This window comes from Calliopsis andreniformis, unplaced genomic scaffold (assembly GCF_051401765.1).
Source record: "Calliopsis andreniformis isolate RMS-2024a unplaced genomic scaffold, iyCalAndr_principal scaffold0015, whole genome shotgun sequence".
Classification (NCBI taxonomy): domain Eukaryota; kingdom Metazoa; phylum Arthropoda; class Insecta; order Hymenoptera; family Andrenidae; genus Calliopsis; species Calliopsis andreniformis.
In genome coordinates this window covers 433,072-505,160 of record NW_027480428.1, presented here as the reverse complement: position 1 = coordinate 505,160, position 72,089 = coordinate 433,072, and positions in this window count along the sequence as shown.

Here is a 72,089-nt window from a genome sequence, read left to right as displayed (position 1 = left end):
TTCCATCGTATAAACCGAGTAATAGCAACCAGTGTAAAAGTTATGGTCATTTCTACGTCTCGGATAACCTAGGCTTCACCCTAGGCCGTTGTCCCACCAGATCGAATAGTTAGGGCCTTAGAAGTCAACGACCGAAGCATAAAATGCAAAATAAATAAAACAGTTTTTCCATCGTATAAAACGAATATTAGCAACCAGAGTAAAAGTTTTGGACATTTCAACGTTCCGGACAACCTAGGCTACACCCTAGGGCGTTCTTCCACCAGATCGAATAGTTAGGGCCTAAGAAGTGAACGCCAGAACCATAAAATACAATATAAATACAAGAGTTTTTCCATCATATAAAACGAATAATTGCAACCAGTATGAAGGTGATGGTCATTTCTACGTACCGGGCAACCTAGGCTTCACTCTAGGGCGTTGCTCCACCAGATCGAATAGTTAGGGTCTTAGAAGTCAACGCCCGAAGCATAAAATATAAAATAAATAGAACAGTTTTTCCATCGTATAAAACGAATAATTGCTACCAGTGTGAAAGTTAAGGTTATTTCTACTTTCCGGGCAACATAGGCTTCACCCTATGGCGTTGCCCACCAGATGGAATAGTTAGGGCCTAAGAAGTCAACGCCAGAAGCATAAAATACGATATAAATACAACAGCTTTTCCATCGTATAAGACGAATAATTGCAACCAGTTTGAAAGTGATGGTCATTTCTACGTACCGGGCAACCTAGGCTTCACTCTAGGGCGTTGCTCCTCCTGATCGAATAGTTAGGGCCTTAGAAGTCAACGCCCGAAGCATAAAATACAAAATAAACAGAACAGTTTTTCCATCGTATAAAACGAATAATTGCTACCAGTGTGAAAGTTATGGTCATTTCTACTTTCCGGGCAAGCTACGCTTCACCCTAGGGCGTTGTTCCACCAGATGGAATAGTTAGGGCCTAAGAAGTCAACGCCAGAAGCATAAAATACGATATAAATACAACAGCTTTTCCATCGTATAAAACGAATAATTGCAACCAGTGTGAAAGTTATGGTCATTTCTACGTTCCGGGCAACCTAGGCTTACATACAAGGGCGTTGCTCCAACAGATTGAATAGTTAGGTCCTTAGAAGTCAATGCCCGACGCATAAAATGCAATAAATATATAACAGCATTACCATCGTATAAAATGAATAATTGCAAACAGTGTGAAAGATATGGACATTTCTACGTTCCGGGCAACCTAGACTTCACTCTATGGCGTTCATCCACCACATCGAATAGCTACGGCCTCAGAAGTCAACGCGTGAAGCATAAAATACAATAAAAATACAACAGTCTTTCCATCCTATAACAGGAATAATTGCAACCCTTGTGAAAGTGATGGTCATTTCTACGTTCCAGGCATCCTAGGCTTCACTCTAGGGTGTTGTTCCACCAGATCGAATAGTTAGGACCTAAGAAGTCAACGCCAGAAGCATAAAATACAAAATAAATAGAACAGCTTTTCCATTGTATAAAACGAATAATTGCTACCAGTGTAAACGTTATGGTCATTTCTACGTTCCGAGCAACCTAGGCTTCACCCTAGGGCGTTGCTCCAACAGATTGAATAGTTAGGGCCTTAGAAGTCAACGCCCGAAGCATAAAAGGCAACAAAAATACAACAGTTTTTCCATCGTATAACAGGATTAATTGCAACCAGTTTGAAAGTGATGGTCATTTCGACGTTCCGGGCAACCTAGGCTTCACTCTAGGTCGTTACTCCACCAGATCGAATAGTTAGGGTCTTAGAAGTCAACGCCCGAAGCATAAAATACAAAATAAATGGAACAGTTTTTCCATCGTATAAAACGAATAATTGCTACCAGTGTGAAAGTTATGGTCATTTCTACTTTCCGGGCAAGCTACGCTTTACCCTAGGTCGTTGTTCCACCAGATGGAATAGTTACGGCCTAAGAAGTCAACGCCAGAAGCATAAAATACGATATAAATACAACAGCTTATCCATCGTATAAAACGAATAATTGCAACCAGTGTGAAAGTTATGGTAATTTCTAAGTTCCGGGCAACCTAGACTTCACTCTATGGCGTTCATCCACCACATCGAATAGCTACGGCCTCAGAAGTCAACGCGTGAAGCATAGAATACAATAAAAATACAACAGTCTTTCCATCCTATAACAGGAATAATTGCAACCCGTGTGAAAGTGATGGTCATTTCTACGTTCCAGGCATCCTAGGCTTCACTCTAGGGTGATGTTCCACCAGATCGAATAGATAGGACCTAAGAAGTCAACGCCAGAAGCATAAAATACAATATAAATATAACAGTTTTTCCATCGTATAAAACGAATAATTGCTACCAGTGTAAAAGTTATGGTCTTTTCTACGTTCCGGGCAACCTAGGCTTCACCCTAGGGCGTTGCTCCTCCAGATTGAATAGTTAGGGCCTTAGAAGTCAACGCCCGAAGCATAAAAGGCAACAAAAATACAACAGTTTTTCCATTGTATAACAGGATTAATTGCAACCAGTTTGAAAGTGATGGTCATTTCGACGTTCCGGGCAACCTAGGCTTCACTCTAGGTCGTTGCTCCACTAGATCGAATAGTTAGGGTCTTAGAAGTCATCGCCCGAAGCATAAAATACAAAATAAATGGAACAGTTTTTCCATCGTATAAAACGAATAATTGCTACCAGTGTGAAAGTTATGGTCATTTCTACTTTCCGGGCAAGCTACGCTTTACCCTAGGTCGTTGTTCCACCAGATGGAATAGTTACGGCCTAAGAAGTCAACGCCAGAAGCATAAAATACGATATAAATACAACAGCTTATCCATCGTATAAAACGAATAATTGCAACCAGTGTGAAAGTTATGGTAATTTCTAAGTTCCGGGCAACCTAGACTTCACTCTATGGCGTTCATCCACCACATCGAATAGCTACGGCCTCAGAAGTCAACGCGTGAAGCATAGAATACAATAAAAATACAACAGTCTTTCCATCCTATAACAGGAATAATTGCAACCCGTGTGAAAGTGATGGTCATTTCTACGTTCCAGGCATCCTAGGCTTCACTCTAGGGTGATGTTCCACCAGATCGAATAGATAGGACCTAAGAAGTCAACGCCAGAAGCATAAAATACAATATAAATATAACAGTTTTTCCATCGTATAAAACGAATAATTGCTACCAGTGTAAAAGTTATGGTCTTTTCTACGTTCCGGGCAACCTAGGCTTCACCCTAGGGCGTTGCTCCTCCAGATTGAATAGTTAGGGCCTTAGAAGTCAACGCCCGAAGCATAAAAGGCAACAAAAATACAACAGTTTTTCCATTGTATAACAGGATTAATTGCAACCAGTTTGAAAGTGATGGTCATTTCGACGTTCCGGGCAACCTAGGCTTCACTCTAGGTCGTTGCTCCACTAGATCGAATAGTTAGGGTCTTAGAAGTCATCGCCCGAAGCATAAAATACAAAATAAATGGAACAGTTTTTCCATCGTATAAAACGAATAATTGCTACCAGTGTGAAAGTTATGGTCATTTCTACTTTCCGGGCAACCTACGCTTTACCCTAGGGCGTTGTTCCACCAGATGGAATAGTTACGGCCTAAGAAGTCAACGCCAGAAGCATAAAATACGATATAAATACAACAGCTTATCCATCGTATAAAACGAATAATTGCAACCAGTGTGAAAGTTATGGTCATTTCTACGTTCCGGGCAACCTAGGATTCACCCTAGGGCGTTGTTCCACCACACCGAATAGCTACGGCCTCAGAAGTCAACGACAGAAGCATAAAATACAATATAAATATAACAGTTTTTCCATCGTATAAAACGAATAATAGAAACCAGTGTGAAAGTTATGGTTATTTCTACTTTCCAGGCAACCTAGGCTTCACCCTATGGCGTTGTTCCACCAGATGGAATAGTTAGGGCCTAAGAAGTCAACGCCAGAAGCATAAAATACGATATAAATACAACAGCTTTTCCATCGTATAGACGAATAATTGCAACCAGTTTGAAAGTGATGGTCATTTCGTCGTACCGGGCAACCTAGGCTTCACTCTAGGGCGTTGCTCCACCTGATCGAATAGTTAGGGCCTTAGAAGTCAACGCCCGAAGCATTAAATGCAAAATAAATAGAACAGTTTTTCCATCGTATAAAACGAATAATTGCTACCAGTGTGAAAGTTATGGTCATTTCTACTTTCCGGGCAACCTACGCTTCACCCTAGGGCGTTGTTCCACCAGATGGAATAGTTAGGGCCTAAGAAGTCAACGCCAGAAGCATAAAATACGATATAAATACAACAGCTTTTCCATCGTATAAAACGAATAATTGCAACCAGTGTGAAAGTTATGGTCATTTCTACGTTCCGGGCAACCTAGGCTTCACCCAATGGCGTTGCTCCAACAGATTGAATAGTTAGGTCCTTAGAAGTCAATGCCCGAAGCATAAAATGCAATAAATATACAACAGCATTGCCATCGTATAAAATGAATAATTGCAAACAGTGTGAAAGATATGGACATTTCTACGTTCCGGGCAACCTAGGCTTCACTCTATGGCGTTCATCCACCACATCGAATAGCTACGGCCTCAGAAGTCAACGCGTGAAGCATAAAATCCAATAAAAATACAACAGTCTTTCATCCTATAACAGGAATAATTGCAACCCGTGTGAAAGTGATGGTCATTTCTACGTTCCAGGCAACCTAGGCTTCACTCTAGGGTGTTGTTCCACCAGATCGAATAGTTAGGGCCTAAGAAGTCAACGCCAGAAGCATAAAATACAATATAAATATAACAGCTTTTCCATCGTATAAACCGAGTAATAGCAACCAGTGTAAAAGTTATGGTCATTTCTACGTCTCGGATAACCTAGGCTTCACCCTAGGCCGTTGTCCCACCAGATCGAATAGTTAGGGCCTTAGAAGTCAACGACCGAAGCATAAAATGCAAAATAAATAAAACAGTTTTTCCATCGTATAAAACGAATATTAGCAACCAGAGTAAAAGTTTTGGACATTTCAACGTTCCGGACAACCTAGGCTACACCCTAGGGCGTTCTTCCACCAGATCGAATAGTTAGGGCCTAAGAAGTGAACGCCAGAACCATAAAATACAATATAAATACAAGAGTTTTTCCATCATATAAAACGAATAATTGCAACCAGTATGAAGGTGATGGTCATTTCTACGTACCGGGCAACCTAGGCTTCACTCTAGGGCGTTGCTCCACCAGATCGAATAGTTAGGGTCTTAGAAGTCAACGCCCGAAGCATAAAATATAAAATAAATAGAACAGTTTTTCCATCGTATAAAACGAATAATTGCTACCAGTGTGAAAGTTAAGGTTATTTCTACTTTCCGGGCAACATAGGCTTCACCCTATGGCGTTGCCCACCAGATGGAATAGTTAGGGCCTAAGAAGTCAACGCCAGAAGCATAAAATACGATATAAATACAACAGCTTTTCCATCGTATAAGACGAATAATTGCAACCAGTTTGAAAGTGATGGTCATTTCTACGTACCGGGCAACCTAGGCTTCACTCTAGGGCGTTGCTCCTCCTGATCGAATAGTTAGGGCCTTAGAAGTCAACGCCCGAAGCATAAAATACAAAATAAACAGAACAGTTTTTCCATCGTATAAAACGAATAATTGCTACCAGTGTGAAAGTTATGGTCATTTCTACTTTCCGGGCAAGCTACGCTTCACCCTAGGGCGTTGTTCCACCAGATGGAATAGTTAGGGCCTAAGAAGTCAACGCCAGAAGCATAAAATACGATATAAATACAACAGCTTTTCCATCGTATAAAACGAATAATTGCAACCAGTGTGAAAGTTATGGTCATTTCTACGTTCCGGGCAACCTAGGCTTACATACAAGGGCGTTGCTCCAACAGATTGAATAGTTAGGTCCTTAGAAGTCAATGCCCGAAGCATAAAATGCAATAAATATATAACAGCATTACCATCGTATAAAATGAATAATTGCAAACAGTGTGAAAGATATGGACATTTCTACGTTCCGGGCAACCTAGACTTCACTCTATGGCGTTCATCCACCACATCGAATAGCTACGGCCTCAGAAGTCAACGCGTGAAGCATAAAATACAATAAAAATACAACAGTCTTTCCATCCTATAACAGGAATAATTGCAACCCTTGTGAAAGTGATGGTCATTTCTACGTTCCAGGCATCCTAGGCTTCACTCTAGGGTGTTGTTCCACCAGATCGAATAGTTAGGACCTAAGAAGTCAACGCCAGAAGCATAAAATACAAAATAAATAGAACAGCTTTTCCATTGTATAAAACGAATAATTGCTACCAGTGTAAACGTTATGGTCATTTCTACGTTCCGAGCAACCTAGGCTTCACCCTAGGGCGTTGCTCCAACAGATTGAATAGTTAGGGCCTTAGAAGTCAACGCCCGAAGCATAAAAGGCAACAAAAATACAACAGTTTTTCCATCGTATAACAGGATTAATTGCAACCAGTTTGAAAGTGATGGTCATTTCGACGTTCCGGGCAACCTAGGCTTCACTCTAGGTCGTTACTCCACCAGATCGAATAGTTAGGGTCTTAGAAGTCAACGCCCGAAGCATAAAATACAAAATAAATGGAACAGTTTTTCCATCGTATAAAACGAATAATTGCTACCAGTGTGAAAGTTATGGTCATTTCTACTTTCCGGGCAAGCTACGCTTTACCCTAGGTCGTTGTTCCACCAGATGGAATAGTTACGGCCTAAGAAGTCAACGCCAGAAGCATAAAATACGATATAAATACAACAGCTTATCCATCGTATAAAACGAATAATTGCAACCAGTGTGAAAGTTATGGTAATTTCTAAGTTCCGGGCAACCTAGACTTCACTCTATGGCGTTCATCCACCACATCGAATAGCTACGGCCTCAGAAGTCAACGCGTGAAGCATAGAATACAATAAAAATACAACAGTCTTTCCATCCTATAACAGGAATAATTGCAACCCGTGTGAAAGTGATGGTCATTTCTACGTTCCAGGCATCCTAGGCTTCACTCTAGGGTGATGTTCCACCAGATCGAATAGATAGGACCTAAGAAGTCAACGCCAGAAGCATAAAATACAATATAAATATAACAGTTTTTCCATCGTATAAAACGAATAATTGCTACCAGTGTAAAAGTTATGGTCTTTTCTACGTTCCGGGCAACCTAGGCTTCACCCTAGGGCGTTGCTCCTCCAGATTGAATAGTTAGGGCCTTAGAAGTCAACGCCCGAAGCATAAAAGGCAACAAAAATACAACAGTTTTTCCATTGTATAACAGGATTAATTGCAACCAGTTTGAAAGTGATGGTCATTTCGACGTTCCGGGCAACCTAGGCTTCACTCTAGGTCGTTGCTCCACTAGATCGAATAGTTAGGGTCTTAGAAGTCATCGCCCGAAGCATAAAATACAAAATAAATGGAACAGTTTTTCCATCGTATAAAACGAATAATTGCTACCAGTGTGAAAGTTATGGTCATTTCTACTTTCCGGGCAAGCTACGCTTTACCCTAGGTCGTTGTTCCACCAGATGGAATAGTTACGGCCTAAGAAGTCAACGCCAGAAGCATAAAATACGATATAAATACAACAGCTTATCCATCGTATAAAACGAATAATTGCAACCAGTGTGAAAGTTATGGTAATTTCTAAGTTCCGGGCAACCTAGACTTCACTCTATGGCGTTCATCCACCACATCGAATAGCTACGGCCTCAGAAGTCAACGCGTGAAGCATAGAATACAATAAAAATACAACAGTCTTTCCATCCTATAACAGGAATAATTGCAACCCGTGTGAAAGTGATGGTCATTTCTACGTTCCAGGCATCCTAGGCTTCACTCTAGGGTGATGTTCCACCAGATCGAATAGATAGGACCTAAGAAGTCAACGCCAGAAGCATAAAATACAATATAAATATAACAGTTTTTCCATCGTATAAAACGAATAATTGCTACCAGTGTAAAAGTTATGGTCTTTTCTACGTTCCGGGCAACCTAGGCTTCACCCTAGGGCGTTGCTCCTCCAGATTGAATAGTTAGGGCCTTAGAAGTCAACGCCCGAAGCATAAAAGGCAACAAAAATACAACAGTTTTTCCATTGTATAACAGGATTAATTGCAACCAGTTTGAAAGTGATGGTCATTTCGACGTTCCGGGCAACCTAGGCTTCACTCTAGGTCGTTGCTCCACTAGATCGAATAGTTAGGGTCTTAGAAGTCATCGCCCGAAGCATAAAATACAAAATAAATGGAACAGTTTTTCCATCGTATAAAACGAATAATTGCTACCAGTGTGAAAGTTATGGTCATTTCTACTTTCCGGGCAACCTACGCTTTACCCTAGGGCGTTGTTCCACCAGATGGAATAGTTACGGCCTAAGAAGTCAACGCCAGAAGCATAAAATACGATATAAATACAACAGCTTATCCATCGTATAAAACGAATAATTGCAACCAGTGTGAAAGTTATGGTCATTTCTACGTTCCGGGCAACCTAGGATTCACCCTAGGGCGTTGTTCCACCACACCGAATAGCTACGGCCTCAGAAGTCAACGACAGAAGCATAAAATACAATATAAATATAACAGTTTTTCCATCTTATATAACGAATAATAGCAACCAGTCTGAAAGTTATGGTCATTTCTACGTTCCGGGCAACCTAGGCTTCACTCTAGGGCGTTGCTCCACCAGATCAAACAGTTAGGGCCTTAGAAGCCAACGCCCGAAGCATTAAATACAAATAAGTAGAACAGTTTTTCCATTGTATAAAACGAATAATTGCTACCAGTGTAAAAGTTATGGTCATTCCTACGTTCCGGGCAACCTAGGCTTCACCCTGGGCCGTTGTTCCAGCAGATTGAATAGTTCGGGCCTAAGAAGTGAACGCCAGAAGCATAAAATACAATATAAATACAACAGTTTTTCCATCGTATAAACCGAATAATTGCAACCAGTATGAAGCTTGTGGTCATTTATATTTTCCGCGCAACCTAGGCTTCACCCTAGGGCATTGCTCCAACAGATTGAATAGTTAGGGCCTTAGAAGTCAACGCCAGAAGCATAAAATACAATAAAGGTGCAACGGTTTTTCCATCGTATAACAGGAATAACTGCAAACAGTGTGAAAGTACTGGTCATATCTACGTTCCGGGTAACCTAGGATTCACTCTAGGGCGTTGCTCCACCAGATCGAATAGCTAGGGACTTAGAATTCAACGCCATAAGAATAAAATGCAATATAAATATAACAGTTTTTCCATCGTATAAAACGAATATTAGCAACCAGAGTGAAAGTTATGGTCATTTCAACGTTCCGGGCAATCTGGGCTTCACACTAGGGCGTTGGTCCACCAGATCAAACAGTTAGGGCCTTAGAAGTCAACGCCCGAAGCATAAAATGCAAAATAAATAGAACCGTTTTTCCATTGTATAAAACGAATAATTGCTACCAGTGTAAAAGTTATGGTCATTTCTACGTTCCGGACAACCTAGGCTTAACCCTAGGGCGTTCATCCACCAGATCGAATAGTTAGGGCCTAAGAAGTCAACGCCAGAAGCATAAAATACGATATAAATACAACAGCTTATCCATCGTATAAAACGAGTAATTGCAACCAGTGTGAAAGTTACGGTCATTTCTACGTTCCGGGCAACCTAAGATTCACCCTAGGGCGTTGTTCCACCACACCGAATAGCTACGGCCTCAGAAGTCAACGACAGAAGCATAAAATACAATATAAATATAACAGTTTTTCCATCGTATATAACGAATAATAGCAACCAGTGTGAAAGTTATGGTCATTTCTACGTGCCGGGCAACCTAGGCTTCACTCTAGGGCGTTGCTCCACCACATCAAACAGTTAGGGCCTTAGAAGTCAACGCCCGAAGCATAAAATACAAAATAAATATAACAGTTTTTCCATCGTATAAAACGAATAATTGCAACCAGTGTGAAAGTTATGGTCACTTCTACGTTCCGGGCAACCTAGGCTTCACTCTAGGGCGTTGCTCCACCAGATCAAACAGTTAGGGCCTTAGAAGCCAACGCCCGAAGCATTAAATACAAATAAGTAGAACAGTTTTTCCATTGTATAAAACGAATAATTGCTACCAGTGTAAAAGTTATGGTCATTTCTACGTTCCGGGCAACCTAGGCTTCACCCTCGGCCGTTGTTCCACCAGATCGAATAGTTCGGGCCTAAGAAGTGAACGCCAGAAGCATAAAATACAATATAAATACAACAGTTTTTCCATCGTATAAAACGAATAATTGCAACCAGTATGAAACTTATGGTCATTTATATTTTCCGGGCAACCTAGGCTTCACCCTAGGGCATTGCTCCAACAGATTGAATAGTTAGGGGCCTTAGAAGTCAATGCCCGAAACAAAAAATGCAATAAAAATACAACAGTTTTTCAATCATATAACAGGAATAATTGCAACCAGTTTGAGAGTGATGGTCATTTCTACGTACCGGGCAACCTAGGCTTCACTCTACGGCATTGATCCACTAGATCGAATAGTTAGTGCCTTAGAAGTCAACGCCAGATGCATAAAATACAATATAAATACAACAGTTTTTCCATCGTATAAAACGAATAATTGCAACCACTATGAAAGTTAACGTCATTACTACGTTCCGAGCGGCCTAGGCTTCACTCTAGGGCGGTGCTCCACCAGATCAAACAGTTAGGGCCTTAGAAGTCAACGCCCGAAGCATTAAACTCAAAATAAATAGAACAGTTTTTCCATTGAATAAAACGAATAATTGCTACCAGTGTAAAAGTTATGGTCATTTCTACGTCTCGGGCAACCTAGGCTTCACCCTAGCCCGATGTTCCACCAGTTCGAACAGTTAGGGCCTAAGAAGTGAACGCCAGAAGCGTAAAATACAGTATAAATACAACAGCTTTTCCATCACATAAAACGAATGATAGCAACCAGTTTGAAAGTTATGGTCATTTCTACGTTCCGGGCAACGTAGGCTTCACTCTAGGGCGTTGCTCCACCAGATCGTATAGTTAGGACCTTAGATGTCAACGCCCGAAGCATAAAATACAAAATAAATAGAACGGTTTTTCCATTGTATAAAACGAATAAATGCTACCAGTGTAAAAGTTATGGTCTTTTCCACGTTCCGGGCAACCTAGGCTTCACCCTAGGGCGTTGTTCCACCAGATCGAATAGTTAGGGCCTAAGAAGTGAACGCCAGAAGCATAAAATAAAAATAAATACAACAGTTTTTCCATCGTATAAAATGAATAATTGCAACCAGTATGAAACTTATGGTCATTTCTACTTTCCGGGCAACCTAGGCTTCACTCTATGGCGTTCTACCACCACTTCGAATAGCTACGGCCACAGAAGTCAACACCTGATGTATAAAATACAATAAAAATACAACAGTCTTTCCATCCTATAACAGGAATAATTGCAACCCGTGTGAAAGTGATGGTCATTTCTACGTTCCAGGCAACCTAGGCTTCACTCTAGGGCGTTGTTGCACAAGATCGAATAGTTCGGGCCTAAGAAGTCAACGCCAGAAGCATAAAATACAATATATATATAACAGTTTTTCCATCGTATAAAACGAATAATAGAAACCAGTGTGAAAGTTATGGTCATTTCTACGTTCCGAGCGGCCTAGGCATCACTCTAGGGCGGTGCTCCACCAGATCAAACAGTTAGGGCCTTAGAAGTCAACGCCCGTAGCATTAAATACAAAATAAATAGAACAGTTTTTCCATTGTATAAAACGAATAATTGCTACCAGTGTAAAAGTTATGGTCATTTCTACGTCTCGGGCAACCTAGGCTTCACCCTAGGCCGTTGTTCCACCAGATCAAACAGTTAGGGCCTTAGAAGCTAACGCCCGAAGCATTAAATACAAATAAGTAGAACAGTTTTTCCATTGTATAAAACGAATAATTGCTACCAGTGTAAAAGTTATGGTCATTTCTACGTTCCGGGCAACCTAGGCTTCACCCTCGGCCGTTGTTCCACCAGATCGAATAGTTCGGGCCTAAGAAGTGAACGCCAGAAGCATAAAATACAATATAAATACAACAGTTTTTCCATCGTATAAAACGAATAATTGCAACCAGTATGAAACTTATGGTCATTTATATTTTCCGCGCAACCTAGGCTTCACCCTAGGGCATCGCTCCAACAGATTGAATAGTTAGGGCCTTAGAAGTCAACGCCAGAAGCATAAAATACAATAAAGATGCAACAGTTTTTCCATCGTATAACAGGAATAACTGCAAACAGTGTGAAAGTACTGGTCATTTCTACGTTCCGGGTAACCTAGGATTCACTCTAGGGCGTTGCTCCACCAGATCGAATAGCTAGGGACTTAGAATTCAACGCCATAAGAATAAAATGCAATATAAATATAACAGTTTTTCCATCGTATAAAACGAATATTAGCAACCAGAGTGAAAGTTATGGTCATTTCAACGTTCCGGGCAATCTGGGCTTCACACTAGGGCGTTGCTCCACCAGATCAAACAGTTAGGGCCTTAGAAGTCAACGCCCGAAGCATAAAATACAAAATAAATAGAACGGTTTTTCCATTGTATAAAACGAATAAATGCTACCAGTGTAAAAGTTATGGTCTTTTCTACGTTCCGGGCAACCTAGGCTTCACCCTAGGGCGTTGTTCCACCAGATCGAATAGTTAGGGCCTAAGAAGTGAACGCCAGAAGCATAAAATACAATATAAATACAACAGTTTTTCCATCGTATAAAACGAATAATTGCAACCAGTATGAAACTTATGGTCATTTCTACTTTCCGGGCAACCTAGGCTTCACACTATGGCGTTCTACCACCACATCGAATAGCTACGGCCACAGAAGTCAACGCCTGAAGTATAAAATACAATAAAAATACAACAGTCTTTCCATCCTATAACAGGAATAATTGCAACCCGTGTGAAAGTGATGGTCATTTCTACGTTCCAGGCAACCTAGGCTTCACTCTAGGGTGTTGTTCCACCAGATCGAATAGTTAGGGCCTAAGAAGTCAACGCCAGAAGCATAAAATACAATATAAATATAACAGCTTTTCCATCGTATAAAACGAATATTAGCAACCAGAGTGAAAGTTATGGTCATTTCAACGTTCCGGGCAATCTGGGCTTCACAGTAGGGCGTTGCTCCTCCAGATCAATCAGTTAGGGCCTTAGAAGTAAACGCCCGAAGCATAAAATGCAAAATGAATAGAACAGTTTTTCCATTGTATAAAACGAATAATTGCTACCAGTGTAAAAGTTATGGTCATTTCTACGTTCCGGACAACCTAGGCTTCACCCTAGGGAGTTCTTGTACCAGATCGAATAGTTAGGGCCTAAGAAGTGAACGCCTGAAGCATAAAATACAATATAAATGCAACAGGTTTTCCATCGTATAAAACGAATAATTGCAACCAGTATGAAACTTATGGTCGTTTCTACTTTCCGGGCAACCTAGGCTTCACTCTAGGGCGTTGTTGCACCAGATCGAATAGTTCGGGCCTAAGAAGTCAACGCCAGAAGCATAAAATACAATATAAATATAACAGTTTTTCCATCGCATAAAACGAATAATAGAAACCAGTGTGAAAGTTATGGTCATTTCTACGTTCCGGGCAACCTAGGCTTCACTCCAGGGCGTTCTCCACCAGATCAAACAGTTAGGGCCTTAGAAGTCAACGCCCGAAGCATAAAATACAAAATAAATAGAACGGTTTTTCCATTGTATAAAACGAATAAATGCTACCAGTGTAAAAGTTATGGTCTTTTCTACGTTCCGGGCAACCTAGGCTTCAATCTAGGGCGTTGCTCCACCAGATCGAATAGTTAGGGCCTTAGAAGTCAACGCCCGAAGCATAAAATACAAAATAATTGAAACAGTTCTTCCATCGTATAAAACGAATAATTGCTATCAGTGTGAAAGTTATGGTCATTTCTACGTTCCGCGCAACCTAGGCTTCACTCTAGGGCGTTGCTCCACCAGGTCGAATAGTTAGGGCCTTAGAAGTCAACGCCCGAAGCATAAAATACAAAATAAATAAAACAGTTTTTCCATCGTATAAAACGAATAATTGCTGCCAGTGTGAAATGAATGGTCAGTTCTACGTTCCGGGCAACCTAGGCTTCACGCTAGGGCGGTTCTCCACCAGATCAAATAGTTAGGGCCTAAGAAGTCAACGCCAGGAGCATAAAATTCAACATAAATACAATAGACTTTCCATCGTATATAATGTATATTTGCAAACAGTGTGAAAGTAATGGTCATTTCTACGTACCGGGCAACCTAGGCTCCACTCTAGGGCGTTGCTCCACCAAATCGAATAGCTAGGGCCATAGAAGTCAACGCCAGAAGCATAAAATATAAAATAAAAAGAACAGTTTTTCCATCGTATACAACGAATAATTGCTACCAGTGTGAAAGTTATGGTTATTTCTACTTTCCGGGCAACCTAGGCTTCACCCTATGGCGTTGTTCCACCAGATGGAATAGTTAGGGCCTAAGAAGTCAACGCCAGAAGCATAAAATACGATATAAATAGAACAGCTTTTCCATCGTATAAGACGAATAATTGCAACCAGTTTGAAAGTGATGGTCATTTCGTCGTACCGGGCAACCTAGGCTTCACTCCAGGGCGTTGCTCCACCTGATCGAATAGTTAGGGCCTTAGAAGTCAACGCCCGAAGCATAAAATACAAAATAAATAGAACAGTTTTTCCATCGTATAAAACGAATAATTGCTACCAGTGTGAAAGTTATGGTCATTTCTACTTTCCGGGCAAACTACGCTTCACCCTAGGGCGCTGTTCCACCAGATGGAATAGTTAGGGCCTAAGAAGTCAACGCCAGAAGCATAAAACACGATATAAATACAACAGCTTTTCCATCGTATAAAACGAATAATTGCAACCAGTGTGAAAGTTATGGTCATTTCTACGTTCCGGGCAACCTAGGCTTCACCCAATGGCGTTGCTCCAACAGATTGAATAGTTAGGTCCTTAGAAGTCAATGCCCGAAGCATAAAATGCAATAAATATACAACAGCATTGCCATCGTATAAAAGTAATAATTGCAAACAGTGTGAAAGATATGGACATTTCTACGTTCCGGGCAACCTAGGCTTCACTCTATGGCGTTCATCCACCACATCGAATAGCTACGGCCTCAGAAGTCAACGCGTGAAGCATAAAATACAATAAAAATACAACAGTCTTTCCATCCTATAACAGGAATAATTGCAACCCGTGTGAAAGTGAAGGTCATTTCTACGTTCCAGGCAACCTAGGCTTCACTCTAGGGTGTTGTTCCACCAGATCGAATAGTTAGGGCCTAAGAAGTTAACGCCAGAAGCATAAAATACGATATAAATACAACAGCTTTTCCATCGTATAAAACGAATAATTGCAACCAGTGTGAAAGTTATGGTCATTTCTACGTTCCGGGCAACCTAGGCTTCACCCAATGGCGTTGCTCCAACAGATTGAATAGTTAGGTCCTTAGAAGTCAATGCCCGAAGCATAGAATGCAATAAATATACAACAGCATTGCCATCGTATAAAAGTAATAATTGCAAACAGTGTGAAAGATATGGACATTTCTACGTTCCGGGCAACCTAGGCTTCACTCTATGGCGTTCATCCACCACATCGAATAGCTACGGCCTCAGAAGTCAACGCGTGAAGCATAAAATACAATAAAAATACAACAGTCTTTCCATCCTATAACAGGAATAATTGCAACCCGTGTGAAAGTGATGGTCATTTCTACGTTCCAGGCAACCTAGGCTTCACTCTAGGGTGTTGTTCCACCAGATCGAATAGTTAGGGCCTAAGAAGTTAACGCCAGAAGCATAAAATACACTATAAATATAACAGTTTTTCCATCGTATAAAACGAATAATAGCAACCAGTGTGAAAGTTATGGTCATTTCTACGTTCCGGGCAACCTAGGCTTCACTCTAGGGCGTTGCTCCACCAGATCAAACAGTTAGGGCCTTAGATGTCAACGCCAGAAGCATAAAATACAATAAAGGTGCAACAGTTTTTCCATCGTATAACAGGAATAACTGCAACCAGTGTGAAAGTACTGGTCATTTCCACGTTCCGGGTAACCTAGGTTTCACTCTAGGGCGTTGCTCCACGAGATCGAAAAGCTAGGGACTTAGAATTCAACGCCAGAAGAATAAAATACAATATAAGTACAACAGTTTTTCCATCGTATAAAATGAATATTCGCATACATTGTGAAAGTAATGGTCATTTCTACGTTCCGGGCAACCTATGCGAGACTCTAGAGCGTTGCTCCACCACATCTAATAGCTACGGCCTTAAAAGTCAACGCCAGAAGAATAAAATGCAATATAAATACAACTGCATTTCCATCGTATAAAATGAATAATTGCAAACAGTGTGAAAGTAATGGTCATTTGTACGTTCCGGGCAACCTAGGCTTCACTCTAGGGCGTTGCTCCACCAGATCGAATAGCTGAGGGCCTTAGAAGTCAACGCCAGAAGCATAAAGTACGATATAAGTACAACAGCTTTTCCATCGTATAAAACGAATAATAGCAACCAGTGTGAAAGTTATGGTCATTTCTACGTTCCGGGCAACCTAGGCTTTACTCCAGGGCGTTGCTCCACCAGATCAAAACAGTTAGGGCCTCAGAAGTCAATGCCCGAAGCATAAAATAGAAAATAAATAGAACGGTTTTTCCATTGTATAAAACGAATAAATGCTACCAGTGTAAAAGTTATGGTCTTTTCTACGTTCCGGGCAACCTAGGCTTCGCCCTATGGCGTTGTTCCACCAGATCGAATAGATAGGGCCTAAGAAGTGAACGCCTGAAGCATAAAATACAATATAAATACAACAGTTTTTCCATCGTATTAAACGAATAATTGCAACCAGTATGAAACTTATGGTCATTTCTACTTTCCGGGCAGCCTAGGCTTCACTCTATGGCGTTCTACCACCACATCGAATAGCTACGGCCACAGAAGTCAACGCCTGAAGTATAAAATACAATAAAAATACAACAGTCTTTCCATCCTATAACAGGAATAGTTGCAACCCGTGTGAAAGTGATGGTCTTTTCTACGTTCCAGGCAACCTAGGCTTCACTCTAGGGCGTTGTTGCACCAGATCGAATAGTTCGGGCCTAAGAAGTCAACGCCAGAAGCATAAAATACAATATAAATATAACAGTTTTTCCATCGTATAAAACGAATAATAGAAACCAGTGTGAAAGATATGGTCATTTCTACGTTCCGGGCAACCTAGGCTTCACTCCAGGGCGTTCTCCACCAGATCAAACAGTTAGGGCCTTAGAAGTCAACGCCAGAAGCATAAAATACAATAAAGATGCAACAGTTTTTCCATCGTATAACAGGAATAACTGCAAACAGTGTGAAAGTACTGGTCATTTCTACGTTCCGGGTAACCTAGGATTCACTCTAGGGCGTTGCTCCACCAGATCGAATAGCTAGGGACTTAGAATTCAACACCATAAGAATAAAATGCAATATAAATATAACAGTTTTTCCATCGTATAAAACGAATATTAGCAACCAGAGTGAAAGTTATGGTCATTTCAACGTTCCGGGCAATCTGGGCTTCACACTAGGGCGTTGCTCCACCAGATCAAACAGTTAGGGCCTTAGAAGTCAACGCCCGAAGCATAAAATACAAAATAAATAGAACGGTTTTTCCATTGTATAAAACGAATAAATGCTACCAGTGTAAAAGTTATGGTCTTTTCTACGTTCCGGGCAACCTAGGCTTCACCCTAGGGCGTTGGTCCACCAGATCGAATAGTTAGGGCCTAAGAAGCGAACGCCTGAAGCATAAAATACAATATAAATGCAACAGGTTTTCCATCGTATAAAACGAATAATTGCAACCAGTATGAAACTTATGGTCATTTCTACGTTCCAGGTAACCTAGGCTTCACTCTAGGGCGTTGTTGCACCAGATCGAATAGTTCGGGCCTAAGAAGTCAACGCCAGAAGCATAAAATACAATATAAATATAACAGTTTTTCCATCGTATAAAACGAATAATAGAAACCAGTGTGAAAGTTATGGTTATTTCTACTTTCCGGGCAACCTAGGCTTCACCCTATGGCGTTGTTCCACCAGATGGAATAGTTAGGGCCTAAGAAGTCAACGCCAGAAGCATAAAATACGATATAAATACAACAGCTTTCCATCGTATAAGACGAATAATTGCAACCAGTTTGAAAGTGATGGTCATTTCGTCGTACCGGGCAACCTATGCTTCACTCTAGGGCGTTGCTCCACCTGATCGAATAGTTAGGGCCTTAGAAGTCAACGCCCGAAGCATAAAATACAAAATAAATAGAACAGTTTTTCCATCGTATAAAACGAATAATTGCTACCAGTGTGAAAGTTATGGTCATTTCTACTTTCCGGGCAACCTACGCTTCACCCTAGGGCGTTGTTCCACCAGATGGAATAGTTAGGGCCTAAGAAGTCAACGCCAGAATCATAAAATACGATATAAATACAACAGCTTTTCCATCGTATAAAACGAATAATTGCAACCAGTGTGAAAGTTATGGTCATTTCTACGTTCCGGGCAACCTAGGCTTCACCCAATGGCGTTGCGCCAACAGATTGAATTGTTAGGTCCTTAGAAGTCAATGCCCGAAGCATAAAATGCAATAAATATACAACAGCATTGCCATCGTATAAAATGAATAATTGCAAACAGTGTGAAAGATGTGGACATTTCTACGTTCCGGGCAACCTAGGCTTCACTCTATGGCGTTCATCCACCACATCGAATAGCTACGGCCTCAGAAGTCAACGCGTGAAGCATAAAATACAATAAAAATACAACAGACTTTCTATCCTATAACAGGAATAATTGCAACCCGTGTGAAAGTACTGGTCATTTCTACGTTCCGGGTAACCTAGGTTTCACTCCAGGACGTTGCTCCACGAGATCGAAAAGCTAGGGACTTAGAAATCAACGCCAGAAGTATAAAATACAATATAAGTACAACAGTTTTTCCATCGTATAAAATGAATATTCGCATACATTGTGAAAGTAATGGTCATTTCTACGTTCTGGGCAACCTATGCGACACTCTAGAGCGTTGCTCCACCACATCTAATAGCTACGGCCTTAAAAGTCAACGCCAGAAGAATAAAATGCAATATAAGTACAACTGCATTTCCATCGTATAAAATGAATAATTGCAAACAGTGTGAAAGTAATGGTCATTTGTACGTTCCGGGCAACCTAGGCTTCACTCTAGGGCGTTGCTCCACCAGATCGAATAGTTGATGGCCTTAGAAGTCAACGCCAGAAGCATAAAGTACGATATAAATACAACAGCTTTTCCATCGTATAAAACGAATAATAGCAACCAGTGTGAAAGTTATGGTCATTTCTAGGTTCCGGGCAACCTAGGCTTCACTCCAGGGCGTTGCTCCACCAGAGCAAAACAGTTAGGGCCTTAGAAGTCAACGCCCGAAGCATAAAATACAAAATAAATAGAACGGTTTTTCCATTGTATAAAACGAATAAATGCTACCAGTGTAAAAGTTATGGTCTTTTTTTTACGTTCCGGGCAACCTAGGCTTCACCCTAGGGCGTTGTTCCACCAGATCGAATAGTTAGGGCCTAAGAAGTGAACGCCTGAAGCATAAAATACAATATAAATACAACAGTTTTTCCATCGTATTAGACGAATAATTGCAACCAGTATGAAACTTATGGTCATTTCTACTTTCCGGGCAACCTAGGCTTCACTCTATGGCGTTCTACAACCACATCGAATAGCTACGGCCACAGAAGTCAACGCCTGAAGTATAAAATACAATAAAAATACAACAGTCTTTCCATCCTATAACAGGAATAATTGCAACCCGTGTGAAAGTGATGGTCATTTCTACGTTCCAGGCAACCTATGCTTCACTCTAGGGTGTTGTTCCACCAGATCGAATAGTTAGGGCCTAAGAAGTTAACGCCAGAAGCATAAAATACAATATAAATATAACAGTTTTTCCATCGTATAAAACGAATAATAGCAACCAGTGTGAAAGTTATGGTCATTTCTACGTTCCGGGCAACCTAGGCTTACACCCAAGGGCGTTGCTCCAACAGATTGAATAGTTAGGTCCTTAGAAGTCAATGCCCGAAGCATAAAATGCAATAAATATATAACAGCATTACCATCGTATAAAATGAATTATTGCAAACAGTGTGAAAGATATGGACATTTCTACGTTCCGGGCAACCTAGGCTTCACTCTATGGCGTTCATCCACCACATCGAATAGCTACGGCCTCAGAAGTCAACGCGTGAAGCATAAAATACAATAAAAATACAACAGTCTTTCCACCCTATAACAGGAATAATTGCAACCCGTGTGAAAGTGATGGTCATTTCTACGTTCCAGGCATCCTAGGCTTCACTCTAGGGTGTTGTTCCACCAGATCGAATAGTTAGGACCTAAGAAGTCAACGCCAGAAGCATAAAATACAATATAAATATAACAGTTTTTCCATCGTATAAAACGAATAATTGCTACCAGTGTAAAAGTTATGGTCTTTTCTACGTTCCGGGCAACCTAGGCTTCACCCTAGGGCGTTGCTCCAACAGATTGAATAGTTAGGGCCTTGGAAGTCAACGCCCGAAGCATAAAAGGCAAGAAAAATACAACAGTTTTTCCATCGTATAACAGGATTAATTGCAACCAGTTTGAAAGTGATGGTCATTTCGACGTTCCGGGCAACCTAGGCTTCACTCTAGGTCGTTACTCCACCAGATCGAATAGTTAGGGTCTTAGAAGTCAACGCCCGAAGCATAAAATACAAAATAAATGGAACAGTTTTTCCATCGTATAAAACGAATAATTGCTACCAGTGTGAAAGTTATGGTCATTTCTACTTTCCGGGCAAGCTACGCTTTACCCTAGGTCGTTGTTCCACCAGATGGAATAGTTACGGCCTAAGAAGTCAACGCCAGAAGCATAAAATACGATATAAATACAACAGCTTATCCATCGTATAAAACGAATAATAGCAACCAGTGTGAAAGTTATGGTAATTTCTACGTTCCGGGCAACCTAGACTTCACTCTATGGCGTTCATCCACCACATCGAATAGCTACGGCCTCAGAAGTCAACGCGTGAAGCATAAAATACAATAAAAATACAACAGTCTTTCCATCCTATAACAGGAATAATTGCAACCCGTGTGAAAGTGATGGTCATTTCTACGTTCCAGGCATCCTAGGCTTCACTCTAGGGTGATGTTCCACCAGATCGAATAGTTAGGACCTAAGAAGACAACGCCAGAAGCATAAAATACAATATAAATATAACAGTTTTTCCATCGTATAAAACGAATAATTGCTACCAGTGTAAAAGTTATGGTCTTTTCTACGTTCCGGGCAACCTAGGCTTCACCCTAGGGCGTTGCTCCAACAGATTGAATAGTTAGGGCCTTAGAAGTCAACGCCCGAAGCATAAAAGGCAACAAAAATACAACAGTTTTTCCATCGTATAACAGGATTAATTGCAACCAGTTTGAAAGTGATGGTCATTTCGACGTTCCGGGCAACCTAGGCTTCACTCTAGGTCGTTGCTCCACCAGATCGAATAGTTAGGGTCTTAGAAGTCAACGCCCGAAGCATAAAATACAAAATAAATGGAACAGTTTTTCCATCGTATAAAACGAATAATTGCTACCAGTGTGAAAGTTATGGTCATTTCTACTTTCCGGGCAACCTACGCTTTACCCTAGGGCGTTGTTCCACCAGATGGAATAGTTACGGCCTAAGAAGTCAACGCCAGAAGCATAAAAGACGATATAAATACAACAGCTTATCCATCGTATAAAACGAATAATTGCAACCAGTGTGAAAGTTATGGTCATTTCTACGTTCCGGGCAACCTAGGATTCACCCTAGGGCGTTGTTCCACCACACCGAATAGCTACGGCCTCAGAAGTCAACGACAGAAGCATAAAATACAACATAAATATAACAGTTTTTCCATCTTATATAGCGAATAATAGCAACCAGTCTGAAAGTTATGGTCATTTCTACGTGCCGGGCAACCTAGGCTTCACTCTAGGGCGTTGCTCCACCACATCAAACAGTTAGGGCCTTAGAAGTCAACGCCCGAAGCATAAAATACAAAATAAATATAACAGTTTTTCCATCGTATAAAACGAATAATAGCAACCAGTGTGAAAGTTATGGTCACTTCTACGTTCCGGGCAACCTAGGCTTCACTCTAGGGCGTTGCTCCACCAGATCAAACAGTTAGGGCCTTAGAAGCCAACGCCCGAAGCATTAAATACAAATAAGTAGAACAGTTTTCCATTGTATAAAACGAATAACTGCTACCAGTGTAAAAGTTATGGTCATTTCTACGTTCCGGGCAACCTAGGCTTCACCCTCGGCCGTTGTTCCACCAGATTGAATAGTTCGGGCCTAAGAAGTGAACGCCAGAAGTATAAAATACAATATAAATACAACAGTTTTTCCATCGTATAAAACGAATAATTGCAACCAGTATGAAACTTATGGTCATTTATATTTTCCGGGCAACCTAGGCTTCACCCTAGGGCATTGCTCCAACAGATTGAATAGTTAGGGCCTTAGAAGTCAATGCCCGAAGCAAAAAATGCAATAAAAATACAACAGTTTTTCCATCATATAACAGGAATAATTGCAACCAGATTGAGAGTGATGGTCATTTCTACGTACCGGGCAACCTAGGCTTCACTCTAGGGCATTGATCCACTAGATCGAATAGTTAGTTCCTTAGAAGTCAACGCCAGATGCATAAAATACAATATAAATACAACAGTTTTTCCATCGTATAAAACGAATAATTGCAACCACTATGAAAGTTAACGTCATTACTACGTTCCGAGCGGCCTAGGCTTCACTCTAGGGCGGTGCTCCACCAGATCAAACAGTTAGGGCCTTAGAAGTCAACGCCCGAAGCATTAAATACAAAATAAATATAACAGCTTTTCCATCGTATAAAACGAATAATAGCAACCAGTGTGAAAGTTATGGTCACTTCTACGTTCCGGGCAACCTAGGCTTCACTCTAGGGCGTTGCTCCACCAGATCAAACAGTTAGGGCCTTAGAAGCCAACGCCCGAAGCATTAAATACAAATAAGTAGAACAGTTTTTCCATTGTATAAAACGAATAACTGCTACCAGTGTAAAAGTTATGGTCATTTCTACGTTCCGGGCAACCTAGGCTTCACCCTCGGCCGTTGTTCCACCAGATTGAATAGTTCGGGCCTAACAAGTGAACGCCAGAAGCATAAAATACAATATAAATACAACAGTTTTTCCATCGTATAAAACGAATAATTGCAACCAGTATGAAACTTATGGTCATTTATATTTTCCGGGCAACCTAGGCTTCACCCTAGGGCATTGCTCCAACAGATTGAATAGTTAGGGCCTTAGAAGTCAATGCCCGAAGCAAAAAATGCAATAAAAATACAACAGTTTTTCCATCATATAACAGGAATAATTGCAACCAGTTTGAGAGTGATGGTCATTTCTACGTACCGGGCAACCTAGGCTTCACTCTAGGGCATTGATCCACTAGATCGAATAGTTAGTGCCTTAGAAGTCAACGCCAGATGCATAAAATACAATATAAATACAACAGTTTTTCCATCGTATAAAACGAATAATTGCAACCACTATGAAAGTTAACGTCATTACTACGTTCCGAGCGGCCTAGGCTTCACTCTAGGGCGGTGCTCCACCAGATCAAACAGTTAGGGCCTTAGAAGTCAACGCCCGAAGCATTAAATACAAAATAAATAGAACAGTTTTTCCATTGTATAAAACGAATAATTGCTACCAGTGTAAAAGTTATGGTCATTTCTACGTCTCGGGCAACCTAGGCTTCACCCTAGACCGATGTTCCACCAGATCGAACAGTTAGGGCCTAAGAAGTGAACGCCAGAAGCATAAAATACAGTATAAATACAACAGCTTTTCCATCACATAAAACGAATGATAGCAACCAGTTTGAAAGTTATGGTCATTTCTACGTTCCGGGCAACGTAGGCTTCACTCTAGGGCGTTGCTCCACCAGATCGTATAGTTAGGGCCTTAGATGTCAACGCCAGAAGCATAAAATACAAAATAAATAGAACGGTTTTTCCATTGTATAAAACGAATAAATGCTACCAGTGTAAAAGTTATGGTCTTTTCCACGTTCCGGGCAACCTAGGCTTCACCCTAGGGCGTTGTTCCACCAGATCGAATAGTTAGGGCCTAAGAAGTGAACGCCAGAAGCATAAAATACAAATAAGTAGAACAGTTTTTCCATTGTATAAAACGAATAATTGCTACCAGTGTAAAAGTTATGGTCATTTCTACGTTCCGGGCAACCTAGGCTTCACCCTCGGCCGTTGTTCCACCAGATCGAATAGTTCGGGCCTAAGAAGTGAACGCCAGAAGCATAAAATACAATATAAATACAACAGTTTTTCCATCGTATAAAACGAATAATTGCAACCAGTATGAAGCTTATGGTCATTTATATTTTCCGCGCAACCTAGGCTTCACCCTAGGGCATTGCTCCAACAGATTGAATAGTTAGGGCCTTAGAAGTCAACGCCAGAAGCATAAAATACAATAAAGATGCAACAGTTTTTCCATCGTATAACAGGAATAACTGCAAACAGTGTGAAAGTACTGGTCATTTCTACGTTCCGGGTAACCTAGGATTCACTCTAGGGCGTTGCTCCACCAGATCGAACAGTTAGGGCCTTAGAAGTCAACGCCCGAAACATAAAATGCAAAATAAATAGAACCGTTTTTCCACTGTATAAAACGAATAATTGCTACCAGTGTAAAAGTTATGGTCATTTCTACGTTCCGGACAACCTAGGCATCACCCTAGGGCGTTCATCCACCAGATCGAATAGTTAGGGCCTAAGAAGTCAACGCCAGAAGCATAAAATACGATATAAATACAACAGCTTATCCATCGTATAAAACGAATAATTGCAACCAGTGTGAAAGTTACGGTCATTTCTACGTTCCGGGCAACCTAGGATTCACCCTAGGGCGTTGTTCCACCACACCGAATAGCTACGGCCTCAGAAGTCAACGACAGAAGCATAAAATACAATATAAATATAACAGTTTTTCCATCGTATAAAACGAATAATTGCAACCAGTATGAAACTTATGGTCATTTATATTTTCCGGGCAACCTAGGCTTCACCCTAGGGCATTGCTCCAACAGATTGAATAGTTAGGGCCTTAGAAGTCAATGCCCGAAGCAAAAAATGCAATAAAAATACAACAGTTTTTCCATCATATAACATGAATAATTGCAACCAGTTTGAGAGTGATGGTCATTTCTACGTACCGGGCAACCTAGGCTTCACTCTACGGCATTGATCCACTAGATCGAATAGTTAGTGCCTTAGAAGTCAACGCCAGATGCATAAAATACAATGTAAATACAACAGTTTTTCCATCGTATAAAACGAATAATTGCAACCACTATGAAAGTTAACGACATTACTACGTTCCGAGCGGCCTAGGCTTCACTCTAGGGCGGTGCTCCACCAGATCAAACAGTTAGGGCCTTAGAAGACAACGCCCGAAGCACTAAATTCAAAATAAATAGAACAGTTTTTCCATTGTATAAAACGAATAATTGCTACCAGTGTAAAAGTTATGGTCATTTCTACGTCTCGGGCAACCTAGGCTTCACCCTAGCCCGATGTTCCACCAGATCGAACAGTTAGGGCCTAAGAAGTGAACGCCAGAAGCATAAAATACAGTATAAATACAACAGCTTTTCCATCACATAAAACGAATGATAGCAACCAGTTTGAAAGTTATGGTCATTTCTACGTTCCGGGCAACGTAGGCTTCACTCTAGGGCGTTGCTCCACCAGATCGTATAGTTAGGACCTTAGATGTCAACGCCCGAAGCATAAAATACAAAATAAATAGAACGGTTTTTCCATTGTATAAAACGAATAAATGCTACCAGTGTAAAAGTTATGGTCTTTTCCACGTTCCGGGCAACCTAGGCTTCACCCTAGGGCGTTGTTCCACCAGATCGTATAGTTAGGGCCTTAGATGTCAACGCCCGAAGCATAAAATATAAAATGAATAAAACAGTTTTTCCATCGTATAAAACGTATAATTGTTACCAGTGTGAAAGTTATGGTCATTTCTACGTTCCGCGCAACCTAGGCTTCACTCTAGGGCGTTGCTCCACCAGATCGAATAGTTAGGGTCTTAGAAGTCAACGCCCGAAGCATAAAATGCAAAATAAATGGAACAGTTTTTCCATCGTATAAAACGAATAATTGCTACCTGTGTGAAAGTTATGGTCATTTCTACATTCCGGGCAACCTACGCTTTACCCTAGTGCGTTGTTCCACCAGATGGAATAGTTACGGCCTAAGAAGTCAACGCCAGAAGCATAAAATACGATATAAATACAACAGCTTATCCACCGTATAAAACGAATAATTGCAACCGGTGTGAAAGTTATGGTCATTTCTACGTTCCGGGCAACCTAGGATTCACCCTAGGGCGTTGTTCCACCACATCGAATAGCTACGGCCTCAGAAGTCAACGAGAGAAGCCTAAGATACAGTATAAATATAACAGTTTTTCCATCGTATATAACGAATAATAGCAACCAGAGTGAAAGTTATGGTCATTTCTACGTTCCGGGCAACGTAGGCTTCACTCTAGAGCGTTGTTCCACCAGATCGTATAGTTAGGGCCTTAGATGTCAACGCCCGAAGCATAAAATATAAAATGAATAAAACAGTTTTTCCATCGTATAAAACGTATAATTGTTACCAGTGTGAAAGTTATGGTCATTTCTACGTTCCGCGCAACCTAGGCTTCACTCTAGGGCGTTGCTCCACCAGATCGAATAGTTAGGGTCTTAGAAGTCAACGCCCGAAGCATAAAATGCAAAATAAATGGAACAGTTTTTCCATCGTATAAAACGAATAATTGCTACCTGTGTGAAAGTTATGGTCATTTCTACATTCCGGGCAACCTACGCTTTACCCTAGTGCGTTGTTCCACCAGATGGAATAGTTACGGCCTAAGAAGTCAACGCCAGAAGCATAAAATACGATATAAATACAACAGCTTATCCACCGTATAAAACGAATAATTGCAACCGGTGTGAAAGTTATGGTCATTTCTACGTTCCGGGCAACCTAGGATTCACCCTAGGGCGTTGTTCCACCACATCGAATAGCTACGGCCTCAGAAGTCAACGAGAGAAGCCTAAGATACAGTATAAATATAACAGTTTTTCCATCGTATATAACGAATAATAGCAACCAGAGTGAAAGTTATGGTCATTTCTACGTTCCGGGCAACGTAGGCTTCACTCTAGAGCGTTGCTCCACCAGATCGTATAGTTAGGGCCTTAGATGTCAACGCCCGAAGCATAAAATACAAAATAAATAGAACGGTTTTTCCATTGTATAAAACGAATAAATGCTACCAGTGTAAAAGTTATGGTCTTTTCCACGTTCCGGGCAAACTAGGCTTCACTCTAGGGCGTTGTTGCACCAGATCGAATAGTACGGGCCTAAGAAGTCAACGCCAGGAGCATAAAATACAATATATATATAACAGTTTTTCCATCGTATAAAACAAATAATAGAAACCAGTGTGAAAGTTATGGTCATTTCTACGTTTCGAGCGGCCTCGGCATCACTCTAGGGCGGTGCTCCACCAGATCAAACAGTTAGGGCCTTAGAAGTCAACGCCCGTAGCATTAAATACAAAATAAATAGAACAGTTTTTCCATTGTATAAAACGAATAATTCCTACCAGTGTAAAAGTTATGGTTCTTTCTACGTCTCGGGCAACCTAGGCTTCACCCTAGGCCGTTGTTCCACCAGATCAAACAGTTAGGGCCTAAGATGTGAACGCCAGAAGCATAAAATACAATATAAATACAACAGTTTTTCCATCAAATAAAACGAATGATAGCAACCAGTGTGAAAGTTATGGACATTTCTACGTTCCGGGCAACGTACGCTTCACTCTAGGGCGTTGCTCCACCAGATCGTATAGTTAGGGCCTTAGATGTCAACGCCCGAAGCATAAAATACAAAATAAATAAAATAGTTTTTGCATCGTATAAAACGTATAATTGCTACCAGTGTGAAAGTTATGGTCAATTCTACGTTCCGCGCAACCTAGGCTTCACTCTAGGGCGTTGCTCCACCAGATCGAATAGTTAGGGCCTCAGAAGTCAACGACAGAAGCATAAAATACAGTATAAATATAACAGTTTTTCCATCGTATATAACGAATAATAGCAACCAGTGTGAAAGTTATGGTCATTTCTACGTGCCGGGCAACCTAGGCTTCACTCTAGGGCGTTGCTCCACCAAATGGAATAGTTACGGCCTAAGAAGTCAACGCCAGAAGCATAAAATACGATATAAATACAACAGCTTATCCACCGTATAAAACGAATAATTGCAACCGGTGTGAAAGTTATGGTCATTTCTACGTTCCGGGCAACCTAGGATTCACCCTAGGGCGTTGTTCCACCACATCGAATAGCTACGGCCTCAGAAGTCAACGACAGAAGCATAAAATACAGTATAAATATAACAGTTTTTCCATCGTATATAACGAATAATAGCAACCAGAGTGAAAGTTATGGTCATTTCTACGTTCCGGGCAACGTAGGCTTCACTCTAGAGCGTTGCTCCACCAGATCGTATAGTTAGGGCCTTAGATGTCAACGCCCGAAGCATAAAATACAAAATAAATAGAACGGTTTTTCCATTGTATAAAACGAATAAATGCTACCAGTGTAAAAGTTATGGTCTTTTCCACGTTCCGGGCAACCTAGGCTTCACTCTAGGGCGTTGTTGCACCAGATCGAATAGTACGGGCCTAAGAAGTCAACGCCAGAAGCATAAAATACAATATATATATAACAGTTTTTCCATCGTATAAAACAAATAATAGAAACCAGTGTGAAAGTTATGGTCATTTCTACGTTTCGAGCGGCCTAGGCATCACTCTAGGGCGGTGCTCCACCAGATCAAACAGTTAGGGCCTTAGAAGTCAACGCCCGTAGCATTAAATACAAAATAAATAGAACAGTTTTTCCATTGTATAAAACGAATAATTCCTACCAGTGTAAAAGTTATGGTTATTTCTACGTCTCGGGCAACCTAGGCTTCACCCTAGGCCGTTGTTCCACCAGATCAAACAGTTAGGGCCTAAGATGTGAACGCCAGAAGCATAAAATACAATATAAATACAACAGTTTTTCCATCAAATAAAACGAATGATAGCAACCAGTGTGAAAGTTATGGACATTTCTACGTTCCGGGCAACGTACGCTTCACTCTAGGGCGTTGCTCCACCAGATCGTATAGTTAGGGCCTTAGATGTCAACGCCCGAAGCATAAAATACAAAATAAATAAAATAGTTTTTCCATCGTATAAAACGTATAATTGCTTCCAGTGTGAAAGATATGGTCAATTCTACGTTCCGCGCAAGCTAGGCTTCACTCTAGGGCGTTGCTCCACCAGATCGAATAGTTAGGGTCTTAGAAGTCAACGCCCGAAGCATAAAATACAAAATAAATGGAACAGTTTTTCCATCGTATAAAACGAATAATTGCTACCTGTGTGAAAGTTATGGTCATTTCTACTTTCCGGGCAACCTACGCTTTACCCTAGTGCGTTGTTCCACCAGATGGAATAGTTACGGCCTAAGAAGTCAACGCCAGAAGCATAAAATACGATATAAATACAACAGCTTATCCATCGTATAAAACGAATAATTGCAACCAGTGTGAAAGTTATGGTCATTTCTACGTTCCGGGCAACCTAGGATTCACCCTAGGGCGTTGTTCCACCACATCGAATAGCTACGGCCTCAGAAGTCAACGACAGAAGCATAAAATACAGTATAAATATAACAGTTTTTCCATCGTATATAACGAATAATAGCAACCAGTGTGAAAGTTATGGTCATTTCTACGTGCCGGGCAACCTAGGCTTCACTCTAGGGCGTTGCTCCACCAAATGGAATAGTTAGGGCCTTAGAAGTCAACGCCCGAAGCATAAAATACAAAATAAATAGAACGGTTTTTCCATTGTATAAAACGAATAAATGCTACCAGTGTAAAAGTTATGGTCTTTTCTACGTTCCGGGCAACCTAGTCTTCACCCTAGGGCGTTGTTCCACCAGATCGAATAGTTAGGGCCTAAGAAGTGAACGCCAGAAGCATAAAATACAATATAAATACAGCAGTTTTTCCATCGTATAAAACGAATAATTGCAACCAGTATGAAACTTATGGTCATTTCTACTTTCCGGGCAACCTAGGCTTCACACTATAGCGTTCTACCACCACATCGAATAGCTACGGCCACAGAAGTCACCGCCAGAAGCATAAAATACAATACAAATACAACAGTTTTTCCATCGTATAACAGGAATAATTGCAACCAGTGATAAAGCGATGTTCATTTCTATGTTCCCGGCAACCTAGGCTTCACTCTAGGGCGTCAGTCCACCAGATCCAATAGTTAGAGCCCAAGAAGTCAACGCCAGGAGCACAAAATACAATAAAGGTACAACAGTTTTTCCATCGTATAACAGGATTAATTGCAACCAGTGTGAAGGTATTGGTCATTTCTACGTTCCGGACAACATAGGCTTCACTCTAGGGCGTTGCTCCTCCACACCGAATACCTACAGCCTTAGAAGTCAACGCCTGAAGCATAAAATACAATAAAAATACAAAAGTTTTTACATCGCATAGCTGGAATAATTGCCGCAAGCGTGAAGGTAATGGTCATTTCTACGTTCTAGGAAACCTAGGCTTCACTCTAGGGCGTTGCTCCACCAGATCGAACGGTTAGGGCCTTAGAAGTCAACGCCAGAAGCGTTAAATACAATATAAATACAACAGTCTTCCATTGTATAAAACGAATAATTGCAACCACTGTGAGAGTTATGGTAAATTCTACGTTCCGGGCAACCTAGGCTTCACTCTAGGGCGTTGCTCCACCAGATCAAACAGTTAGGGCCTTAGAAGCCAACGCCCGAAGCATTAAATACAAAATAAATAGAACAGTTTCTCCATTGTATAAAACGAATAATTGCTACCAGTGTAAAAGTTATGGTCATTTCTACGTTCCGGGCAACCTAGGCTTCACCCTCGGCCGTTGTTCCACCAGATCGAATAGTTCGGGCCTAAGAAGTGAACGCCAGAAGCATAAAATACAATATAAATACAACAGTTTTTCCATCGTATAAAACGAATAATTGTAACCAGTATGAAACTTATGGTCATTTATATTTTCCGGGCAACCTAGGCTTCACCCTAGGGCATTGCTCCAACAGATTGAATAGTTAGGGCCTTAGAAGTCAATGCCCGAAGCATAAAATGCAATAAAATACAACAGTTTTTCCATCATATAACAGGAATAATTGCAACCAGTTTGAGAGTGATGGTCATTTCTACGTACCGGGAAACCTAGGCTTCACTCTAGGGCGTTGATCCACTAGATGGAATAGTTAGGGCCTAAGTAGTCAACGCCAGAAGCATAAAATACAAAATATATAAGACAGTTTTTCCATCGTATAAAACGAATAATTGCAACCACTATGAAAGTTAACGTCATTTCTACTTTCCGAGCAACCTAGGCTTCACCCTAGGGCGTTGCTCCAACAGATTGAATAGTTAGGGCCTTAGAAGTCAACGCCCGAAGCATAAAAGGCAATAAAAATACAACAGTTTTTCCATCGTATGACAGGATTAATTGCAACCAGTTTGAAAGTGATGGTCATTTCGACGTTCCGGGCAACCTAGGCTTCACTCTAGGTCGTTGCTCCACCAGGGCGAATAGTTAGGGTTTAGAAGTCAACGCCCGAAGCATAAAATACAAAATAAATGGAACAGTTTTTCCATCGTAGAAAACGAATAATTGCTACCAGTGTGAAAGTTATGGACATTTCTATTTTCCGGGCAACCTACGCTTTACCCTAGGGCGTTGTTCCACCAGATGGAATAGTTACGGCCTAAGAAGTCAACGCCAGAAGCATAAAATACGATATAAATACAACAGCTTATCCATCGTATAAAACGAATAATTGCAACCAGTGTGAAAGTTATGGTCATTTCTACGTTCCGGGCAACCTAGGATTCACCCTATGGCGTTGTTCCACCACATCGAATAGCTACGGCCGCAGAAGTCAACGACAGAAGCATAAAATACAATATAAATATAACAGTTTTTCCATCGTATAAAACGAATAATAGCAACCAGTGTGAAAGTTATGGTCATTTCTACGTTCCGGGCAACCTAGGCTTCACCCTCGGCCGTTGTTCCACCTGATCGAATAGTTCGGGCCTAAGAAGTGAACGCCAGAAGCATAAAATACAATATAAATACAACAGTTTTTCCATCGTATAAAACGAATAATTGCAACCAGTATGAAACTTATGGTCATTTATATTTTCCTGGCAAGCTAGGCTTCACCCTAGGGCATTGCTCCAACAGATAAAATAGTTAGGGCCTAAGAAGTCAACGCCAGAAGCATAAAATACAACATAAATACAACAGACTTTCCATCGTATATAATGTATATTTGCAAACAGTGTGAAAGTAATGGTCATTCCTACGTACCGGGTAACCTAGGTTCCACTCTAGGGCGTTGCTCCACCAGATTGAATAGCTAGGGACTTAGAATTCAACGCCGGATGCATAAAATACAATACAAATACAACAGCTTTTCCATCGTATAAAACTAATAATTGCAACCAATATGAAAGTTAACGTCATTTCTGCTTTCCGGGCAACCTAGGCTTCACCCTAGGGCGTTGCTCCAACAGATTGAATAGTTAGGGCCTTAGAAGTCAACGCCCGATGCATAAAAGGCAACAAAAATACAACAGTTTTTCCATCGTATAACAGGATTAATTGCAACCAGTTTGAAAGTGATGGTCCTTTCGACGCTCCGGGCAACCTAGGCTTCACTCTAGGTCGTTGCTCCACCAGATCGAATAGTTAAGGTCTTAGAAGTCAACGCCCGAAGCATAAAATACAAAATAAATGGAACAGTTTTTCCATCGTAGAAAACGAATAATTGCTACCAGTGTGAAAGTTATGGACATTTCTATTTTCCGGGCAACCTACGCTTTACCCTAGGGCGTTGTTCCACCAGATGGAATAGTTACGGCCTTAGAAGTCAACGCCCGAAGCATAAAATACAAAATAAATATAACAGTTTTTCCATCGTATAAAACGAATAATAGCAACCAGTGTGAAAGTTATGGTCACTTCTACGTTCCGGGCAACCTAGGCTTCACTCTAGGGCGTTGCTCCACCAGATCAAACAGTTAGGGCCTTAGAAGCCAACACCCGAAGCATTAAATACAAAATAAATAAAACAGTTTTTCCATTGTATAAAACGAATAATTGCTACCAGTGTAAAAGTTATTGTCATTTCTACGTTCCGGGCAACCTAGGCTTCACCATCGGCCGTTGTTCCACCAGATCGAATAGTTCGGGCCTAAGAAGTGAACGCCAGAAGCATAAAATACAATATAAATACAACAGTTTTTCCATCGTATAAAACGAATAATTGCAACCAGTATGAAACTTATGGTCATTTATATTTTCCGGGCAACCTAGGCTTCACCCTAGGGCATTGCTCCAACAGATTGAATAGTTAGGGCCTTAGAAGTCAATGCCCGAAGCATAAAATGCAATAAAAATACAACAGTTTTTCCATCATATAATAGGAATAATTGCAACCAGTTTGAGAGTGATGGTCATATCTACGTACCGGGCAACCTAGGCTTCACTTTAGGGCGTTGATCCACTAGATCGAATAGTTAGTGCATTAGAAGTCAACGCCAGATGCATAAAATACAATATAAATACAACAGTTTTTCCATCGTATAAAACGAATAATTGCAACCACTATGAAAGTTAACGTCATTTCTACTTTCCTGGCAACCTACGCTTCACCCTAGGGCGTTGCTCCAACAGATTGAATAGTTAGGGCCTTAGAAGTCAACGCCCGAAGCATAAAAGGCAATAAAAATACAACAGTTTTTCCATCGTATAACACGATTAATTGCAACCAGTTTGAAAGTGATGGCCAATTCTACGTTCCGGGCAACGTAGGCTTCACTCTAGGGCGTTGCTCCACCAGATCGTATAGTTAGGGCCTTAGATGTCAACGCCCGAAGCACAAAATTAAAAATAAATGGAACAGTTTTCCATTGTATAGAACGAATAATTGCAACCAGTGTGAAAGTTATGGTAATTTCTACGTTCCGGGCAACCTGGGCTTCACTCTAGGGCGTTGGTCCAACAGATCGAATAGTTAGGGCCTAAGAAGTGAACGCCAGAAGCATAAAATACAATATAAATACAGCAGTTTTTCCATCGTATAAAACGAATAATTGCAACCAGTATGAAACTTATGGTCATTTCTACTTTCCGGGCAACCTAGGCTTCACACTATAGCGTTCTACCACCACATCGAATAGCTACGGCCACAGAAGTCACCGCCAGAAGCATAAAATACAATACAAATACAACAGTTTTTCCATCGTATAACAGGAATAATTGCAACCAGTGATAAAGCGATGTTCATTTCTATGTTCCCGGCAACCTAGGCTTCACTCTAGGGCGTCAGTCCACCAGATCCAATAGTTAGAGCCCAAGAAGTCAACGCCAGGAGCACAAAATACAATAAAGGTACAACAGTTTTTCCATCGTATAACAGGATTAATTGCAACCAGTGTGAAGGTATTGGTCATTTCTACGTTCCGGACAACATAGGCTTCACTCTAGGGCGTTGCTCCTCCACACCGAATACCTACAGCCTTAGAAGTCAACGCCTGAAGCATAAAATACAATAAAAATACAAAAGTTTTTACATCGCATAGCTGGAATAATTGCCGCAAGCGTGAAGGTAATGGTCATTTCTACGTTCTAGGAAACCTAGGCTTCACTCTAGGGCGTTGCTCCACCAGATCGAACGGTTAGGGCCTTAGAAGTCAACGCCAGAAGCGTTAAATACAATATAAATACAACAGTCTTCCATTGTATAAAACGAATAATTGCAACCACTGTGAGAGTTATGGTAAATTCTACGTTCCGGGCAACCTAGGCTTCACTCTAGGGCGTTGCTCCACCAGATCAAACAGTTAGGGCCTTAGAAGCCAACGCCCGAAGCATTAAATACAAAATAAATAGAACAGTTTCTCCATTGTATAAAACGAATAATTGCTACCAGTGTAAAAGTTATGGTCATTTCTACGTTCCGGGCAACCTAGGCTTCACCCTCGGCCGTTGTTCCACCAGATCGAATAGTTCGGGCCTAAGAAGTGAACGCCAGAAGCATAAAATACAATATAAATACAACAGTTTTTCCATCGTATAAAACGAATAATTGTAACCAGTATGAAACTTATGGTCATTTATATTTTCCGGGCAACCTAGGCTTCACCCTAGGGCATTGCTCCAACAGATTGAATAGTTAGGGCCTTAGAAGTCAATGCCCGAAGCATAAAATGCAATAAAATACAACAGTTTTTCCATCATATAACAGGAATAATTGCAACCAGTTTGAGAGTGATGGTCATTTCTACGTACCGGGAAACCTAGGCTTCACTCTAGGGCGTTGATCCACTAGATGGAATAGTTAGGGCCTAAGTAGTCAACGCCAGAAGCATAAAATACAAAATATATAAGACAGTTTTTCCATCGTATAAAACGAATAATTGCAACCACTATGAAAGTTAACGTCATTTCTACTTTCCGAGCAACCTAGGCTTCACCCTAGGGCGTTGCTCCAACAGATTGAATAGTTAGGGCCTTAGAAGTCAACGCCCGAAGCATAAAAGGCAATAAAAATACAACAGTTTTTCCATCGTATGACAGGATTAATTGCAACCAGTTTGAAAGTGATGGTCATTTCGACGTTCCGGGCAACCTAGGCTTCACTCTAGGTCGTTGCTCCACCAGGGCGAATAGTTAGGGTTTAGAAGTCAACGCCCGAAGCATAAAATACAAAATAAATGGAACAGTTTTTCCATCGTAGAAAACGAATAATTGCTACCAGTGTGAAAGTTATGGACATTTCTATTTTCCGGGCAACCTACGCTTTACCCTAGGGCGTTGTTCCACCAGATGGAATAGTTACGGCCTAAGAAGTCAACGCCAGAAGCATAAAATACGATATAAATACAACAGCTTATCCATCGTATAAAACGAATAATTGCAACCAGTGTGAAAGTTATGGTCATTTCTACGTTCCGGGCAACCTAGGATTCACCCTATGGCGTTGTTCCACCACATCGAATAGCTACGGCCGCAGAAGTCAACGACAGAAGCATAAAATACAATATAAATATAACAGTTTTTCCATCGTATAAAACGAATAATAGCAACCAGTGTGAAAGTTATGGTCATTTCTACGTTCCGGGCAACCTAGGCTTCACCCTCGGCCGTTGTTCCACCTGATCGAATAGTTCGGGCCTAAGAAGTGAACGCCAGAAGCATAAAATACAATATAAATACAACAGTTTTTCCATCGTATAAAACGAATAATTGCAACCAGTATGAAACTTATGGTCATTTATATTTTCCTGGCAAGCTAGGCTTCACCCTAGGGCATTGCTCCAACAGATAAAATAGTTAGGGCCTAAGAAGTCAACGCCAGAAGCATAAAATACAACATAAATACAACAGACTTTCCATCGTATATAATGTATATTTGCAAACAGTGTGAAAGTAATGGTCATTCCTACGTACCGGGTAACCTAGGTTCCACTCTAGGGCGTTGCTCCACCAGATTGAATAGCTAGGGACTTAGAATTCAACGCCGGATGCATAAAATACAATACAAATACAACAGCTTTTCCATCGTATAAAACTAATAATTGCAACCAATATGAAAGTTAACGTCATTTCTGCTTTCCGGGCAACCTAGGCTTCACCCTAGGGCGTTGCTCCAACAGATTGAATAGTTAGGGCCTTAGAAGTCAACGCCCGATGCATAAAAGGCAACAAAAATACAACAGTTTTTCCATCGTATAACAGGATTAATTGCAACCAGTTTGAAAGTGATGGTCCTTTCGACGCTCCGGGCAACCTAGGCTTCACTCTAGGTCGTTGCTCCACCAGATCGAATAGTTAAGGTCTTAGAAGTCAACGCCCGAAGCATAAAATACAAAATAAATGGAACAGTTTTTCCATCGTAGAAAACGAATAATTGCTACCAGTGTGAAAGTTATGGACATTTCTATTTTCCGGGCAACCTACGCTTTACCCTAGGGCGTTGTTCCACCAGATGGAATAGTTACGGCCTTAGAAGTCAACGCCCGAAGCATAAAATACAAAATAAATATAACAGTTTTTCCATCGTATAAAACGAATAATAGCAACCAGTGTGAAAGTTATGGTCACTTCTACGTTCCGGGCAACCTAGGCTTCACTCTAGGGCGTTGCTCCACCAGATCAAACAGTTAGGGCCTTAGAAGCCAACACCCGAAGCATTAAATACAAAATAAATAAAACAGTTTTTCCATTGTATAAAACGAATAATTGCTACCAGTGTAAAAGTTATTGTCATTTCTACGTTCCGGGCAACCTAGGCTTCACCATCGGCCGTTGTTCCACCAGATCGAATAGTTCGGGCCTAAGAAGTGAACGCCAGAAGCATAAAATACAATATAAATACAACAGTTTTTCCATCGTATAAAACGAATAATTGCAACCAGTATGAAACTTATGGTCATTTATATTTTCCGGGCAACCTAGGCTTCACCCTAGGGCATTGCTCCAACAGATTGAATAGTTAGGGCCTTAGAAGTCAATGCCCGAAGCATAAAATGCAATAAAAATACAACAGTTTTTCCATCATATAATAGGAATAATTGCAACCAGTTTGAGAGTGATGGTCATATCTACGTACCGGGCAACCTAGGCTTCACTTTAGGGCGTTGATCCACTAGATCGAATAGTTAGTGCATTAGAAGTCAACGCCAGATGCATAAAATACAATATAAATACAACAGTTTTTCCATCGTATAAAACGAATAATTGCAACCACTATGAAAGTTAACGTCATTTCTACTTTCCTGGCAACCTACGCTTCACCCTAGGGCGTTGCTCCAACAGATTGAATAGTTAGGGCCTTAGAAGTCAACGCCCGAAGCATAAAAGGCAATAAAAATACAACAGTTTTTCCATCGTATAACACGATTAATTGCAACCAGTTTGAAAGTGATGGCCAATTCTACGTTCCGGGCAACGTAGGCTTCACTCTAGGGCGTTGCTCCACCAGATCGTATAGTTAGGGCCTTAGATGTCAACGCCCGAAGCACAAAATTAAAAATAAATGGAACAGTTTTCCATTGTATAGAACGAATAATTGCAACCAGTGTGAAAGTTATGGTAATTTCTACGTTCCGGGCAACCTGGGCTTCACTCTAGGGCGTTGGTCCAACAGATCGAATAGTTAGGGCCTAAGAAGTCACCGCCAGAAGCATAAAACACAATATAAATAAAACAGTTTTTCCATCGTATAACAGGAATAACTGCAACCAGTGCGAATGTAATGGTCATTTCTACGTTTCGGGCAACATACGCTTCACTCTTGGACGCTGCCCCCGAGATCGAATAGTTAGGGCCTAAGAAGTCAACGCCAGAAGCATAAAATACAAAATAAATAGAACAGTTTTCCATTGTATAAAACGAATAATTGCAACCTGTGTGAAAGTAATGGCCATTTCTACGTTCCGGGCACCCTAGGCTTCACTCTACGGCGTTGTTCCACCATACCGAGCAGTTAGGGCCTTAGAAGTCGACGCCCGAAGCATAAAACACAATATAAATACAACAGCTTTTCCATCGTATAAAACGAATAATAGCAACCAGTGGGAAAGTAATGGTCATTTCTACGTTCCGGTCAACCTAGGCTTCACTCTAGGGCGTTGGTCCACCAGATCCAATAGTTAGGGCCATAGAAGTCAACGCCAGAAGCATAAAATACAATAAAAATACAACAGTTTTTCCATCATATAACTGGAATAGTTGCAACCAGTGTGAAGGTATTGACCATATCCATGTCTCGGGCAACCTAGGCTTCACTCTAGGTCGTTGCTCCACCAGATCGAGTAGCTAGGGCCTTAGAAGTCAACGACCGAAGCATAAAATAGAACAAAAATCCAACAGCTTTTCCATCGTATAACAGGAATAATTGCAACCAGTGTGAAGCTAATGGTTATTTCTGCGTTCCGGGCAACCTACGCTTCACTCTAGGGCATTGCTCCACCAGATCGAATAGTTAGGGCGTAAGAAGTCAACGCCGGAAGTATAAAATACGATATATGTACAACAGTTTCTCCTTCGTATAAAACGTATAATTGCAACCAGTGTGAAAGTAATGGCCATTTCTACGTTCCGGGCATCCTAGACTTAACTCTGAGGCATTGCTCTACAAGATCGAATACATTGGGCCTTAGAAGTCAACGCCAGAAGCATAAAATACAATAAAAACACAGCAGCTTTTCCATTGTATAACAGGAATAATTACAACCAGTGTGAAAGTGATGGCCATTTCTACGTCCCGGGCAACCTTAGCTTCACTCTAGGGCGTTGCTCCACCACATCGAATAGCTCCGGCCATACAAGTCAACGCCTGAAGCATAAAATACAATAAAAGTACAACAGTTTCTCCATCGTATAGCATGAATAATTGCAACCAGTGTGAAGGTAATGGTCATTCCTACGTTCCGGGCAACCTAGGCTTCACTCCAGGGCGTTGCTCCACCACATCGAGTAGCTACGGCCTTAGACGTCAACGCCAGAAGCATAAAATGCAATATAAATGCAAAAGTTTTTCCATCGTATAAAACGAATAATTGCAACCAGTGTGAAAGTTATGGTCATTTCTACGTTCCGGGCAACCTAGGCTTCACTCTAGGGCGTTGGTCCACCAGATCCAATAGTTAGGGCCATAGAAGTCAACGCCAGAAGCATAAAATACAATAAAAATACAACAGTTTTTCCATCATATAACTGGAATAGTTGCAACCAGTGTGAAGGTATTGTTCATATCCACGTCTCGGGCAACCTAGGCTTCACTCTAGGGCGTTGGTCCACCAGATCGAATAGTTAGGGCCTAAGAAGCCAACGCCAGAAGCATAAAATACGATATAAATACAACAGCTTTTCCATCGTATAGGAGGAATAATTTGCAACCCGTGTGATAGTAGTGGTCATTTCTACGTTCCGGGCAACCTAGGTTTCACTCTACGGCGTTGTTCCACCAGATCGAATAGTTAGGGCCTAAGAAGTCAACACCAGAAGAATAAAATACAAAATAAATACAACAGCCTTTACACCGTATAAAACGAATAATTGCAACCTGTGTGAAGGTTATGGTCATATCTACGTTCCGGGCAACCTAGGCTTCGCTGTCGGGCGCAGCTCCACCAGATCGAAATGTTAGGGCCTAAGAAGACAACGCCCGAAGCATAAAATACGATATAAATACAACAGCATTTCCATCGTATTAAATGAATAATTGCAAACAGTGTGAAAGTAGTGGTCATTTCTACGTTCCGGGCAACCTAGGCTACACTGTATGGCGTTCTTCCACCACATCGAATAGCTACGGCCTAAGAAGTCCACGCCAGAAGCATAAAATACAATATAAATACAACAGTTTTTCCATCGTATAAAACGAGTAATTGCAACCAGTATGAAACTTATGGTCATTTCTACTTTCCGAGCAACCTAGGCTTCACCCTAGGGCGTCGTTCCACCAGATCGAATAGTTAGGGCCTAAGAAGTGAACGCCAGAAGCATAAAATGCAATAAAAATACAACAGTTTTTCCATCGTATAGCAGGAATAACTTGCAACCAGTGTGAAAGTTGTCGTCATTTCTACGCTCCGCGCAACCTAGGCTTCACTCTAGGGCGTTGCTCCGCCAGATCGAATAGTTAGGGCCTTAGAAGTCAACGCCCGAAGCATAAAATACAAAATAAATAAAACAGTTTTTCCATCGTATAAAACGAATAATTGCTACCAGTGTGAAATGAATGGTCATTTCTACGTTCCGGGCAACCTAGGCTTCACGCTAGGGCGGTGCTCCACCAGATCAAATAGTTACGGCCTAAGAAGTCAACGCCAGGAGCATAAAATACAACATAAATACAACAGACTTTCCGTCGTATATAATGTATATTTGCAAACAGTGTGAAAGTAATGGTCATTTCTACGTACCGGGCAACCTAGGCTCCACTCTAGGGCGTTGCTCCACCAAATCGAATAGCTAGGGCCTTAGAAGTCAACGCCAGAAGCATAAAGTACAATAAAGACGCAAAGGTTTTTCCATCGTATAACAGGAATAACTGCAAACAGTCTGAAAGTACTGGTCATTTCTACGTTCCGGGTAACCTAGGTTTCACTCTAGGGCGTTGCTCCACCAGATCGAATAGCTAGGGAATTAGAATTCAACGCCATAAGAATAAAATACAATATAAGTCCAACAGTTTTTCCATCGTATAAAATGAATAATTGCAACCAGTGTGAAAGTTATGGTCATTTCTACATTTCGAGCAACCTAGTCTTCACTCTAGGGCGTTGCTCCACCTGATCGAATAGTTAGGGCCTTAGAAGTCAACGCCAGAAGCATAAAATACAATAAAGGTGCAACAGTTTTTCCATCGTATAACAGGAATAACTGCAAACAGTGTTAAAGTACTGGTCATTTCTACGTTCCGGGTAACCTAGGTTTCGCTCTAGGGCGTTGCTCCACCAGATGGAATAGCTAGGGACTTAGAATTCAACGCCATAAGAATAAAATGCAATATAAATATAACAGTTTTTCCATCGTATAAAACGAATATTAGCAACCAGAGTGAAAGTTATGGTCATTTCAACGTTCCGGGCAATCTGGGCTTCACACTAGGGCGTTGCTCCTCCAGATCAATCAGTTAGGGCCTTAGAAGTAAACGCCCGAAGCATAAAATGCAAAATAAATAGAACAGCTTTTCCATTGTATAAAACGAATAAATGCTAGCAGTGTAAAAGTTATGGTCATTTCTACGTTCCGGGCAACCTAGGCTTCACCCTAGGGCGTTGTTCCACCAGATCGAATAGTTAGGGCCTAAGAAGTGAACGCCAGAAGCATAAAACACAATATAAATACAACAGTTTATCCATCATATAAAACGAATGATAGCAACCAGTGTGAAAGTTATGGTCATTTCTACGTTCCGGGCAACTTAGGCTTCACTCTAGGCCGTTGTTCCACCAGATCGAATAGTTAGGGCCTAAGAAGTCAACGCCAGAAGCATAAAATACGATATAAATACAACAGCTTTTCCATCGTATAAGACGAATAATTGCAACCAGTTTGAAAGTGATGGTCATTTCTACGTACCGGGCAACCTAGGCTTCACTCTAGGGCTTTGCTCCACCTGATAGAATAGTTAGGGCCTTAGAAGTCAACGCCCGAAGCATAAAATACAAAATAAATAAAACAGTTTTTCCATCGTATAAAACGAATAATTGCTACCAGTGTGAAATGAATGGTCATTTCTACGTTCCGGGCAACCTAGGCTTCACGCTAGGGCGGTGCTCCACCAGATCAAATAGTTACGGCCTAAGAAGTCAACGCCAGGAGCATAAAATACAACATAAATACAACAGACTTTCCGTCGTATATAATGTATATTTGCAAACAGTGTGAAAGTAATGGTCATTTCTACGTACCGGGCAACCTAGGCTCCACTCTAGGGCGTTGCTCCACCAAATCGAATAGCTAGGGCCTTAGAAGTCAACGCCAGAAGCATAAAGTACAATAAAGACGCAAAGGTTTTTCCATCGTATAACAGGAATAACTGCAAACAGTCTGAAAGTACTGGTCATTTCTACGTTCCGGGTAACCTAGGTTTCACTCTAGGGCGTTGCTCCACCAGATCGAATAGCTAGGGAATTAGAATTCAACGCCATAAGAATAAAATACAATATAAGTCCAACAGTTTTTCCATCGTATAAAATGAATAATTGCAACCAGTGTGAAAGTTATGGTCATTTCTACATTTCGAGCAACCTAGTCTTCACTCTAGGGCGTTGCTCCACCTGATCGAATAGTTAGGGCCTTAGAAGTCAACGCCAGAAGCATAAAATACAATAAAGGTGCAACAGTTTTTCCATCGTATAACAGGAATAACTGCAAACAGTGTTAAAGTACTGGTCATTTCTACGTTCCGGGTAACCTAGGTTTCGCTCTAGGGCGTTGCTCCACCAGATGGAATAGCTAGGGACTTAGAATTCAACGCCATAAGAATAAAATGCAATATAAATATAACAGTTTTTCCATCGTATAAAACGAATATTAGCAACCAGAGTGAAAGTTATGGTCATTTCAACGTTCCGGGCAATCTGGGCTTCACACTAGGGCGTTGCTCCTCCAGATCAATCAGTTAGGGCCTTAGAAGTAAACGCCCGAAGCATAAAATGCAAAATAAATAGAACAGCTTTTCCATTGTATAAAACGAATAAATGCTAGCAGTGTAAAAGTTATGGTCATTTCTACGTTCCGGGCAACCTAGGCTTCACCCTAGGGCGTTGTTCCACCAGATCGAATAGTTAGGGCCTAAGAAGTGAACGCCAGAAGCATAAAACACAATATAAATACAACAGTTTATCCATCATATAAAACGAATGATAGCAACCAGTGTGAAAGTTATGGTCATTTCTACGTTCCGGGCAACTTAGGCTTCACTCTAGGCCGTTGTTCCACCAGATCGAATAGTTAGGGCCTAAGAAGTCAACGCCAGAAACATAAAATACGATATAAATACAACAGCTTTTCCATCGTATAAGACGAATAATTGCAACCAGTTTGAAAGTGATGGTCATTTCTACGTACCGGGCAACCTAGGCTTCACTCTAGGGCTTTGCTCCACCTGATAGAATAGTTAGGGCCTTAGAAGTCAACGCCCGAAGCATAAAATACAAAATAAATAGAACAGTTTTTCCATCGTATAAAACGAATAATTGCTACAAGTGTGAAAGTTATGGTCATTTCTACTTTCCGGGCAACCGACGCTTCACCCTAGGGCGATGTTCCACCAGATGGAATAGTTAGGGCCTAAGGAGTCAACGCCAGAAGCATAAAATACGATATAAATACAACAGCTTTTCCATCGTATAAAACGAATAATTGTAACCAGTGTGAAAGTGATGGTCATTTCTACGTTCCAGGCAACCTAGGCTTCACTCTAGGGCGTTGTTGCACCAGATCGAATAGTTCGGGCCTAAGAAGTCAACGCCAGAAGCATAAAATACAATATAAATATAACAGTTTTTCCATCGTATAAAACGAATAATAGAAACCAGTGTGAAAGTTATGGTCATTTCTACGTTCCGGGCAACCTACGCTTCACTCCAGGGCGTTCTCCACCAGATCAAACAGTTAGGGCCTTAGAAGTCAACGCCCGAAGCATAAAATACAAAATAAATAGAACGGTTTTTCCATTGTATAAAACGAATAAATGCTACCAGTGTAAAAGTTATGGTCTTTTCTACGTTCCGCGCAACCTAGGCTTCACTCTAGGGCGTTGCTCCACCAGATCGAATAGTTAGGGCCTTAGAAGACAACGCCCGAAGCATAAAATACAAAATAAATAAAACAGTTTTTCCATCGTATAAAACGAATAATTGCTACCAGTGTGAAATGAATGGTCATTTCTACGTTCCGGGCAACCTAGGCTTCACGCTAGGGCGGTGCTCCACCAGATCAAATAGTTAGGGCCTAGGAAGTCAACGCCAGGAGCATAAAATACGATATAAATACAACAGCTTTTCCATCGTATAAAACGAATAATTGCAACCAGTGTGAAATTTATGGTCATTTCTACGTTCCGGGCAACCTAGGCTTCACCCAATGGCGTTGCTCCAACAGATTGAATAGTTAGGTCCTTAGAAGTCAATGCCCGAAGCATAAAATGCAATAAATATACAACAGCATTGCCATCGTATAAAATGAATAATTGCAACCCGTGTGAAAGTGATGGTCACTTCTACGTTCCAGGCAACCTAGGCTTCACTCTAGGGTGTTGTTCCACCAGATCGAATAGTTAGGGCCTAAGAAGTCAACGCCAGAAGCATCAAAATTCAATATAAATATAACAGTTTTTCCATCGTATAAAACGAATAATAGCAACCAGTGTGAAAGTTAGGGTCATTTCTAGGTTCCGGGCAACCTAGGCTTCACTCTAGGGCGTTGCTCCACCAGATCAAACAGATAGGGCCTTAGATGTCAACGCCAGAAGCATAAAATACGATAAAGGTGCAACAGTTTTTCCATCGTATAACAGGAATAACTGCAACCAGTGTGAAAGTACTGGTCATTTCTACGTTCCGGGTAACCTATGTTTCACTCTAGGGCGTTGCTCCACGAGATCGAAAAGCTAGGGACTTAGAATTCAACGCCAGAAGAATAAAATACAATATAAGTACAACAGTTTTTCCGTCGTATAAAATGAATATTCGCATACATTGTGAAAGTAATGGTCATTTCTACGTTCCGGGCAACCTATGCGACACTCTAGAGCGTTGCTCCACCACATCTAATAGCTACGGCCTTAAAAGACAACGCCAGAAGAATAAAATGCAATATAAATACAACTGCATTTCCATCGTATAAAATGAATAATTGCAAACGGTGTGAAAGTAATGGTCATTTGTACGTTCCGGGCAACCTAGGCTTCACTCTAGGGCGTTGCTCAACCAGATCGAATAGTTGAGGGCCTTAGAAGTCAACGCCAGAAGCATAAAGTACGATATAAATACAACAGCTTTTCCATCGTATAAAACGAATAATAGCAACCTGTGTGAAAGTTATGGTCATTTCTACGTTCCGGGCAACCTAGGCTTCACACTAGGGCGTTGCTCCTCCAGATCAATCAGTTAGGGCCTTAGAAGTCAACGCCCGAAGAATAAAATATAAAATAAATAGAACAGTTTTTCCATCGTATAAAACGAATAATTGCTACCAGTGCGAAAGTTATGGTTATTTCTACTTTCCGGGCAACCTAGGCTTCACCCTATGGCGTTGTTCCACCAGATGGAATAGTTAGGGCCTAAGAAGTCAACGCCACAAGCATAAAATACGATATAAATACAACAGCTTTTCCATCGTATAAGACGAATAATTGCAACCAGTTTGAAAGTGATGGTCATTTCTACGTACCGGGCAACCTAGGCTTCACTCTAGGGCGTTGCTCCTCCTGATCGAATAGTTAGGGCCTTAGAAGTCAACGCCCGAAGCACAAAATACAAAATAAATGGAACAGTTTTTCCATCGTATAAAATGAATAATTGCAACCAGTATGAAAGTTATGGTCATTTCTACATTTCGAGCAACCTAGGCTTCACTCTAGTGCGTTGCTCCACCTGATCGAATAGTTAGGGCCTTAGAAGTCAACGCCAGAAGCATAAAATACAATAAAAATGCAACAGTTTTTCCATCGTATAAAACGAATAATTGCAACCAGTATGAAACTTATGGTCATTTATATTTTCCTGGCAAGCTAGGCTTCACCCTAGGGCATTGCTCCAACAGATAAAATAGTTAGGGCCTAAGAAGTCAACGCCAGAAGCATAAAATACAATATAAATATAACAGTTTTTCCATCGTATAAAACGAATAATAGCAACCAGTGTGAAAGTTATGGTCATTTCTACGTTCCGGGCAACCTAGGCTTCACCCTCGGCCGTTGTTCCACCTGATCGAATAGTTCGGGCCTAAGAAGTGAACGCCAGAAGCATAAAATACAATATAAATACAACAGTTTTTCCATCGTATAAAACGAATAATTGCAACCAGTATGAAACTTATGGTCATTTATATTTTCCTGGCAAGCTAGGCTTCACCCTAGGGCATTGCTCCAACAGATAAAATAGTTAGGGCCTAAGAAGTCAACGCCAGAAGCATAAAATACAACATAAATACAACAGACTTTCCATCGTATATAATGTATATTTGCAAACAGTGTGAAAGTAATGGTCATTCCTACGTACCGGGTAACCTAGGTTCCACTCTAGGGCGTTGCTCCACCAGATTGAATAGCTAGGGACTTAGAATTCAACGCCGGATGCATAAAATACAATACAAATACAACAGCTTTTCCATCGTATAAAACTAATAATTGCAACCAATATGAAAGTTAACGTCATTTCTGCTTTCCGGGCAACCTAGGCTTCACCCTAGGGCGTTGCTCCAACAGATTGAATAGTTAGGGCCTTAGAAGTCAACGCCCGATGCATAAAAGGCAACAAAAATACAACAGTTTTTCCATCGTATAACAGGATTAATTGCAACCAGTTTGAAAGTGATGGTCCTTTCGACGCTCCGGGCAACCTAGGCTTCACTCTAGGTCGTTGCTCCACCAGATCGAATAGTTAAGGTCTTAGAAGTCAACGCCCGAAGCATAAAATACAAAATAAATGGAACAGTTTTTCCATCGTAGAAAACGAATAATTGCTACCAGTGTGAAAGTTATGGACATTTCTATTTTCCGGGCAACCTACGCTTTACCCTAGGGCGTTGTTCCACCAGATGGAATAGTTACGGCCTTAGAAGTCAACGCCCGAAGCATAAAATACAAAATAAATATAACAGTTTTTCCATCGTATAAAACGAATAATAGCAACCAGTGTGAAAGTTATGGTCACTTCTACGTTCCGGGCAACCTAGGCTTCACTCTAGGGCGTTGCTCCACCAGATCAAACAGTTAGGGCCTTAGAAGCCAACACCCGAAGCATTAAATACAAAATAAATAAAACAGTTTTTCCATTGTATAAAACGAATAATTGCTACCAGTGTAAAAGTTATTGTCATTTCTACGTTCCGGGCAACCTAGGCTTCACCATCGGCCGTTGTTCCACCAGATCGAATAGTTCGGGCCTAAGAAGTGAACGCCAGAAGCATAAAATACAATATAAATACAACAGTTTTTCCATCGTATAAAACGAATAATTGCAACCAGTATGAAACTTATGGTCATTTATATTTTCCGGGCAACCTAGGCTTCACCCTAGGGCATTGCTCCAACAGATTGAATAGTTAGGGCCTTAGAAGTCAATGCCCGAAGCATAAAATGCAATAAAAATACAACAGTTTTTCCATCATATAATAGGAATAATTGCAACCAGTTTGAGAGTGATGATCATATCTACGTACCGGGCAACCTAGGCTTCACTTTAGGGCGTTGATCCACTAGATCGAATAGTTAGTGCATTAGAAGTCAACGCCAGATGCTATAAAATACAATATAAATACAACAGTTTTTCCATCGTATAAAACGAATAATTGCAACCACTATGAAAGTTAACGTCATTTCTACTTTCCTGGCAACCTACGCTTCACCCTAGGGCGTTGCTCCAACAGATTGAATAGTTAGGGCCTTAGAAGTCAACGCCCGAAGCATAAAAGGCAATAAAAATACAACAGTTTTTCCATCGTATAACACGATTAATTGCAACCAGTTTGAAAGTGATGGCCAATTCTACGTTCCGGGCAACGTAGGCTTCACTCTAGGGCGTTGCTCCACCAGATCGTATAGTTAGGGCCTTAGATGTCAACGCCCGAAGCACAAAATTAAAAATAAATGGAACAGTTTTCCATTGTATAGAACGAATAATTGCAACCAGTGTGAAAGTTATGGTAATTTCTACGTTCCAGGCAACCTGGGCTTCACTCTAGGGCGTTGGTCCAACAGATCGAATAGTTAGGGCCTAAGAAGTCACCGCCAGAAGCATAAAACACAATATAAATAAAACAGTTTTTCCATCGTATAACAGGAATAACTGCAACCAGTGCGAATGTAATGGTCATTTCTACGTTTCGGGCAACATACGCTTCACTCTTGGACGCTGCCCCCGAGATCGAATAGTTAGGGCCTAAGAAGTCAACGCCAGAAGCATAAAATACAAAATAAATAGAACAGTTTTCCATTGTATAAAACGAATAATTGCAACCTGTGTGAAAGTAATGGCCATTTCTACGTTCCGGGCACCCTAGGCTTCACTCTACGGCGTTGTTCCACCATACCGAGCAGTTAGGGCCTTAGAAGTCGACGCCCGAAGCATAAAACACAATATAAATACAACAGCTTTTCCATCGTATAAAACGAATAATAGCAACCAGTGGGAAAGTAATGGTCATTTCTACGTTCCGGTCAACCTAGGCTTCACTCTAGGGCGTTGGTCCACCAGATCCAATAGTTAGGGCCATAGAAGTCAACGCCAGAAGCATAAAATACAATAAAAATACAACAGTTTTTCCATCATATAACTGGAATAGTTGCAACCAGTGTGAAGGTATTGACCATATCCATGTCTCGGGCAACCTAGGCTTCACTCTAGGTCGTTGCTCCACCAGATCGAGTAGCTAGGGCCTTAGAAGTCAACGACCGAAGCATAAAATAGAACAAAAATCCAACAGCTTTTCCATCGTATAACAGGAATAATTGCAACCAGTGTGAAGCTAATGGTTATTTCTGCGTTCCGGGCAACCTACGCTTCACTCTAGGGCATTGCTCCACCAGATCGAATAGTTAGGGCGTAAGAAGTCAACGCCGGAAGTATAAAATACGATATATGTACAACAGTTTCTCCTTCGTATAAAACGTATAATTGCAACCAGTGTGAAAGTAATGGCCATTTCTACGTTCCGGGCATCCTAGACTTAACTCTGAGGCATTGCTCTACAAGATCGAATACATTGGGCCTTAGAAGTCAACGCCAGAAGCATAAAATACAATAAAAACACAGCAGCTTTTCCATTGTATAACAGGAATAATTACAACCAGTGTGAAAGTGATGGCCATTTCTACGTCCCGGGCAACCTTAGCTTCACTCTAGGGCGTTGCTCCACCACATCGAATAGCTCCGGCCTTACAAGTCAACGCCTGAAGCATAAAATACAATAAAAGTACAACAGTTTCTCCATCGTATAGCATGAATAATTGCAACCAGTGTGAAGGTAATGGTCATTCCTACGTTCCGGGCAACCTAGGCTTCACTCCAGGGCGTTGCTCCACCACATCGAGTAGCTACGGCCTTAGACGTCAACGCCAGAAGCATAAAATGCAATATAAATGCAAAAGTTTTTCCATCGTATAAAACGAATAATTGCAACCAGTGTGAAAGTTATGGTCATTTCTACGTTCCGGGCAACCTAGGCTTCACTCTAGGGCGTTGGTCCACCAGATCCAATAGTTAGGGCCATAGAAGTCAACGCCAGAAGCATAAAATACAATAAAAATACAACAGTTTTTCCATCATATAACTGGAATAGTTGCAACCAGTGTGAAGGTATTGTTCATATCCACGTCTCGGGCAACCTAGGCTTCACTCTAGGGCGTTGGTCCACCAGATCGAATAGTTAGGGCCTAAGAAGCCAACGCCAGAAGCATAAAATACGATATAAATACAACAGCTTTTCCATCGTATAGGAGGAATAATTTGCAACCCGTGTGATAGTAGTGGTCATTTCTACGTTCCGGGCAACCTAGGTTTCACTCTACGGCGTTGTTCCACCAGATCGAATAGTTAGGGCCTAAGAAGTCAACACCAGAAGAATAAAATACAAAATAAATACAACAGCCTTTACACCGTATAAAACGAATAATTGCAACCTGTGTGAAGGTTATGGTCATATCTACGTTCCGGGCAACCTAGGCTTCGCTGTCGGGCGCAGCTCCACCAGATCGAAATGTTAGGGCCTAAGAAGACAACGCCCGAAGCATAAAATACGATATAAATACAACAGCATTTCCATCGTATTAAATGAATAATTGCAAACAGTGTGAAAGTAGTGGTCATTTCTACGTTCCGGGCAACCTAGGCTACACTGTATGGCGTTCTTCCACCACATCGAATAGCTACGGCCTAAGAAGTCCACGCCAGAAGCATAAAATACAATATAAATACAACAGTTTTTCCATCGTATAAAACGAGTAATTGCAACCAGTATGAAACTTATGGTCATTTCTACTTTCCGAGCAACCTAGGCTTCACCCTAGGGCGTCGTTCCACCAGATCGAATAGTTAGGGCCTAAGAAGTGAACGCCAGAAGCATAAAATGCAATAAAAATACAACAGTTTTTCCATCGTATAGCAGGAATAACTTGCAACCAGTGTGATAGTACTGGTCATTTCTACGTTCCGGGCAACCTAGGTTTCACTCTACGGCGTTGTTCCACCAGATCGAATAGTTAGGGCCTTAGAAGTCAACGCCCGAAGCATAAAATACAAAATAAATAAAACAGTTTTTCCATCGTATAAAACGAATAATTGCTACCAGTGTGAAATGAATGGTCATTTCTACGTTCCGGGCAACCTAGGCTTCACGCTAGGGCGGTGCTCCACCAGATCAAATAGTTAGGGCCTAAGAAGTCAACGCCAGGAGCATAAAATACAACATAAATACAACAGACTTTCCATCGTATATAATGTATATTTGCAAACAGTGTGAAAGTAATGGTCATTTCTACGTACCGGGCAACCTAGTCTCCACTCTAGGGCGTTGCTCCACCAAATCGAATAGCTAGGGCCTTAGAAGTCAATGCCAGAAGCATAAAATACAATAAAGATGCAAAGGTTTTTCCATCGTATAACAGGAATAACTGCAAACAGTATGAAAGTACTGGTCATTTCTACGTTCCGGGTAACCTAGGTTTCACTCTAGGGCGTTGCACCACCAGATCGAATAGCTAGGGAATTAGAATTCAACGCCATACGAATAAAATACAATATAAGTCCAACAGTTTTTCCATCGTATAAAATGAATAATTGCAACCAGTATGAAAGTTATGGTCATTTCTACATTTCGAGCAACCTAGGCTTCACTCTAGTGCGTTGCTCCACCTGATCGAATAGTTAGGGCCTTAGAAGTCAACGCCAGAAGCATAAAATACAATAAAAATGCAACAGTTTTTCCATCGTATAACAGGAATAACTGCAAACAGTGTGAAAGTACTGGTCATTTCTACGTTCCGGGTAACCTAGGTTTCACTCTAGGGCGTGGCTCCACCAGATCGAATAGCTAGGGACTTAGAATTCAACGCCATAAGAATAAAATGCAATATAAATATAACAGTTTTTCCATCGTATAAAACGAATATTAGCAACCAGAGTGGAAGTTATGGTCATTTCAACGTTCCGGGCAGTCTGGGCTTCACACTAGGGCGTTGCTCGTCCAGATCAATCAGTTAGGGCCTTAGAAGTCAACGCCCGAAGCATAAAATGCAAAATAAATAGAACGGTTTTTCCATTGTATAAAACGAATAATTGCTACCAGTGTAAAAGTTATGGTCATTTCTACGTTCCGGACAACCTAGGCTTCAGCCTAGGGCGTTCCTCCACCAGATCGAATAGTTAGGGCCTAAGAAGTCAACGCCCGAAGCATAAAATACAAAATAAATGAAACAGTTTTTCCATCGTATAAAACGAATAATTGCTACCAGTGTGAAAGTTATGGTCATTTCTACGTTCCGCGCAACCTAGGCTTCACTCTAGGGCGTTGCTCCACCAGATCGAATAGTTAGGGCCTTAGAAGACAACGCCCGAAGCATAAAATACAAAATAAATAAAACAGTTTTTCCATCGTATAAAACGAATAATTGCTACCAGTGTGAAATTTATGGTCATTTCTACGTTCCGGTGAACCTAGGCTTCACCCAAAGGCGTTGCTCCAGCAGATTGAATAGTTAGGTCCTTAGAAGTCAATGCCCGAAGCATAAAATGCAATAAATATACAACAGCATTGCCATCGTATAAAATGAATAATTGCAAACAGTGTGAAAGATATGGACATTTCTACGTTCCGGGCAACCTAGGCTTCACTCTATGGCGTTCATCCACCACATCGAATAGCTACGGCCTCAGAAGTCAACGCGTGAAGCATAAAATACAATAAAAATACAACAGTCTTTCCATCCTATAACAGGAATAATTGCAACCCGTGTGAAAGTGATGGTCATTTCTACGTTCCAGGCAACCTAGGCTTCACTCTAGTGTGTTGTTCCACCAGATCGAATAGTTAGGGCCTAAGAAGTCAACGCCAGAAGCATAAAATGCAATATAAATATAACAGTTTTTCCACCGTATAAAACGAATAAAAGCAACCAGTGTGAAAGTTATGGTCATTTCTACGTTCCGGGCAACCTAGGCTTCACTCTAGGGCGTTGCTCCACCAGATCAAACAGATAGGGCCTTAGATGTCAACGCCAGAAGCATAAAATACAAAATAAATAAAACAGTTTTTCCATCATATAAAACGAATAATTGCTACCAGTGTGAAAGTTGTCGTCATTTCTACGCTCCGCGCAACCTAGGCTTCACTCTAGGGCGTTGCTCCGCCAGATCGAATAGTTAGGGCCTTAGAAGTCAACGCCCGAAGCATAAAATACAAAATAAATAAAACAGTTTTTCCATCGTATAAAACGAATAATTGCTACCAGTGTGAAATGAATGGTCATTTCTACGTTCCGGGCAACCTAGGCTTCACGCTAGGGCGGTGCTCCACCAGATCAAATAGTTACGGCCTAAGAAGTCAACGCCAGGAGCATAAAATACAACATAAATACAACAGACTTTCCGTCGTATATAATGTATATTTGCAAACAGTGTGAAAGTAATGGTCATTTCTACGTACCGGGCAACCTAGGCTCCACTCTAGGGCGTTGCTCCACCAAATCGAATAGCTAGGGCCTTAGAAGTCAACGCCAGAAGCATAAAGTACAATAAAGACGCAAAGGTTTTTCCATCGTATAACAGGAATAACTGCAAACAGTCTGAAAGTACTGGTCATTTCTACGTTCCGGGTAACCTAGGTTTCACTCTAGGGCGTTGCTCCACCAGATCGAATAGCTAGGGAATTAGAATTCAACGCCATAAGAATAAAATACAATATAAGTCCAACAGTTTTTCCATCGTATAAAATGAATAATTGCAACCAGTGTGAAAGTTATGGTCATTTCTACATTTCGAGCAACCTAGTCTTCACTCTAGGGCGTTGCTCCACCTGATCGAATAGTTAGGGCCTTAGAAGTCAACGCCAGAAGCATAAAATACAATAAAGGTGCAACAGTTTTTCCATCGTATAACAGGAATAACTGCAAACAGTGTTAAAGTACTGGTCATTTCTACGTTCCGGGTAACCTAGGTTTCGCTCTAGGGCGTTGCTCCACCAGATGGAATAGCTAGGGACTTAGAATTCAACGCCATAAGAATAAAATGCAATATAAATATAACAGTTTTTCCATCGTATAAAACGAATATTAGCAACCAGAGTGAAAGTTATGGTCATTTCAACGTTCCGGGCAATCTGGGCTTCACACTAGGGCGTTGCTCCTCCAGATCAATCAGTTAGGGCCTTAGAAGTAAACGCCCGAAGCATAAAATGCAAAATAAATAGAACAGCTTTTCCATTGTATAAAACGAATAAATGCTAGCAGTGTAAAAGTTATGGTCATTTCTACGTTCCGGGCAACCTAGGCTTCACCCTAGGGCGTTGTTCCACCAGATCGAATAGTTAGGGCCTAAGAAGTGAACGCCAGAAGCATAAAACACAATATAAATACAACAGTTTATCCATCATATAAAACGAATGATAGCAACCAGTGTGAAAGTTATGGTCATTTCTACGTTCCGGGCAACTTAGGCTTCACTCTAGGCCGTTGTTCCACCAGATCGAATAGTTAGGGCCTAAGAAGTCAACGCCAGAAGCATAAAATACGATATAAATACAACAGCTTTTCCATCGTATAAGACGAATAATTGCAACCAGTTTGAAAGTGATGGTCATTTCTACGTACCGGGCAACCTAGGCTTCACTCTAGGGCTTTGCTCCACCTGATAGAATAGTTAGGGCCTTAGAAGTCAACGCCCGAAGCATAAAATACAAAATAAATAGAACAGTTTTTCCATCGTATAAAACGAATAATTGCTACAAGTGTGAAAGTTATGGTCATTTCTACTTTCCGGGCAACCGACGCTTCACCCTAGGGCGATGTTCCACCAGATGGAATAGTTAGGGCCTAAGGAGTCAACGCCAGAAGCATAAAATACGATATAAATACAACAGCTTTTCCATCGTATAAAACGAATAATTGTAACCAGTGTGAAAGTGATGGTCATTTCTACGTTCCAGGCAACCTAGGCTTCACTCTAGGGCGTTGTTGCACCAGATCGAATAGTTCGGGCCTAAGAAGTCAACGCCAGAAGCATAAAATACAATATAAATATAACAGTTTTTCCATCGTATAAAACGAATAATAGAAACCAGTGTGAAAGTTATGGTCATTTCTACGTTCCGGGCAACCTACGCTTCACTCCAGGGCGTTCTCCACCAGATCAAACAGTTAGGGCCTTAGAAGTCAACGCCCGAAGCATAAAATACAAAATAAATAGAACGGTTTTTCCATTGTATAAAACGAATAAATGCTACCAGTGTAAAAGTTATGGTCTTTTCTACGTTCCGCGCAACCTAGGCTTCACTCTAGGGCGTTGCTCCACCAGATCGAATAGTTAGGGCCTTAGAAGACAACGCCCGAAGCATAAAATACAAAATAAATAAAACAGTTTTTCCATCGTATAAAACGAATAATTGCTACCAGTGTGAAATGAATGGTCATTTCTACGTTCCGGGCAACCTAGGCTTCACGCTAGGGCGGTGCTCCACCAGATCAAATAGTTAGGGCCTAGGAAGTCAACGCCAGGAGCATAAAATACGATATAAATACAACAGCTTTTCCATCGTATAAAACGAATAATTGCAACCAGTGTGAAATTTATGGTCATTTCTACGTTCCGGGCAACCTAGGCTTCACCCAATGGCGTTGCTCCAACAGATTGAATAGTTAGGTCCTTAGAAGTCAATGCCCGAAGCATAAAATGCAATAAATATACAACAGCATTGCCATCGTATAAAATGAATAATTGCAACCCGTGTGAAAGTGATGGTCACTTCTACGTTCCAGGCAACCTAGGCTTCACTCTAGGGTGTTGTTCCACCAGATCGAATAGTTAGGGCCTAAGAAGTCAACGCCAGAAGCATCAAAATTCAATATAAATATAACAGTTTTTCCATCGTATAAAACGAATAATAGCAACCAGTGTGAAAGTTAGGGTCATTTCTAGGTTCCGGGCAACCTAGGCTTCACTCTAGGGCGTTGCTCCACCAGATCAAACAGATAGGGCCTTAGATGTCAACGCCAGAAGCATAAAATACAATAAAGGTGCAACAGTTTTTCCATCGTATAACAGGAATAACTGCAACCAGTGTGAAAGTACTGGTCATTTCTACGTTCCGGGTAACCTATGTTTCACTCTAGGGCGTTGCTCCACGAGATCGAAAAGCTAGGGACTTAGAATTCAACGCCAGAAGAATAAAATACAATATAAGTACAACAGTTTTTCCGTCGTATAAAATGAATATTCGCATACATTGTGAAAGTAATGGTCATTTCTACGTTCCGGGCAACCTATGCGACACTCTAGAGCGTTGCTCCACCACATCTAATAGCTACGGCCTTAAAAGACAACGCCAGAAGAATAAAATGCAATATAAATACAACTGCATTTCCATCGTATAAAATGAATAATTGCAAACGGTGTGAAAGTAATGGTCATTTGTACGTTCCGGGCAACCTAGGCTTCACTCTAGGGCGTTGCTCCACCAGATCGAATAGTTGAGGGCCTTAGAAGTCAACGCCAGAAGCATAAAGTACGATATAAATACAACAGCTTTTCCATCGTATAAAACGAATAATAGCAACCTGTGTGAAAGTTATGGTCATTTCTACGTTCCGGGCAACCTAGGCTTCACACTAGGGCGTTGCTCCTCCAGATCAATCAGTTAGGGCCTTAGAAGTCAACGCCCGAAGAATAAAATATAAAATAAATAGAACAGTTTTTCCATCGTATAAAACGAATAATTGCTACCAGTGCGAAAGTTATGGTTATTTCTACTTTCCGGGCAACCTTGGCTTCACCCTATGGCGTTGTTCCACCAGATGGAATAGTTAGGGCCTAAGAAGTCAACGCCACAAGCATAAAATACGATATAAATACAACAGCTTTTCCATCGTATAAGACGAATAATTGCAACCAGTTTGAAAGTGATGGTCATTTCTACGTACCGGGCAACCTAGGCTTCACTCTAGGGCGTTGCTCCTCCTGATCGAATAGTTAGGGCCTTAGAAGTCAACGCCCGAAGCACAAAATACAAAATAAATGGAACAGTTTTTCCATCGTATAAAATGAATAATTGCAACCAGTATGAAAGTTATGGTCATTTCTACATTTCGAGCAACCTAGGCTTCACTCTAGTGCGTTGCTCCACCTGATCGAATAGTTAGGGCCTTAGAAGTCAACGCCAGAAGCATAAAATACAATAAAAATGCAACAGTTTTTCCATCGTATAACAGGAATAACTGCAAACAGTGTGAAAGTACTGGTCATTTCTACGTTCCGGGTAACCTAGGTTTCACTCTAGGGCGTGGCTCCACCAGATCGAATAGCTAGGGACTTAGAATTCAACGCCATAAGAATAAAATGCAATATAAATATAACAGTTTTTCCATCGTATAAAACGAATATTAGCAACCAGAGTGGAAGTTATGGTCATTTCAACGTTCCGGGCAGTCTGGGCTTCACACTAGGGCGTTGCTCGTCCAGATCAATCAGTTAGGGCCTTAGAAGTCAACGCCCGAAGCATAAAATGCAAAATAAATAGAACGGTTTTTCCATTGTATAAAACGAATAATTGCTACCAGTGTAAAAGTTATGGTCATTTCTACGTTCCGGACAACCTAGGCTTCAGCCTAGGGCGTTCCTCCACCAGATCGAATAGTTAGGGCCTAAGAAGTCAACGCCCGAAGCATAAAATACAAAATAAATGAAACAGTTTTTCCATCGTATAAAACGAATAATTGCTACCAGTGTGAAAGTTATGGTCATTTCTACGTTCCGCGCAACCTAGGCTTCACTCTAGGGCGTTGCTCCACCAGATCGAATAGTTAGGGCCTTAGAAGACAACGCCCGAAGCATAAAATACAAAATAAATAAAACAGTTTTTCCATCGTATAAAACGAATAATTGCTACCAGTGTGAAATTTATGGTCATTTCTACGTTCCGGTGAACCTAGGCTTCACCCAAAGGCGTTGCTCCAGCAGATTGAATAGTTAGGTCCTTAGAAGTCAATGCCCGAAGCATAAAATGCAATAAATATACAACAGCATTGCCATCGTATAAAATGAATAATTGCAAACAGTGTGAAAGATATGGACATTTCTACGTTCCGGGCAACCTAGGCTTCACTCTATGGCGTTCATCCACCACATCGAATAGCTACGGCCTCAGAAGTCAACGCGTGAAGCATAAAATACAATAAAAATACAACAGTCTTTCCATCCTATAACAGGAATAATTGCAACCCGTGTGAAAGTGATGGTCATTTCTACGTTCCAGGCAACCTAGGCTTCACTCTAGTGTGTTGTTCCACCAGATCGAATAGTTAGGGCCTAAGAAGTCAACGCCAGAAGCATAAAATGCAATATAAATATAACAGTTTTTCCACCGTATAAAACGAATAAAAGCAACCAGTGTGAAAGTTATGGTCATTTGTACGTTCCGGGCAACCTAGGCTTCACTCTAGGGCGTTGCTCCACCAGATCAAACAGATAGGGCCTTAGATGTCAACGCCAGAAGCATAAAATACAAAATAAATAAAACAGTTTTTCCATCATATAAAACGAATAATTGCTACCAGTGTGAAAGTTGTCGTCATTTCTACGCTCCGCGCAACCTAGGCTTCACTCTAGGGCGTTGCTCCGCCAGATCGAATAGTTAGGGCCTTAGAAGTCAACGCCCGAAGCATAAAATACAAAATAAATAAAACAGTTTTTCCATCGTATAAAACGAATAATTGCTACCAGTGTGAAATGAATGGTCATTTCTACGTTCCGGGCAACCTAGGCTTCACGCTAGGGCGGTGCTCCACCAGATCAAATAGTTAGGGCCTAGGAAGTCAACGCCAGGAGCATAAAATACGATATAAATACAACAGCTTTTCCATCGTATAAAACGAATAATTGCAACCAGTGTGAAATTTATGGTCATTTCTACGTTCCGGGCAACCTAGGCTTCACCCAATGGCGTTGCTCCAACAGATTGAATAGTTAGGTCCTTAGAAGTCAATGCCCGAAGCATAAAATGCAATAAATATACAACAGCATTGCCATCGTATAAAATGAATAATTGCAACCCGTGTGAAAGTGATGGTCACTTCTACGTTCCAGGCAACCTAGGCTTCACTCTAGGGTGTTGTTCCACCAGATCGAATAGTTAGGGCCTAAGAAGTCAACGCCAGAAGCATCAAAATTCAATATAAATATAACAGTTTTTCCATCGTATAAAACGAATAATAGCAACCAGTGTGAAAGTTAGGGTCATTTCTAGGTTCCGGGCAACCTAGGCTTCACTCTAGGGCGTTGCTCCACCAGATCAAACAGATAGGGCCTTAGATGTCAACGCCAGAAGCATAAAATACAATAAAGGTGCAACAGTTTTTCCATCGTATAACAGGAATAACTGCAACCAGTGTGAACGTACTGGTCATTTCTACGTTCCGGGTAACCTATGTTTCACTCTAGGGCGTTGCTCCACGAGATCGAAAAGCTAGGGACTTAGAATTCAACGCCAGAAGAATAAAATACAATATAAGTACAACAGTTTTTCCGTCGTATAAAATGAATATTCGCATACATTGTGAAAGTAATGGTCATTTCTACGTTCCGGGCAACCTATGCGACACTCTAGAGCGTTGCTCCACCACATCTAATAGCTACGGCCTTAAAAGACAACGCCAGAAGAATAAAATGCAATATAAATACAACTGCATTTCCATCGTATAAAATGAATAATTGCAAACGGTGTGAAAGTAATGGTCATTTGTACGTTCCGGGCAACCTAGGCTTCACCCTATGGCGTTGTTCCACCAGATGGAATAGTTAGGGCCTAAGAAGTCAACGCCACAAGCATAAAATACGATATAAATACAACAGCTTTTCCATCGTATAAGACGAATAATTGCAACCAGTTTGAAAGTGATGGTCATTTCTACGTACCGGGCAACCTAGGCTTCACTCTAGGGCGTTGCTCCTCCTGATCGAATAGTTAGGGCCTTAGAAGTCAACGCCCGAAGCACAAAATACAAAATAAATGGAACAGTTTTTCCATCGTATAAAACGAATAATTGCTACCAGTGTGAAAGTTATGGTCATTTCTACTTTCCGGGCAACCTACGCTTTACCCTAGGGCGTTGTTCCACCAGATGGAACAGTTACGGCCAAAGAAGTCAACGCCAGAAGCATAAAATACGATATAAATACAATAGCTTATCCATCGTATAAAACGAATAATTGCAACCAGTGTGAAAGTTATGGTCATTTCTACGTTCCGGGCAACCTAGGCTTCACCCAAGGGCGTTGCTACAACAGATTGAATAGTTAGGTCCATAGGAGTCAATGCCCGAAGCATAAAGTGCAATAAATATACAACAGCATTGCCATCGTATAAAATGAATAATTGCAAACAGTGTGAAAGATATGGACATTTCTACGTTCCGGGCAACCTAGGCTTCACTCTATGGCGTCCATCCACCACATCGAATAGCTACGGCCTCAGAAGTCAACGCGTGAAGCATAAAATACAATAAAAATACAACAGTCTTTCCATCCTATAACAGGAATAATTGCAACCCGTGTGAAAGTGATGGTCATTTCTACGTTCCAGGCATCCTAGGCTTCACTCTAGGGTGTTGTTCCACCAGATCGAATAGTTAGGGCCTAAGAAATCAACGCCAGAAGCATAAAATACAATATAAATATAACAGTTTTTCCATCGTATAAAACGAATAATAGCAACCAGTGTGAAAGTTATGGTCATTTCTACGTTCCGGGCAACCTAGGCTTCACTCTAGGGCGTTGCTCCACCAGATCAAACAGTTAGGGCCCTAGATGTCAAGGCCAGAAGCATAAAATACAATAAAGGTGCAACAGTTTTTCCATCGTATAACAGGAATAACTGCAACCAGTGTGAAAGTACTGGTCATTTCTACGTTCCGGGCAACCTAGGCTTCACTCTATGGCGTTCATCCACCACATCGAATAGCTACGGCCTCAGAAGTCAACGCGTGAAGCATAAAATACAATAAAAATACAACAGTCTTTCCATCCTATAACAGGAATAATTGCAACCCGTGTGAAAGTGATGGTCATTTCTACGTTCCAGGCAACCTAGGCTTCACTCTAGGGTGTTGTTCCACCAGATCGAATAGTTAGGGCCTGAGAAGCCAACGCCAGAAGCATAAAATACAATATAAATATAACAGTTTTTCCATCGTATAAAACGTATAATAGAAACCAGTGTGAAAGTTATGGTCACTTCTACGTTCCCGGCAACCTAAGCTTCACTCTAGGGCGTTGCTCCACCAGATCAAACAGTTAGGGCCTTAGAAGCCAACGCCCGAAGCATTAAATACAAAATAAACAGAACAGTTTTTCCATTTTATAAAACGAATAATTGCTACCAGTGTAAAAGTTATGGTCATTTCTACGTTCCGGACAACCTAGGCTTCACCCTCGGCCGTTGTTCAACCAGATCGAATAGTTCGGGCCTAAGAAGTGAACGCCAGAAGCATAAAATACAATATAAATACAACAGTTTTTCCATCGTATGAAACGAATAATTGCAACCAGTATGAAACTTATGGTCATTTATATTTTCCGGGCAACCTAGGCTTCACCCTAGGGCATTGCTCCAACAGATCAAACAATTAGGGCCTTAGAAGTCAACGCCCGAAGCATAAAATGCAATAAAAATACAACAGTTTTTCCATCATATGACAGGAATAATTGCAACCAGTTTGATAGTGATGGTCATTTCTATGTACCTGGCAACCTAGGCTTCACTCTAGGGCGTTGATCCACTAGATCGAATAGTTAGTGCCTTAGAAGTCAACGCTAGATGCATAAAATACAATATAAATACAACAGTTTTCCCATCGTATAAAACGAATAATTGCAACCACTATGAAAGTTAACGTCATTTCTACATTCAGAGCAACCTAGGCTTCACCCTAGGGCGTTGCTCCAACAGATTGAATAGTTAGGGCCTAAGAAGTCAACGCCGGAAGCATAAAATACAATATATATACAACAGCCTTTCCATCGTATATAATGTATATTTGCAAACAGTGTGAAAGTAATGGTCATTTCTACGTTCCTGGTAACCTAGGCTTCACTCCAGGGCGTTGTTCCACCAGATCGAATAGTTAGGGCCTAAGAAGTCAACGCCAGAAGAATAAAATGCAATATAAGTACAACAGTTTACCATCGTATAAAATGAATAATTGCAAACATTGTGAAAGTAATGGTCATTTCTACGTGCCGGGCAACCTAGGCGTCACTCTAGGGCGTTGCTCCACCACAGCTAAAAGCTACGGCCTTAGAAGTCAACGCCAGAAGCATAAAATACAATAAATATGCAACTGATTTTCCATCGTATAGCATGACTAATTGCAACCAGTGCGAAAGTAATGACCATTTCGACGTTTCGGGCATCCTAGGCTTAACTCTGAGGCGTTGCTCCACCAAATCGAAGAGATAGGGCCTTAGAAGTCAACGACAGAAGCATAAAATACCATATAAATACAACAGCTTTGCCATCGTATAAAATGAATTATTGCAAACAGTGTGAAGGTAATGGTCATTTCTACGTTCCGAGCAACCTAGGCTTCAGTGTAGAGGGTTGCTCCGCCAGATCGAATAGGTAGGGCTTTAGAAGACAACGCCAGAAGCATAAAATAAAAATAAATAGAACAGATTTTCCATGTATAAAACGAATAATTGCTTCCAGTGTGAAAGAGTTGGCCATTTCTACGTTCCGGGCAACCCTGGCTTCACCCTAGGGCGTTGTTCCACCAGATCGAATAGGTAGGGCCATAGAAGTCAACGCCCCAAGCATAAAATACAATAAATATACAAGAGTTTTTCCATCGTATAACAGGAATTATTGCAACCAGTGTGAAAGTGATGGTCATTTCTACGATCTGGGCAACCTAGGCTTCACTCTGGGGCGTTGTTCCACCAAATCGAATAGTTAGGGCCTAAGAAGTCAACGCCAGAAGCATAAAATACAATATAAATATAACAGTTATTCCATTGTATAAAACGAATAATAGCAACCAGTGTGAAAGCTATGGTCATTTCTACGTTCCGGGCAACCTAGGCTTCACTCTAGGCCGTTGCGCCACCCGATCGAATAGTTACGGCCTTAGAAGTCAACGCCCGAAGCATAAAATGCAAAATAAATAGAACAGTTTTTCCACTGTATAAAACGAATAACTGCAACCAGTGTGAAAGTACTGGTCATTTCTACGTTCCGGGTAACCTAGGCTTCACTCTAGTGCGTTGCTCAACCAGATCGAATAGCTAGGGACTTAGAATTCAACGCCAGAAGGATAAAGTACAATATAAGTACAACAGTTTTTCCATCGTATAAAATGAATAATTGCAGACATTGTGAAAGTAATGGTCATTTCTACGTTCCGGTCAACCTAGGCGTCACTCTAGGGGTTGCTGCACCACATCTAATAGCTACGGCCTTAGAAGTCAACGCCAGAAGCACAAAATACAATAAAAATGAAGCAGTTTTTCCATCGTATAGCATGACTAACTGCAACCAGTGCGAAAGTAATGATCATATCGACATTTCGGGCATCCCAGACTTAACTCTGAGGCGTTGCTCCACCAGATCGAAGAGTTAGGGCCTTAGATGTCAACGCCAGAAGCATAAACTACAAAATAAATACAACAGTCTTTCCATCGTATAAAACGAATAATTGCAACCTGTGTGATGGTTATGGACATATCTACGTTCCGGGCAACCTAGGCTTCACTGTAGGGCGTTGCTCCACCAAATCGAATAGTTAGGGCCTTATAATTCAACGCCCGAAGCATAAAATACAAAATAAATAGAACGGTTTTTCCATTGTATAAATCGAATAAATGCTACCAGTGTAAAAGTTATGGTCATTTCTACGTTCCGGGCAACCTAGGCTTCACCCTAGGGCGTTGTACCACCAGATCGAATAGTTAGGGCCTAAGAAGTGAACGCCAGAAGCATAAAATACAATATAAATACAACAGTTTTTCCATCGTATAAAACGAATAATTGCAACGAGTATGAAACTTATGGTGATTTCTACGTTCCGGGCAACCTAGGCTTCTCTGTATGGCGTTCTTCCACCGCATCGAATAGCTACGGCCTCAGAAGTCAACGCCTGAAGTATAAAATACAATAAAAATACAACAGTACTTCCATCCTATAACAGGAATGATTGCAACCCGTGTGAAAGTGATGGTCATTTCTACGTTCCAGGCAACCTAGGCTTCACTCCAGGGCGTTGTTCCACAAGATCGAATAGTTAGGGGCTAAGAAGTCAACGCCAGAAGCATAAAATACAATATAAATAAAACAGTTTCTCCATCGTATAAAACGAATAATAGCAACCAGTGTGAAAGTTATGATCATTTCTACGTTCCGGGCAACCTAGGCTTCACCCTTGGGCGTTGCTCCAACAGATTGAATAGTTAGGGCCTTAGAAGTCAAGGCCGGAAGCATAAAATGCAATAAAAATACAACAGTTTTTCCATCGTATAAAAGGATTAATTGCAACCAGTTTGAAAGTGATGGGAATTTCTACGTTCCGGGCAACCTAGGCTTCACTCTAGGGCGTTGCTCCACCAGATCGGATGGTTAGGGCCTTAGAAGTCAACGCCAGAATCATAAAATACAATAAAGATGCAACAGCTTTTCCACCGTATTAAACGAATAATTTAAACCAGCGTGAATGTTATGGTCATTTCTACATTCCGAGCAACCTAGGCTTCACTCTAGGGCGTTGATCCAGCAGATTGAATAGTTAGGGCCTTAGCAGTCAACGCCCGAAGCATAAAATACCATATAAATACAACAGTTTTTCCACCATATAACAGGAATAATTGCAACCAGTTTGAAAGTGTTGGTCATTTCTACGTTCCGGGCATCCTAGGCTTCACTCTAGGGCGTTGCTCCACCAGATCGAATAGTTAGGGCCTTAGAAGTCAACGCCAGAAGCATAAAATTCAATAAAGATGCAGCAGTTTTTCCATCGTATAACAGGAGTAACTGCAAACAGTGTGAAAGTACTGGTCATTTCTACGTTCCGGGCAACCTAGGCGTCACTCTATGGCGTTGCTCCACCACATCTAATAGCTACGGCCTTAGGAGTCATCGCCAGAAGCATAAAATACAATATAAGTACAACAGCTTTTCCATCGTATAAAATGAATAATTGCACACAATGTGAATGTAGTGGTCATTTCTACGTTCCGGGCAACCTGGGCTTAACTATATGGCGTTGCTCCACCAGATCGAATAGCTAGGCACTTAGAATTCAACGCCAGAAGGATAAAATACAATATAAATACAACAGTTTTTCCATCGTATATAATGTATATTTGCAAACAGTGTGATCGTAATGGTCAGTGCTACGTTCCGGGCAACCTAGGCTTCACTCTAGGGCGTTGTTCCACCAGATCGAATAGTTAGGGTCTATGAAGTCAACGCCAGAAGAATAAAATACAATATAAGTACAACAGTTTTTCCATGGTATAAAACGATTAATTGCTACCAGTGTGAAAGTTGTGGTCATTTCTACGTTCCGGGCAACGTAGGCTTCACCCTAGGGCGTTGTTCCACCAGATGGAATAGTTAGCGCCTAAGAAGACAACGCCAGAAGCAATAAATACGATATAAATACAACAGCATTTCCATCGTATAAAACGTATAATTGCAACCAATGTGAAAGTAATGATCATTTCGGCGTTTCGTGCATCCTAGACTTAACTCTGAGGCGTTGCTCCACCCGATAGAAGAGTTAGGGCCTTAGAAGTCAACGCCAGAAGCATAAAATACAAAATAAATAGAGACAGTTTTTCCATTGTATACAACGAATAATTGCTACCAGTATGAAAGTTATGATCATTTCTACGTTCCGGGCAACCTAGGCTTCACTCTAGGCCGTTGCTCTACCAGATCGAACAGTTAGGCCCTTAGTAGTCGACGCCAGAAGCACAAAATACAATAAATATGCAACAGTTTTTCCATCTTGTAACAGGAATAACTGCAAACAGTGTGAAAGTACTGGTCATTTCTACGTTCCGGGTAACCTAGGTTTAACTCTAGGGCGTTGCTCCACCACATCGAATAGCTACGTCCTTAGAATTCAACGTCAGAAACATAAAATACAATATAAATACAACAGTTTTTCCATCGTATAAAACGAATAATTGCAACCAGTGTGAAAATAATGTTCATTTCTACTTTCCGGGCACCCTAGGCTTCACTCTATGGCGCTGCTCAACCAGATCGAATAGTTAAGGCCTAAGAAGTCAACGCCAGAAGCACCAAATACAAAATGAATACAACAGTTTTTCCATCGTATAAAACGAATAATTGCAACCAGTGTGAATGTAATGGTCATTTCTACGTTCCGGGCAACCTAGGCTTCACTCTAGGCCGTTGCGCCACCCGATCGAATAGTTACGGCCTTAGAAGTCAACGCCCGAAGCATAAAATACGATATAAATACAACCGCTTTTCCATCGTATAACAGGAATAATTGCAACCAGTGTGAAAGTGATGGTCATTTCTACGTTCCGGGCAACCTAGGCGTCACTCTATGGCGTTGCTCCACCACATCTAATAGCTACGGCCTTAGGAGTCATCGCCAGAAGCATAAAATACAATATAAGTACAACAGCTTTTCCATCGTATAAAATGAATAATTGCACACAATGTGAATGTAGTGATCATTTCTACGTTCCGGGCAACCTGGGCTTCACTATATGGCGTTGCTCCACCAGATCGAATAGCTAGGCACTTAGAATTCAACGCCAGAAGGATAAAATACAATATAAATACAACAGCTTTTCCATCGTATATAATGTATATTTGCAAACAGTGTGATCGTAATGGTCAGTGCTACGTTCCGGGCAACCTAGGCTTCACTCTAGGGCGCTGTTCCACCAGATCGAATAGTTAGGGTCTGTGAAGTCAACGCCAGAAGAATAAAATACAATATAAGTACAACAGTTTTTCCATGGTATAAAACGACTAATTGCTACCAGTGTGAAAGTTGTGGTCATTTCTACGTTCCGGGCAACCTAGGTTTCACTCTAGGGCGTTGCTCCACCAGCTCGAGTAGCTAGGACCTCAGAAGTCTTCGCTTGAAGCATAAAATACGATATAAATACAACAGTTTTTCCATCGTATAACAGGAATAATTGCAACCAGTGTGAAGGTAAAGGTATGTCCTACGCTCCGGGCAACCTAGGCTTCACTCCAGGCCGTTGCTAAACCAGATCGAAGAGTTAGGGCCGTAGAAGTCAGCGCCAGAAACATAAACTACAAAACAAGTCGAACAGTCTTTCCATCGTATAAAACGAATAATTGCAACCTGTGTGTAGGTTATGGTCATATATACGTTCCGGGCAACCTAGTCTTCACTGTAGGGTGTTGCTCCACCAGATCGAATAGCTAGGGACTTAGAATTAAACGCCAGAAGCATAAAATACAATAAAGGTACAACAGTTTTTCCATCGTATAACAGGAGTAATTGCAGCCAGTGTTAATGTAATGGTATGTCCTACGTTCCGGGCAACCTAGGCTTCAGTCTAGGGCGTTGTTCCGCCAGAACGAATAGGTACGGCCTAAGAAGTCAACGCCAGAAGCATAAAATACAATATAAGTATAACAGTTTTTCCATCGTATAAAACGAATAATTGCAACCAGTGTGAAAATAATGTTCATTTCTACTTTCCGGGCACCCTAGGCTTCACTCTATGGCGCTGCTCAACCAGATCGAATAGTTAAGGCCTAAGAAGTCAACGCCAGAAGCACCAAATACAAAATGAATACAACAGTTTTTCCATCGTATAAAACGAATAATTGCAACCAGTGTGAATGTAATGGTCATTTCTACGTTCCGGGCAACCTAGGCTTCACTCTAGGCCGTTGCGCCACCCGATCGAATAGTTACGGCCTTAGAAGTCAACGCCCGAAGCATAAAATACGATATAAATACAACCGCTTTTCCATCGTATAACAGGAATAATTGCAACCAGTGTGAAAGTGATGGTCATTTCTACGTTCCGGGCAACCTAGGCGTCACTCTATGGCGTTGCTCCACCACATCTAATAGCTACGGCCTTAGGAGTCATCGCCAGAAGCATAAAATACAATATAAGTACAACAGCTTTTCCATCGTATAAAATGAATAATTGCACACAATGTGAATGTAGTGATAATTTCTACGTTCCGGGCAACCTGGGCTTCACTATATGGCGTTGCTCCACCAGATCGAATAGCTAGGCACTTAGAATTCAACGCCAGAAGGATAAAATACAATATAAATACAACAGCTTTTCCATCGTATATAATGTATATTTGCAAACAGTGTGATCGTAATGGTCAGTGCTACGTTCCGGGCAACCTAGGCTTCACTCTAGGGCGCTGTTCCACCAGATCGAATAGTTAGGGTCTGTGAAGTCAACGCCAGAAGAATAAAATACAATATAAGTACAACAGTTTTTCCATGGTATAAAACGACTAATTGCTACCAGTGTGAAAGTTGTGGTCATTTCTACGTTCCGGGCAACCTAGGTTTCACTCTAGGGCGTTGCCCCACCAGCTCGAGTAGCTAGGACCTCAGAAGTCTTCGCTTGAAGCATAAAATACGATATAAATACAACAGTTTTTCCATCGTATAACAGGAATAATTGCAACCAGTGTGAAGGTAAAGGTATGTCCTACGCTCCGGGCAACCTAGGCTTCACTCCAGGCCGTTGCTAAACCAGATCGAAGAGTTAGGGCCGTAGAAGTCAGCGCCAGAAACATAAACTACAAAACAAGTCGAACAGTCTTTCCATCGTATAAAACGAATAATTGCAACCTGTGTGTAGGTTATGGTCATATATACGTTCCGGGCAACCTAGTCTTCACTGTAGGGTGTTGCTCCACCAGATCGAATAGCTAGGGACTTAGAATTAAACGCCAGAAGCATAAAATACAATAAAGGTACAACAGTTTTTCCATCGTATAACAGGAGTAATTGCAGCCAGTGTTAATGTAATGGTATGTCCTACGTTCCGGGCAACCTAGGCTTCAGTCTAGGGCGTTGTTCCGCCAGAACGAATAGGTACGGCCTAAGAAGTCAACGCCAGAAGCATAAAATACAATATAAGTATAACAGTTTTTCCATCGTATAAAACGAATAATAGCAACCAGTGTGAAAGTAATGGACATTTCTACGTTCCGGGCAACCTGGGCGTCACTCTACGGCGTTGCTCCACCACATCTAATAGCTACGGCCTTAGAAGTCAACGCCAGAAGCATAAAATCCAATATAAATACAACAGCTTTCCCATCGTATAAAACGAATAATTGCAACCAGTGTGAAAATAATGGTCATTTCTAGGTTCCGGGCAACCTAGGCTTCACTCTAGGGCGTTGCTCCGCCACATCGAATAGCTACGGCCTTAAAATACAACGTCAGAAGCATAAAATACATAATAAATACAACAGTTTTTCCATCGTATAAAACGAATAATTGCAACCAGTGTGAAAGTAATGGTCATTTCTACGTTCCGTGCAACCTAGGCTTCGCTCTAGGGCGTTGTTCCACCAGATCGAATAGCTAGGGACTTAGACGTCAGCGCCAGAAGCATAAAATATAATAAAAATACAACAGTTGTTGCATCGTATAACAGGAATAATTGCCACCAGTGTGAAAGTAATGGGCATTTCTACGTTCCGTGCAACCTAGGCTTCACTCTAGGGCGTTTCTCCACCACAACGAATAGCTACGACCTTAGAAGTCAACGCCTAAAGCATAAAATACAATATAGATGCAAAAGTTTTTCCATCGTATAACAGAAATAACTGCAAACAGTATGAAAGTACTGGTCATTTCTACGTTCCGGGTAACCTAGGCTTCACTTTAGGGCGTTGCTCCACCAGACCAAATAGTTAGGGCCCAAGAAGTCAACGCCAGAAGCATAAAATGCAACATAAATATAACAGATTTTCCATCGTATATAATGTATATTTGCAAACAGTGTGAAAGTAATGGACATTTCTACGTACCGGGCGACCTAGGCCCCACTCTAGGGCGTTGCTCCACCAAATCGAATAGCCAGGGCCTTAGAAGTCAACGCCAGAAGCATAAAATACGATATAAATACCACAGCTTTTCCATCGTATAAAAGGAATAATTGCAAACAGTGTGAAAGTAATGGTCATTTCTACGTTCCGGGCAACCTCGACTTCACTCTACGGCGTTGATCCACCAGGTCGAATAGTTAGGGCCTAAGAAGTCAACACCAGACGAATAAAATACAAATTAAACACAACAGCCTTTACACCCTATAAAAGTGAATAATTGCAACCTGTGTGAAGGTTATGGTCATATCTACGTTCCGGGCAACATAGGCTTCACTGTAGGCCGTTGCCCTACCAGATCGAAATGTTAGGGCCTAAGAAGACAACATCCGAAGCATAAAATACGATATAGATACAACAGCTTTTCCATCATATTAAATGAATAATTGCAAACAGTGTGAAAGAAGTGGTCATTTCTACGTTCCGAGCAACCTAGGCTTCACCCTAGGTCGTTGTTCTACCAGATGGAATAGTTAGGGCCTAAGAAGTCAACGCCAGAAGCATAAAATACGATATAAATACAACAGCTTTTCCATCGTATAACAGGAATAATTGCAACCACTGTGAAAGTGATGGTCATTTCTACGTTCCGGGCAACCTAGGCGCCACTCTATGGCGTTGCTCCACCACATCTAATAGCTACGGCCTTAGAAGTCATCGCCAGAAGCATAAAGTACAATATAAATACCACAGCTTTTCCATCGTATATAATGTATATTTGCAAACAGTGTGATCGTAATGGTCAGTGCTACGTTCCGGGCAACCTAGGCTTCACTCTAGGGCGTTGTTCCACCAGATCGGATAGTTAGGGCCTAAGAAGTCAAAGCCAGAAGAATAAAATACAATATAAGTACAACAGCTTTTCCATCGAATAAAATGAATAATTGCAAACATTGTGAAAGTACTGGTCATTTCTACGTTCCGGGTAACCTAGGTTTAACTCTAGGGCGTTGCTCCACCACATCGAACAGCTACGGCCTTAGAATTCAACGTCAGAAACATAAAATACAATATAAATACAACAGTTTTTCCATCGTATAAAACGAATAGTTGAACCAGTATGATAGTTATGGTCATTTCTACTTTCCGGGCAACCTTGGCTTCACTCTAGGGCGTTGCTCCACCGCATCTAATTGTTACGGACTTAGAAGCCAAAGCCAGAAGCATAAAATACAATAAGAAATGCAACAGCTTTTTCATCGAGTAACAGGAATAATTGCAACAAGCGTGAAGGTAATGGTCATTTCTACGTTCCGGGCAACCTAGGCGTCACTCTAGGGCGTTGTTCCACCACAGCCAATAGCTACGGCCTTAGAAGTAAACGCCAGTAGCATAAAATACAATATAAATACGACAGTTCTTCCATTGTATAAAACGAATAATTGCAACCAGTGTGAAAGTTATGGTCATTTCTACGTTCCGGACAACCTAGGGTTCACCCTAGGGCGTTGTTCCACCAGATGGAATAGTTAGGGCCTAAGAAGTCAACGCCAGAAGCATGAAATACGATATAGATACAACAGCTTTTCCATCGTATAAAACGAATAATTGCAAACAGTGTGAAAGTAATGGCCATTTCTACG